The 66129-nt window shown below is 42.0% G+C and overlaps 1 long non-coding RNA gene across 1 annotated transcript; it reads left to right on the top strand.

Moving 5' to 3' along the window:
- The first annotated feature begins 377 nt into the window (after window positions 1-377).
- Window positions 378-37294, top strand: LOC138916719 (uncharacterized). The gene is made up of 3 exons (XR_011424056.1): window positions 378-528; window positions 15064-15231; window positions 36272-37294. It is a non-coding gene; the product is annotated as an uncharacterized lncRNA (long non-coding RNA).
- The last annotated feature ends 28835 nt before the right edge of the window (window positions 37295-66129 follow it).

Below are 66129 nucleotides of genomic sequence, written 5' to 3' on the forward strand. Positions count from 1 at the left end.
ATGGATTTAGCATGAAAGCTTAGGGGAAAAAGAAGGGCAGAGAAAGGACGGGTGGATAAGATGTCACTTGAACATGAGAAAGGAAGAGGTCAAGAGGAGAGATAAAAGCTGGAGGCAAGAGTGAAGGATGGGGAAAACATAAAGATAATGAACAGTCACTGAGATGGGGAAAAACAAGATGACAACGCAGAAAGCGAAGGATCAGAACAATGGGTCACGGGAGACAAGAACAAAGGCCCTAGAGCCAGCACAGGCTCCGGGAAGCATTGTACCGCAGTCCCCAGGACTCGGTTACACAAAAGGACTAAGAGCATGGGCCAAACACAGTGACAAGCGCCCTGCTGTCTGGCTGGGCTGGGAAACGGGGCTCTGCAGTTAACCGAATGTTCACTTAGTAAAGTTCTGACACACGGCAAGCCTTAATGCACCAGGTGGGCTTTCTTTGCAGAGCAAGATGTTCAAGGTCTCTCACTCCAACAGGGATGTGAAGAAATCAGGCCTCTGAGATCACGACAAGTCTTCATTGAGGTGAGTCTGGAGGCTGGAATATCAAATGGCAGCATTTTTTACCACGACTCTCAAAATGAAAGTCAGAGCCAACTCAATTCCCTGTATTTGATCATTTCTGATAGTTGTACCTGGCCTGGATGGGACTGTCACGTACCTTACAAGGGACAGTGAGACGCAGTGGCTGAAGTGCACGCTCTGTGCTCGGTGGCCTGGGCTCGTATCCCTGCTCTGCTGCTTACTGGTAGTGAGAACCTTGGGCTTGGTTTTATGATCTGCAAAATGGGTACAATGATTATACCCACCTCATGGGGTTGTTTTGACTATTAAATGAGGGCATACATGTGATGTGCTTAGAACACTGTCTGGCACATGGAGAGTGCTCACTCCATGTCACTAATTATGATTTATTAGAGTTTATGAGCACAAAATATTAGGACAGACAGCGAAAGGAGGCCCTAAGCTGAGGGAGGGGGAGTTACTTTGGAGTAGGCTGTGTGCTTTGCCTACGTGGTGGAGGGGTCAGAGAGATGGGAAGGGGCTTCCTACGGAAGCTGGAGGTTGGGTGTGGCCCTTCCTGGGGTTCGCCAGCATTTCTGATTGAACTAATTCCAAGAGATGGAACCAACGGCCTCATTCTTTTACCAGGTAATTAATAACACTCTGGGCCCGGGCTCTATTGCTGCCTCGCCCTGGAGGTCTGTAATATGGTCCAGCTATTTGATATTTGAAGAAACAAAATCAGATTTGGGTTCTGCCACTTGCTGGCATTTTGACCTTCTTTGCCCTCGGTTTTCTCCTCTACCTCAGAGAGCTGTTATGAAGGTCCAGTGAGTAAAGTCAGTAAAGACACGCAAATCTGAATCCCTGATCAACACCATTTACAAAGCTAGGGTGTGGACAGACAGCAGCCCTAACTGTGACATAACAGCTATGACGTTAACGGAGAGAATCTCTGTAGGGTCACATCATTATGGACTAGAGGTGAGGACGGACTTCTTAAAAAAAACTCCCCCCCAAAAAATCATAAGACTCAATAGGGGAATGGACAGGTAAAACCTGGCGGCTGCACTCTATGGATCATCACACAGCCATGAGAAACGGGGTCAATGCGCAGACAGCAACTCAGGTGGACCACGCTAACAATGCTGGAAGAAAGGGCGAGTGCACCCTAATTTACATAAACATATCCAACATACATATAAATTAGAATACACGTGTGGAAAACAACAATTGAAATTTCAAAAGCACAAACAAGGACATATAGGAAACATGTCAGGATGATCGCTTATAGGGAAAAGGAGAGTGGGAATTGTGATCAAAGGAAATAGCTATTTAAAAAAGGAGTGCAAATCAAGGGTTTAGCACAAAACTGGCGTACAGTAAGCACTCCCTAAGTGTCAGTTATTATTAATTAATTAAAAAAGAATAGTCCCACGATGTATGTAAGTGAAGTCATGATGCTGTATGGCTGAAACTTATACAGTACAGTATGTCGATTATATCTCAATAAAACTGGGGGAAAAGAACAGCCCAGAGTGAATGCTATTCCCCAACCACACATCAGGAGGTCCTAAAACGTAAAACTTCTGCTTTGCAAAAAACAACATCAAAAGAATTAGAAGACAAGCCACAAACTGGGAGAAAATATTTGCGAAAGACACATCCTATGAAGGACTGTTATCCAAAATATACAAAGAACTCTTAGCACTCAATAATAAGAAAACAAACAACTCCATTTAAAAATAGGCCAAAGACATTAACAAACACCTCATCTTTGGAGATATACAGACGGCAAATAAGCATATGAAAAGATGCTCCATCTCATGTGTCGTTAGGGAAATGCAAATGAAAACAACGAGATTCCACTGCAAAATGGTCCAGCTACTTTGGAAGACAGTTTGGCAGTTTCTTACAAAACTAAACATCCTCTTACCATATGATCCAGCAACTGTGCTCCTTGGTATTTACCCAAAGGAGTTGAAAACACGTTGACACAAACACCTGCGCATGATGTTTGTAGCACCTTTATTCATACCTGCCAAAACTTGGAAGCAATCAAGATGTCCTTCAGCAGGTGAATGAAGGAATAAACTGTGGTACACTCAGGCAACGGAATATTATTCAGCCCTGTAAAGAAATGGGCTATCAAGCCATGAAAAGACGTGGAGGAACCTTAAATACGTATTACTAAGTGAAAGAAGCCAATCTGAAAAGGCAGTGTACTGTATGACTCCAGCTATGTGACATTCTGGAAAAGGCAAAGCTATGGGGACAGTAAAAACATCAGTGGTTGCCAGAGGTTGAGAGTCAGGGTGGGGAGGTGAATAGACTGAGCATAGAGGATTTTCAGGGCAGTGAAAATACTCTGTGTGACGTTATAATGATAGATACGTGTCATTGTACATTTATCCAAACCCACAGAATGTGCAAGACCGAGAGTGAACCCTAACGTAAACTGGGGACTTTGGGGAACTATGATGTGTCAATGTCAGTTCACCCTTGGTAAAAAGTGTCTCATCCTGGCGAGTGCTGTTGATAATAGGAGAGGTTATGCCTGCGTGGGGCAGGGGGTATATGGGAAATCTCTGTACCTTCCTCTCCATTTTGTTGTAAACCTAAAAGTGCTCTAAATAAATAAAGTCTTTAAAAGAAAGAAAAAAGAGGCAAGGTCCATATCTGTCTTTCCATGGCCATTTTTCAGGAGCCTAGAACACTGTCTGGCGATGAAGAGGTCTTGAATGACTGAACAAAAGCTAGTTAATGTCAGAGTTGCCCACAGAACACTCAAGTCTTCCACACAACGAGGAGAAACATTCTGGTCCTCTCCTCAAAGGTCTAAATTAGGATGGCCACATCTTGTATTTAGGTGTCTCCTTTCCTACAACGATCTCAGAGCCCAGAAATACCACCTAGCTGTCCATGCAGCCTCCTCCCGCCCCCCACCCCGCCAATAGTGAGAGAGTCAAACTAGAGTTCAAGGCCCTTGCTGTAAATCAGGTGGTGTTCACCCCTCCCGTGAACTCTGGGGGGTTGTTGATCCAGGAAGGAGTGTAACTCCACGGGCTAAGGGAAGTGAGTCAGCATGTTGCCGCTCATGGATTTCAAAACAGATGAGACGGTCGACTTCACTGTATGAAGAAACGCATCTGACAGCTTTGCTCTTACGTCAAGAAAGCTGAAGTCGGCTGGGGCCTTCTGCACTCAGCAGACAGCCACAGGACGGCGTGATGAGGTTTGTTTTGGCCACACCTCTCCCAGCAGTGACAGAGCAAGCCAAAGGGAAAAGCCCAGACACCATGACTGGCAGAAAAGTAGCCATTTGGGGGAACTATTTTGCATTTTACAAAACCATGTTTTCAACACATAAGGCAGGGCCGTCAGGTCACTGTGTGTCCACAGACCAAACCAGCTCCTGGTTAATGGCTCCTGACCGCGAGAAACAGCGGAATGCCGCCTGGTCCGTGATCCTTCCTTGTGAAACCATCACTGTGGGGCCTGGCCTTCCCTGGCTCTTTTTAAGGTCCCTCTGCTGCAGCACCCCCTTTGTGCATGGAGGCCACAGTCTATTTGATCTTTAGAGCAGTGGTGTTCAACCTTGGGTACATATAGAATCATCTGGAGAGCTTTTAAAAAAATCCAAATACCCAAGTCACATCTCTACCAATGAACCCAGAACCTCTGGGAGCTGGGTGTGGCCTCAGGATTTGTCAAGCTCCGTAAGGTGGTCTCAACGTGCTGCTAAGGCTGAGCGGCACCACTTCTCAGTCCTGCTTATAGGATGTATTCAGTAAAGATTTATTAAAAAGAGCATGGAAAAGGATTTCTCCAGAGAAAGCCAGTGACAGGGCCCCTGCCCTTGGCATTTTATTGGGCCGGATTATAATTAAGGATCACCCACTCAAGGCACTGGCCTGCTGGCCCTCACCTCCATGGGTCCCAGGGGAAAAGGGCTTTGCTGAGAGCACGAATGGGACCCAAGGACCAAGAAACTCAACAGTCACCTGAGCCTTAGTATTGTTCCTCGCGTACCTGCCATAACCCTGGTGCTAACCTAAGGGGACGCCACCAGAACCCACTTCTGTAGCTCCCCAGCGGGCATCCAGCTTCTGGGGAAACTGTTTTCCAGCGCAGCAGTGCGCAGGGTTAGGATGGTGAGGGTCGGGAGCTGCAGCCAGAGTTCCAGCAGAATCGGGGAGGACCCTCTGCTTAGAGCTCCCACTGCTTCTCCTCTGGCTTCCCTTGACTCCATCATCAAGGATATTTGTTCCATAGCTCTCCTGGTGCACAACAAGGATAGAATTGGACTTAAAGGGGAAAAGATAACTTACTGTATCAGAAGGTTCGAGGAGGGAGCAAATTTGAGCCCTATCTCCCAGAGGTATGGGGCAGACAATAATCGTCACATCTGTTTGGGCTCTCCTCTCTAGAGAAACCGTCCAGAGAGCTGAGGCCAGAGATAACAACAGTTAATAGCTTTGTTTTTTAAAAATTTTTATTGAGTTTATGATAATTTACAATCTTGTGAAATTTCAGTTGTACGTTATTGTTTGTCGGTCGTGTTGTAGGTGCACCCCTTCACCCTCTGTGCCCACCCTCCACCCCCCTTTCCCCTGGAAGCCACTAATCTGTTCTCTTTGTCCACATATTTAACTTCCACACGAGTGGAGTCATACAGGGATCGTCCTTCTCTATCTGGCTTATTTCACTTAACATAATACCCTCAAGGTCCATCCACGTTGTTGTGAATGGGACGATTTTATTCTTTTTTATGGCTCAGTAGTATTCCATTGTATATATATATATACCATATCTTCTTTATCCAATCATCAGTTGATGGGCACTTAGGTTGCTTCCAGGTCTTGGCTATTGTAAAGAATGCTGCAATGAACATAGGGGTGCATGGAACTTCTGGAATTGCTGATTTCAAGTTCTTTGGGTGGATACCCAGTAGTGGGATGGCTGGGTCATAAGGTATTTCTATTTTTAATTTTTTGAGAAATCTCCATACTATTTTCCATAGTGGCTGCACCAGTCTGCATTCCCACCAGCAGTGTATGAGGGTTCCTTTTTCTTCACAACTTCTCCAAAATTTGTTACTTTTTGTTTTGGTTATTTTTGCCTTTCTAATGGGTATAAGGTGCTATCTTAGTGTAGTTTTGATTTGCATTTCCCTGACGATCAGTGAAGATGAACATCTCTTCATGTGCCTATTGACCATCCATATATCTTCTTTAGAGAAATGTCTGTTCATGTCCCCTGCCCATTTTTTGATTGGGTTGTTTGATTTTTTTGTTGTTGAGTTGTGTGAGTTCTTTATATATTATGGATATTAACCCTGTGTCAGATATATGACTTGCAAATATTTTTTCCCAATTAGTGGGTTGGTTTTTTTGTTTCAATCCTGTTTTCCCTTGCCTTGAAGAAGCTCTTTAGTCTGATGACGTCCCATTTGTTTATTCTTTCTATTGTTTCCCTTGTCTGAGAAGACGTGGTGTCCAAAAAGATCCTTTTAAGACTGATGTCAAAGTGTGTACTGCCTGTCTTTTCTTCTAGAACCCTTATGGTTTCAGGTCTTACTTTTACGTCTTTGATCCATTTTGAGTTTATTTTTGTGAATGGTGAAAAAGAATGGTCAATTTTCATTCTTTTACATGTGGCTTTCCAGTTTTCCCAGAACCATTTGATGAAGAGACTTTCTTTTCTCCATTGTATACCCTCAGCTCCTTTGTCGAAGATAAGCTGTCCATAGATGTGTGGTTTTATTTCTGGGCTTTCCATTCTGTTCCATTGATCTGTGCACCTGTTTTTGTACCAGTACCATGCTGTTTTGATCACTGTAGCTTTGTAGTATGTTTTGAAGTCAGGGATTGTGATGCCTCCAGCTTTGTTCTTTTTTCTCAGGATTGCTTTAGCGATTCGGGGTCTTTTATTGCCCCATATGAATTTTAGGATTCTTTGTTCTATTTCTGTAAAGAACGTCATTGGGATTCTGATTGGGATTGCATTGAATCTGTAGATTGCTTTAGGTAGAATGGACATTTTAACTATGTTTATTTTTCCACTCCATGTGCATGGAATGTCTTTCCATCTCTTTATGTCATCATCCATTTCTTTCAGGAAAGTCTTGTAGTTTTCGTTGTATAGGTCTCTCACTTCCTTAGTTAAATTCACTCTGAGGTGTTTTATTCTTTTTGTCGCAATTGTGAATGGTATTGTGTTCTTGAGTTCTTTTTCTGTTAGTTCGTTATTAGAGTATAGAAATGCTACTGATTTATGTAAGTTGATTTTATCCCCTGCCACTTTGCTGTAGTTGTTGATTATTTCTAATAGTTTTCCAATGGATTCTTTGGGGTTTTCTATGTATAAGATCATGTCATCTGCAAACAGCGAGAGTTTCACTTCTTCACTCCCTATTTGGATTCCTTTTATTCCTTTCTCTTCCCTAATTGCTCTGGCCCAAACCTACAGTGCTATATTGAATAAGAGTGGTGATAGTGGGCATTCTTGTCTCGTTCCTATTCTCAGGGGGATGGCACTTGGTTTTTGCCCATTGAGTATGATGTTGGCTGTGTGTTTGTCATATATGGCCTTTATTATGTTGAGGTAATTTCCTTCTATCCCCATTTTGTTAAGATTTTTTTTGTCATAAATCGCTGTTGGATCTTGCCAAATGCTTAATCTGCATCTATTGAGATGATCATGTGGTTTTTATTCCTCAATTTGTTGATGTGGTGTATCATGTTGATTGATTTGTGGATGTTGAACCATCCCTGTGTCCCTGGTATGAATCCCACTTGATCATGATGTATGATCCTTTTGATGTATTGCTGAATTTGGGTTGCCAAAATTTTGTTGAGAATTTTTTCATCTATGTTCATCAGCGATATTGGTCTGTAGTTCTCCTTTTTCATGCTGTCCTTGTCAGGCTTTCATATCAGAGTGATGTTGGCCTTGTAGAATGTGTTAGGCAGTGTTCCATCCTCCCTAATTTTTTAGAATAGCTTGAAAAGTATAGGTATTAAATCCTCTCTGAAAGTTTGGTAGAATTCCCCAGGAAAGCCATCTGGTCCTGGGGTTTTATTCTTTGAGTGCTTTTGATTGCTGTTCCAATCTCTTTGCTTGTGATTGGCCTGTTCAGATCGTCTGCTTCTTCTTGATTCAGCTTTGGCAGGTTGTAGGAGTCTAAGAATTTATCCATTTCCTCTAGGTTATCCATTTTGTTGGCATATAGTTTTGCGTAGTATTCTCTTATAATCCATTGTATTTCTGTGGAGTCTGTTGTTATTTCTCCTCTTTCATTTCCGATTTTGTTTATTTGAGCTTTCTCTCTTTTTTCCTTTGTTAAGTCTGGCTACGGGTTTGTCAATTTTATTTATCCTCTCGAAGAACCAGGTCTTTGTTTCATTGATCCTTTCTACTGCCTTTTTTGTTTCAATAGCATTTATTTCTGCACTGATTTTTATGATTTCTCTCCTTCTTCTGATTTGGGCTTTGTTTGTTCTTCCTTTTTCTAATTCAGTTAGGTGTAATTTGAGATTGCTTATTTGGAATTTTTCTTTTTTGATAAGGTGTGCCTGTATTGTGATGAATTTCCCTCTTAATAAAGCTTTTGCTGTATCCCATATGAGTTGGTATAGCATGTTATCATTTTCATTTGTCTCCAGATATTTTTTGATTTCTCCTTTAATTTCTCCAATGATCCATTGCTTGTTCAATAGCATATTGTTTAGTCTCCACATCTTTGTCCCTTTCTCAGCTTTTTTCTTGTAATTAATTTCTAGCTTTATAGCATTATGATTGGCAAAGATGCTTGTTATTATTTCAATTTAATTTATTATTTCAATGTAAAATTTATAGAGGCTTGCCTTGTTTTCCAACATGTGGTCTATCCTTGAGAATGTTCCATGTGCGCTTGAGAAGAATGTATATTCTGCTGTTTTTGGGTGGAGTGTTCTATATATGTCTATTAAGTCCAACCGTTTTAGCTTTTCACTTAATTCCACTGTTTCTTTGTTGATTTTCTGTCTGGATGATCTGTCCAGTGATGTGAGTACAGTGTTGAGGTCCCCTACTATTACTGTGTCATTTTTGAAATCTTCTTTTAGGCTTGTTAATAGTTGCTTTATGAACTTTGGTGCTCATGTGTTGGGTGCATAGATATTTATGAGCGTTATTTCTTCTTGATGGAGTGTACCTTTGATCGTTATATATTGCCCCTCTTTGTCTGCCTTATCTTGAAATCTACTTTATCTCATATAAGTATTGCGACTCCTGCTTTCTTTTATTTGCCATTAGCTTGGAGTATCATCTTCCATCCCTTCACTCTGAGCCTGTATTTGTCATTGGAGCTGAGATGTGTTTCCTGGAGACAACAAATTGTTGGATCTTGTTCTTTAATCCATTTTACCGCTCTGTGTCTCTCTATTGGAGAGTTCAAGCCATTTACATTGAGGGTGATTATTGATGTATGAGGGCTTAATGCTGTCATTCCGTCACTTGCTTTCCAGTTTTCCTGCATTTCCTTTGTTTCTTGTCCTGTGTGCTTTGGTCTACCCATTGATTTCTGCAGTTTCTTATGCTGTGTTTCTTAGTTTTTTCCTTATTTATTTTTTGTGTCTCTGTTCTGCTTTTTAGTTTAGTGGCTACCCTGAAGTTTGCATTTAGAATCTCGTGCGTAGCATAGTCCATTTTCTGGTGCCTTCTTATTTCCTTAGCCTAAACTGATTCAGTCCCTTTTCTCCTCCCCTCCATCTCTTATTCCAACTTGTGTTGTGAGTTTGCGGTTAAAGTGACAAGATTGTCTTCGTTTTTGGTGTTTTCCTTCCCTTTATCCTAATGCTATAGCTGAATATTTGCTATCCTATTCTGATTCTATCTATTTGTCTCCTTACTCTGTAATTTGTTACCCCTTTCTCCCTTTTATTCTTTTTTAAGGTATGAGGGCCTTCTTGAGGATTTCTTGTAGGGAGGGTCTCGTTGCTACAAAGTCCCTTAGCTTTTGTTTGTCTGGGAAAGATTTAACGCCTCCCTCACATCTGAAGGATATTTTTGCTGGATAGAGTATTCTTGGCTGAAGATTTTTATCTTTTAAAGTTTTGACTATGTCGTTCCATTCTCTCCTAGCCTGTAAGGTTTCTGTAGGGAAATCCACTGAAAGTCTGATAGGGGTTCCTTTGTAGGTTATTTTCTTCTGTATTGCTGCGTTGAGTATGCTTTCTTTGTCATTCATTTTTGCCAGTTTTACTACTATATGTCTTGCAGTAGGTCTTTTTACATTGACAGATCTAGGAGACCTGAAAACTTCCTCCACACACATTTCTCTCTCATTCTCTAGATTTGGGAAGTTCTCTGCTATTATTTCTTTGAGCACGCTTTCTGCTCCATTCTCCTTTTCTTCACCTTCTTGGATACTATAATTCTTCTGTTGCATTTCCTCATTGAGTCAGATATTTCTTGGAGACTTTCTTCATTTCTTTTTAGTCTCAGTTCTCTCTCCTCCTCTGTCTGGAGCATTTCAACATGTCTATCTTCGATTATGCTGATTCACTCCTCTATGGTGTCCGCACGAGCATTCAGGGAATCCGTATTTTGTTTTGTCTCTTCCATTGTGTCTTTCATCTCTAGTATGGCTGATTAATTCTTCTTTACAGTTTCAATCTCTTTTGTGAAGTAGCTCCTGAACTCATTGAATTGTTTCTCTATATTCTTTTTTACCTCATTGAGTTTTTTTGACAATAGCTATTCTGAATTCATTGTCATTTAGCTTACTTATTTCTGAGTCCTCAGGATGTAATTCTGGGTATTTATTGTTTTCCCTCTGGTCTGGAGCTTGGAGGAACTGCTTGGTGCTGGAACTACTGGTTTTCTGCATTGTGATATTATTCGGTTGAAGTTACAGCCTATTGCCACTGGATGGGGGTTGAGAGGCATGTATTCTGAGCCCTCCTCCTTCAGCCGAGATGTCACGCCACAGCGCGGGTTGGGGGCATAGCAGGGCTTTTTCTTTTGCGTGCAGACCCAGGTTTCCCGGTCAGCTCTTGCTATCTGGTCTCCTTGGGTCTCGGCTTGATGAGGTCCCCCCCATGCAAAAGCTTTTGCCCCATTAGAGGGCTTCCCTTTAGGCTGCAAGGGCACTAGGGAGTCCTGGGTGATCCTCTGGATGCAGGGCCCCTCCCCCACTCCTTCCCTCATGGAGCGTCCTGTGGCAGCGATCCCAGTCTTTAGGGGAGGGAGTGAAGTTCTCTCTTACCCTGTTCCAGCTTCTCCGAGGGGGGCTCCAGCCTCTCTGCCCTCCGTCGCTTGGCGGCTGTGACTCTCCAAGGATTCCTGTGCTATTAGGATATTTTCTGTTGGACTATGGTTGCTCCTTTTTGTTGTATGTTAGAGGGGAGAGAGTCCCAGGCAAGCTCACTCCGCCATGACACTGACGTCACTCCAATACTTTTTTTTAAGTTGTGGTAAAATAGACATAAAATTTACAGTTTTCACCATTGTTAAGTGTACAATTCAGTGGTGTTAAGTACCTTCACATTGTTGTGCAACCATCACCACCATCCACCTCAAGAACTTTTTCCGTCTTCTAAAACTGAAACTCTGTCTCCATTAAACAGAAGTCAACATCCCCACCTCCCCAGTCCCTGACAACCACCATTCTGCTTTCTGTCTCTATGAATTTGATACACTAAGTACCTCATATAAGTGGAATCATACAGTGTTTGTCTTTTTGTGTTGGGCTTCTTTCATTTAACATATTATCTTTGAGGTTCATCCATGTTGGAGCATGTGTCAGAATCTCCTTCCTTTTTAAGGCTGAATAATAGTCCATTGTATGGATAGAATACATTTTGGTTATCTATTCACTTTTGTTTATCTAAATCCTTGGGTTGCTTCCACCTTTTGACTATACGATAGCTAATGCTTTTTGAGCACTCTCTTGTGCCAGACACTCTTCCAAGCACTTCATTTATATTAACTCATTTAATCCTCCCAGCAGCCTGTCAGTTTGGTTCTATTATCACCGCCATTTTTCAGACAAGGAAACTGAGGCACAGAGAGGTAAAGTGGCTTGCCTGGGCACCTAAGCAAGTCATGACTCTGACCCTGCTAGTGAGTGCTGCAGGCTACACTGTGTCTAGTACCTAGGACCAGAGTCCAGGACTCTTAGACCAGGAGGGAACTGTAGCAACCACGTGTCTAAATTATTTTACTGTTACGAAGACTGAGGACATAAGGTATTAAATAACTTGTCCCATAACTATAGTGACTATATTATCTGAAGCCCCAAATCAAGATGTGTGGTTTGGTATTTTTAACACTTCTTGGTTAAAAAAAAAAGCCAGGAGGCATAATTTGAAAGCACCCCAAAATATCAGTAATCCTGGATCATCTTGAGTGTTTATAATGGGGTCACCTAGACAGAGCATTCCAAATCAGCATTGTTTTGGAGAACAGCCCTATCCCACTAGCTGGTGCTTGTATGAGTTTTCATTTAGCAGTTACCAAACTTGGGTGAATGAACCCTGATGGCCTCATGGCAAAGATGAGTTACCTGAGGAAGATGGCATATTTCTGCTCCTTTGCAACATGGACCACAGCTACCATCCTGCCTGGTCACAGCCTGGCTCTTGGCCCTAACCAGTCTTATTATTGTTATCTATCCTTGCACACAAGAAGACCAGGGAGGAGAGGGGATGTTACATTAGCTCAACCCATTACCTTCCATGGGAGGGACAGCACAGCACTGTCCCTGTGCCGGAGAGGACAAGGAGATGCTCCTTCGAAGGAGTCCAGAATCAACATCCCTACCTTCAGGTTGTACCCAGTTTTGTAGTTTACAAAGAGTTTCCATTTCCATTGCAACAGCCACCTGGTATCCATCCTTCGTTCCTGATATCCAATGCAGTTTTTTGCATTGCTGCCAACGATCTTCTAAGAAGTGAGTTTGACAGCACCACTCTCCTCTGCAAAATCCCAGGGAGGCTCCCCATTGCCTACAGAGTGAAATAAGCTCCAGTCCCCCTGCCATGGGATGACCTCCATTGTGGAGCCCCAAACTTCCTTTCCAGCCTCATGGGCCACTTTCCCCCTCCACACCCATACACACCTACACATGCCATGTGCTGCCTACCACCACTCGCTGCCTTCCTCATCTGTTCTCCAGCTTCTCCCACTCTCTCAATGCTTCCTCCTTTGTAAACCTGCCCCCTCCTTGCTCCTTCTGGGTCAGAATTAGCAGCTTCTTTCTCAATGCCATCACTGCAAATAGCAAGCAAGACTACTTAGCCCTTATGTGGCCCTGCCTTGAATTCCTGTGAGGTGTTTACAGATTGCTTCCCCTCTAGGCAATAAATTCCTCAAGGGCATTGACCATGAATTCACCTTTGTGTAGGGCAGAAACCCAAACTCTGCTGATTATCCATACGATATCCTTTATGGTTATAGCATCTTTTCCTAGACACCATCTCTCCGTCCATTTTTTTTTATAACAGTGTTTCTTAAAATGGGATTGGAGGAAGATGACCACTTGAAAGTCATGCTGTGGTGAACACTGCTACTGATGACAGTGTGAGTTACTAATCTAGTGTAGAAGAGAATGGGGAAAAGGTCAAGAGCACTGCCCTGTATCCTCTCCTATTGTCTCAACCCATTGTAGATGGAATCTAGTCCCTACAGAGTTGCCAAAATTGCTTTTTTAAAGATGATCCCCACAGAGCAAAAGCCTACCACACTCTATGGCTGTCTATACCATCAGCACCATTGCTTTGTTCTGTTTCAAACTCTCTCCTTCCTTAGCCCTCTCCTTTTGCCCCTTTGCTGGTCCCTGTCTAAATCCCCTATACCGGGTTATCTTCCTGAGCCCAACTCAACGTTAGTGATACTCTTGCTTCACCTGGGTACACTGTCCCCAGACAACTCAGTCACTTGTGGGACATTGGTTGATACCTAAATGCAGAAGAACCAAACCTTGGTCTACGTTCTAGATCTTTCTGAGCTGTAGATCAAATTTCTGACTCCTAACTGGATGCCCCAAAGCAACCTCAGTTTCTCTCCTAACCAACTATTGGGAGAAATATACTTGCATTCTTGGCCCCAATTCTTTACTCTTCTGCTTCACTGGGGGCTGAAAATACTCCCTGACCCCTTGATTTTGGACTTGGCCATTTGACTTTCTTTGGCCAATAGGGTGGAAGTGACAGTGTGCTTTAGATGAGCCTCTGGCATTGCCATGAGAGGAGCTTCCCCTGGTAGCTGCTGCCTCCTGAATCTGGGCCTGGAATGAACATACATAAAGCAAAGCTGCCCCCACCAATGAGCATACCTAAACCAAAGAGCAGAGAGCCCCCACCACTGCAGATGCATGAGAGCCACTGGCCCTGCTGACCCCCAGAGCTGGGAGAATGATTGATTGTAGTTTTAAGCCACTGAATGTCTATATGGTTTGTTACAAAGCACTATTGTTGTAATAGCTAGCTGATACAATCTAATATGGAGATGAAGATGTAAAGCATAGACATACAAGGTTAGTTCTGCTGGGAAAACTCACATAACCACCACAAAGACCAGGAAATGAAACACTGCTCAACATTCCAGAAACCTCCATGTGCCTCTTCCTCATCACCACCTCCTCCCTCAACCCTAGAAGTAATCACAGTTTTGGCTTTTTTTAAAAAAATAATTTCTTACTTTTCTTCATAGGCTTCCATCCATAAACGCATCCCTAAATTAGATACTTTGCTTTTGACTGTTTTTGATCTTGATAGGAATGGAATCTCACTGTTTGTATTTTTTCATGTCCTATTTTATTTGCTCACTATGGTTTATGAGAATCATCCAGATTGTTACATGTAGCTATAGTTTCTTCATTTCCATTGCTGTGTAATATTCATTATATGAACAAACTACAATTTATTTGTTTTCTCTACTGTTGATGGATAGTTCAGATGTTTCCAGTTTTTGCTATCATCAACAGTCCTGTGTGAGTATTCTAATATACTAGGGGTTGGCAAACATACTTGGTAAAGGAACAGATGATAAACATTTGGGCATGGTGGTCACATAGGGTCTCTGTTGCATATTCTTCTTTATTTTTAGATAATTTAAAAAATGTTTTAAAAAATGTTTTAAAAAAACGCTTAAAAAATGTAAACATAGTTCTTAGCTCATGCGCTGTGCAAAACAGATTGGAGGCAGAACGTGGCCCAGGGGTTGCAGTTTGCTGACCTCTGCTATCTAAGCTTCCTGGTGCACGTCCACAAATTTTTCTCCAGGAGTGTAATGGCTGGTCATAGGGGTCATACATCTTGAGCCTCATCCCCTGGACATCCCGTATCTCATTTCTGCAATCTTCTCCCCTTAGCCGAAGGAACAGTTCAAATATCCTTGGAAACCCACTGTGAGTCCTTCCTTGGGTGACCCTGCCCCACTCTAGACTCCCCCAGCGGATGATGAGGTGACCTCACTTCATATGACTTAATGTTGAAGGTGATACATGCCCTAAGTCTATTTCTTCACTGAACTGTAGGTAAGTCTTATCTTTGGGTTTTATCTTTGTAGTTCTGCCTACTGCAGGTCATGGAGTGGGCACTGAAGGAAAGAATGTACAACATTGTCTGGCAACCACCCCAGGACATCAGCAGGGCAGATATGATCCTGAATGTGGAGATTAGAAAACTGAGGGCCACACAGATGAGCCTGCAGCCTGGGTCACCAGGAAAGCAACAGGTTGGTAAAGTGGCCGAGCCGAAACTGGAACCCACAGGGTATGTGAACTCCTTGAAAGATTAAAGGCAGGTGGAGAAGAGATGGAGTGGCTTCTGGAATAATCGGCACCACTCTGTGCCTGAGGGAATGAAGCTAGAGGTGCCCAGGGTTGGAACACCCCTAAAGTGGAAACCAAGAACACACCTTACTATTGCCTAACAACGGATTAGTCTCTCATTATCTCTCCTCCTGCAATGTTAGCAGTTAATACAACCACCTCTGCCCCAAAATATGACCCAAGGCACTACTCTTATCCCATGTGAGTGCTTGGCTCCATTCCAGCCTGATCTCCAGAGAAGCTGCAACACACAGAGATAAATTTACTCATAAAAGAAACAAATGGCTCCAGGGGAGAGGGAGAGAAAATGGGGACAGGATTTACATTGTTTTTATTATAAACTCGTTATTGTGTTACTTATAATAGTATAAAGAGAATATGTTTTATGAAAACATAGCAAATTATTTCAAGGTTGGCTAGACCCAGTGCTACACAAACTGGGTTCCAGGGACCAGGACTGATCTGTGAACTGTGTGTTACTAGCCCAAGGAGAGAGAAGTACAGAAGGAAAGAGAGAGTTCGTAGAAAGTTTCATAGAAATTTGAGAGAATAATTTTGTGGCTGTCTAGTCTAATAATGAAAACAGGACTTGTATTTTGTAAGTCTTTTTTGTAAATTTCATTATCCTAGTGTAGGAGAGGCAAATTTTACCTCTACCCTCTTAGGGTTTTTGGCCGGGCCTGAGAATTAAGTTGACCTAAGACAGAGTAACAGGAAAAAAGCATACACATTTATTTAATACAAGTTTTATGTGACACAGGAGCCCTCATAAGGAAGTGAAGACCCCAAGAAGTGACAAAACCTAAGTGTTTTTATGCTAGGTTGAACAAAGAGAGGCAATTGTAGAAAAGTCACTAAAAGGTAAGGAAAGGCTAAAGAAATATAAGAATTATGTTAACAAGGCTTGTTTTTACAGAAGTCTCTCAGCTTCAACTTCCTGTCCGTGATGATAAAACGGTTACCTTCCTCATGATATAGGGAGGGCATATTCCATCTGGGGGTTTCATCTCCCACTTTTAGGAAGAAAAAGGGGAGGGTCAGAGCACCCTTCTTGAACCTGCTGTTTTTTAAAATTGTCTTTAGCTTGAAGCAATCCTTATGCCAAAGGAGCATATTCTGGAGGGACATGTTCTGCCACTCTCCATTCCCTCTTTGAAATTTCTCCAAGAGCTTTGCTAGTCTGGACTGAGATAGCAGCTTGCTCCATCCTCACCGAATCAGTCTCTTAGTCCTGAGAATGTCAGTTCAGTTAAACAGTCAGCTCTCACCTCAGGCAGTGGTGTTGCCGGTGGGTTCCCCCCAAAGTTAGGCCTCTGTATGATGACCAATCAAGCATTTAACGAGAGGCATTTATATAGAAACAAAGAAAAAACAAAAGTTAACGGTTTGAGCAAATTATAAGCCTAATGTTTTAGTCCAAGGGGCAGTCAGTTCAGAAGATTTTTACATGTTGGTCTTGAAGAATCTTTAGACGGTGGATTGAAGACAGATAGGGACAATTTCGATGAATTTTCTGGTTTGTAGTTTGAATGTCTCTGGGGATAGCATTAGGTGTCCTCATGAACTTTCTGAGCGGCCCATATAGCAGCAGGCAGGAAGCTGGTCCATACCTGATCGGTGGTGGTGATTTCTCTGAAGTTTGTGTTAAGTTGGCCAGCGCCAGCTTGTAAGGCCTTGGGAAACGGACAGTTTTAGTTTTCAGTCATTCCAAGTCAGAAGGGTGGGAGAAAAATCAGAAACGTTAATTATTGATGAAAGGTACAAAACGGCAGGAGCCAGTTTAGAAAGAGGAAAAAAGCTCAAAGTTAGTGGATGTGACACAGTTTGGGAAGCCAGAAGGGTGTGCTATGGCTTTTATTGAAACAAAGAATTCTCTCCCTACAGTCACCACCACTTTTATCAAAGAAAATAAAAGTGAGACTAGTTTGTTTGAAAAATAAGTCTGGTTTCATTAAATTTGGCCTATTTACACAAGTGCAGCAAAAACAGTGGTTGACCATGTAGGCTCTTTTAAGTCTATTTTGCTGGAACTTTTAAAAGGAATCTCAGATTAAACTTTTAAAAGTCTCTTGAGGCTAAGAAGCTGTGCAGGAACATGTCACCAGACTTTACCTTCAGTACCTATAAATTTGGATGAATTCCTCTCTTGACCTCCCCAAGATATCTTGAGGTTTTGGGCCTGCCAGGAAGTGACCTTCTTTACTCATCTGTAATGCTGGGAACTCTGTAAGCAAGCTACCAGGCTGGTATTTCAAGGGGCTTTATAAGCATTAACTCCATAAATCCAACCTAAGTTTTTTAAATCTGTCTGATCATATTTGATTCTATGTACATCATTCTCAACATGACATTCCAGTCAATGCCTTAGTAATAATAACCAATGCTTTTAATTATGTCTGGTTATAAGGACAATGGATTCTTATTGAACTGATGTAAATAACTATATTGCCATGAAAATGAGAATATTCAATAAGGGCTTCCAAATTCTGGAGGGATAATCTAGAGAAAAAAAATAAATGTTTCAATTCCAGTAGAAAAGTATAATTTGCCAGATTGCCATAAGCTATGGATAGCTTAAGAGAAAAGAAAAAAAGGGTTTCTTAAGTCTGGAAAACAAAATATTAAAGAACCAGCAATGCTTCAATCAAAGAGTCATAATCATTCTCATCAGTTCATTCAGTCCCATGGAATTAATTCTTCTTTTGCTTGATATTGGGTTCGCAATTTTATGAATCCATCAGCATCTGCATTTGAGTTCTAGAATTTTTTTTTGCCCAGTTTACTGGTATGACGTTTGAATTACCAGAACCCTGTATTCCAGGATACTTATTAGAGTTCTTTGCATGGATTTTTTTTGAGGATAAAGCAGTTGTGTTTGTATTTGATTGGAAAAGCTTTCAGGAAGGCATCAGAGTAAAACAATACCTATCTGTGAATGACAAAAGACTTAAAAATTGCCATGGTTAAAGATCTGATGAGACCTTATTATAAAAATGATGGAATTAGCAAGGAAATTTGGTTAATGTTTTTGGCATATAACATTTTAAGTTAATTAGAATTATGACTGATATGCAGACAGCAAGGATATTGACAAATTTTCAGGAATCTTATATAATTTCTGAAACACTTATATTTGTAAGATATACCCATACAAGTATAATTTAAAGCAGGTTTAGTATCACTTTTTATTTGACAATGCTTTCCGTGTAATTTAATATATCAAATCAGCTTAATTAGTTTAATATCTCTCTTTTTATAAGGAGAAAGAGCAAATCTTTTGAGATTTTTCAGAGTCTTCTGGAACATTTTGAAGTTAGTTTGAGGTTAAAAAGACTTTATTTAGAAAGTGATTTTGAGAAGTTTGTCAAAAATGTCAAAAGATTTAAAATACTTGATCAAATAAGATCACAGTTCTTTGGAAAACAATACTTAGCTATCCACTAAAGTAAACTGACAAAGATTTTAAAGTAATACAGGAAGTAACATACATGAGGGGAAAAAAACTTAGCTCTTTTAATATTGAAAAGACTCAATTTTTATAAGTAATAAAAGATCTGATAAAGACAGCATGAAGCATAAGAAATTACTTTGATCAGGCACAGAAACTTTGTTTCCTAGGCAAATTACTCAAAAGGTAAAGAAAAACCTTCCATAATCTCTTATTAAGAGCAAACCAATAATGTAAGAAACATTGTCCTTTTAACAGAGAGAAAGTGAAACTCTAGTTTCATGTCAGTACATTACTGAGCTCATTTTTTAAAAAAAAACCTCATAAATAAATCCCTTTAATCTTAGTCAATTTGACCTTGCAAAATAATTTTTTTTTTAATAAACCTTCCACAACTTTCTATATCCATTTAGATCTCTTCTTTTTATTTTGGAACAACCAGTCATTTTACTTTAGGAAAAAAATTACTCTCTCTTTAAAAAAAACCAACAAAAAAACCAAACATATCCTACATTCCTTGCATACTATTCGTATAAAAACATGTCCTATTTTCTTACCATGTTTCCCTCTAGTATGAAGTTGTTTTTCTTCACTGTTATTGTTTCTGGTAGTTTCATTTTCACATATTGATTATAAATTTACTGATCAGTAACCTTTATTTTTCAGCGAAAACTATGAAGGAGGCAATTGCGAGCTGTCTGTCACATATTAGAATCTGCTAATTGATTAACAAATTTTATGAATATGCCATTTCATAAGTTTTAGAGACGTATACTTTTTCATAGCATGATTTTTTAATGTGGCAAAATACATGTTTATCAACAGATCCAAATATCTTTAGCCTCTCTGTACCATATAAAAATAAGAAACCAAAAGGATATAAACTTAAATTTATCTTTATTAATGAATGTTTCAGTAATTTATCTTATTTGGAAATGATATAGATATTTAATGAATGCCGATCATTTGATTTAACTTAATATAAGGTTTCAACTACCCGAAAGAGTTTGGAAATGATTTTTAAGTAAACATATTATAAAACATAATTGCTGTTGAAAACTTCTTTTATAAACTTTTATCTTTTTTTTTTAAAGATTGGCACCTGAGCTAACAACTGTTGCCCATCTTCTTTTTTTTTTTTTTATTCTTCTCCCCAAAGCCCCCCAGTACATGGCTGCACACTCCAGCTGTGAGTGCCCCTGGCTGTGCCATGTGGGACACGGCCCCAGCATGGACTGACAAGTGGTGTCATGTCTGCACCCAGGACCCGAACCAGCCAAACCCTGGGCTGCTGAAGTGGAGCACGTGAACTCACTCACTCTCCCATGGGGCTGGCCCCTATAAAATTTTATCTTACATCTATTTAATTTTTTTTTAACAATTATGCTTGGATTACTCATGAACATTTTATGAGACATTAAACAGCTAGCCATTATCTTATTTTTCTTGCTGACAAATCCTGTAACATAGAGATAACATGAGCTTATTTGAATAGTAAATCCAGGTAGAAAAAGTTGTATGTCTACATTATATTTAATGTCAATAACTCAGAAGACTTGCCTATTTTGATTAAACCAACTAACTTAAACTAGTTTTTATTTATCAAAGATGATCCCGGGTCAGATGAACTTGAAAAAAATTGGGTTAGTTTCTGTGTTTCTTGGAGTTTTAGGAATACTTAATACTTATTTTTCTTTAAGCCAATTTAATAGAGCTCTTTTACAAATTAATGTTGGCAACACCATCTGGAGGTAGAAAAATACTATGTATCTATAGCATACACATATAGATGTACTTAAACATACAGACAGACACACACAAAGCTTATAGCTTATTCTTTTATAGCTCTTATAGCTTCTTTTAAAAATTTTAGCTATGAGACACATATGATAATACAAATCTCACTAATTTATAAAAACAGTTGGCTCCAAACTGTGTTTCTGGCAGATGGAACAAGTTAAGGGTACCTACTCATTCCCTTTTTATATTTAATATAAGTCGTACGTGACACAGGAGCCCTCCTAAGGAAATGAAGACCCCCAAGAAGCGACAAAACCTAAATATTTTTATACTAGATTGAGCAAAGAGAGGTGATTGTAGAGGATTAACTAAAATATATGGGAGGCTAAAGGAAGATCAGAATTATTTTAACTAGGTCTGTTGGTGGAGAATTCTCTCAGCTTCAACTTCCTGTCTTTGATGGTAAGAATGTTACTTTCTTCCTGGTGTAAGGAGGACATCTTCCATCTGGGCGTTTCATTTCCTGCTTTTAGGAAGAAAAAGCGGAGGGTCAGAGCATCCTTCTTGCTGCTGTTTTTCTTCAGTGCCTTTAGCTCACGCTAATCCTTATGCCAAAGTGGCGTATTTTTCCACCCTTCACTAGCAATTTTAAATGTGTGTTACAGAAGTATTGATCACACATCAGCAGTAAAGAAAAACAAGCTGGTTCTTCATCCCAGGAGCACTGAGCCCCGCTGGGGGAGAGTGGGGAAAGAGGTTGAGCCTCAGCTGACCAGGGGCGGGCCCTTCAGGGTCCTTTGAAGAACTGAGAACGATGTCCCCTGCGAAAGGCAGCATTTGGATGTTGACCTTATAAAGAGAAGAGTGGCTGGTGTTGGACAGAGAAGCAGCCACGACTGTGGACGGAAGCTGTTATAACGGACAGCTCGCCACAGGCAATCACAGAGAAACACTGAACTTTCTCCTCTTTGTTACGTTCTCAACACCAAAAGAATAAACGCAAGAACAAAAGATTGTGAGGAGGTAGATGACTCTCCTTGCTCACCGCTACCTGCCCCCCTCCCAAACCAAGCTGTTACTTTCTGAGCAGGGTTGAGAGGAGATTTGAATCCAGTGAGACTGGAGTTCTTATTAAGGATCTTAGCAACCACAGCTCGACTCTCAGCACGGGTTCACCATGGGGCCACATCAACCCAAGGCAGCACCTGCCCTCTGGGCCACTCTCAAGATTTCCATGGGTGTCATAGCTGTTGAAGTCAATTCAAAAGGTCCTGGATTATGCTGGGGAAATTCTGCTGCCTTGGGCTTCCATCTCAATATTTTGGGCAGGAGGCTGCCTCAACCAAAAATCAGACGAAGCACCTCGGAATGAATCAACCTTGGTGACCTCCACACACCTGCCTCTGTTGGGGAGGAAAAGAAGCAAGTCCTAAGAGGCTCTGAATCCAACTGGGGAGATGATGCCGTGCTGAAAGTGCCAAATGACAAGATGACGATGGATGCAGATAAGATACGGTGCAACAGGTTTCTCAGAGCAGCACATACTCTGAGTTCAAATTAATGAGAGAAATTACGGGACAAAGACAGGCTTCTTGGAAGACTGTGAGTTGGTACTTCTACAAGGCGGGTAGAAGTTTAATAGAGTGGGAGCAATCTGTTTGTTTTGCTTACTGGCTAGACGGCAAAGGGAAGAATGTGATAGCGTAGGACCAGCCAGAAGGCCAAAGGGCTTCTGGGGCAATGAAATCTCAGAGTTATTTTCACCTTAAGGGGTTGTAAAATCAGACTCAAAGAGCACCCTTCGTGCTGCCCGTAATTGCGTGAACTGTGATAAGGAAGAATCACTCTGGAATGGTGATCAGCCTAGCCGGGCGATAACATCTCTGGTTACGGGTGGTGGAGGAGAAGCAGGAACCTCCGCACATCCAAGGAGACCAGGCAGTGTCATCCTGACATAGAGTGAGGCAGGCAGTTCCTGTCTGGAATGTGAGGAGGGGGGCCTGCTCCCTGTCCTAGACCCTCCGTAGGTCAGTGTGACCTGCTTTGGGACACATCTTATCTCCTACGCCGTGCACTCTGAGTGTATTCCCAGAAACGCAGGGCAGAGAGAGAATGTGGGCAGCTGCAAGGTAGAACTGGATTTGGGGGCAGAGCCTGGGCATCTCTCCCAAAGGTGGAGCTATCAGCCTTGTTACCTCACCTGGTCTTTTTCCAGAACACTCTCTTGTATTCTTTTTTCATGCTAAACCTCTCTTTTTCCGGGAAAAAGGCTAGATGGTTATTTTTCATTTTCAGAAATCCTCAAGGGGCCAAACAATGTAAAAGGACTAGAGAGGAAATAAACCAGATGCCCTGCCAGCTCCGTCTGGCTCAGCCCTCAGGCTGGGCGGGTCCTGCAGGAGGCTCGGTGAGCCCACGGTGGGCACCACTATCCAGTGTCCTTTGCTTATTCACTTAATCGATATCAATGTAAGAAGTTGGGAGGTGGGGGTGCTCAAACAGCACAGCCCCCACACTCGACAGAGTCTCTGATCACCCAGCTCATCGTCTTCCTCCAGACTGACTTGGCTTCTCATGTTCTCTGCCAGGCCCAGGCCAGAGGCCCATTCTGGATTCTTCCTTTTCTTTTGCTCTCCCTCCCCATCTAATCAGTGCCCAGGTCCTCTCAGTCTCACCTTCTACAACCTCTCAAATGCAGAATGTCGATAACTGATGAATATGGTGCTGGATACATGGGGGTTCCTTATACTCTTCTCTCTACTTGTGTGTGTGTGTGTGAGTCTGAATGTCTCCAAAAAAGAAAGTCAGATTTAACAAAAGATAAATAAAATTTCTCAAACTGCTGCCCTCTGCTCTGCTACTTCCGGAATCCAGACTCTCACCATCTCTTGCCAGGATGACTCTTGGCAATCTCTTAGCCCTCTGCCCTTGCCCACCTCAGCCCCCAGCCCCCGTCTACTCCTAAAGCCACGCTTCGATCGACAGACGTTCTTCTGGCAACACTGCATGTGGATGGCGGCAGGGTCTCCTCCTTCTACACAAAGGTGCAAACTGCTCTTTTTTTTTTTTGAGGTCACATTGGTTTATAACATTATATAAATTTCAGGTGTACATCATTATATTTTGACTTCTGTATAGATGACATTGTGTTCACCACCAAAAGTCTACTTTCTATCTGTTGCCATGTAAATGTCCCCCTTTACCCATTTCACCTTCACCCCACCCCACTTCCCCTCCGATAAACACCAATCTGTTCCTCATATCTATGTGTCTGTTTGTTTGTTTATCCTCCACATGAAGGAAATCATATGGTATCTGTCTTTCTCAGTCTGACTTATTTCGCTTAATATAATACCCTCAAGGGCCATCCATGTTGTTGCAAACGGCAAGATTTCATCTTTTTTATGGCTGAGTAGTATTCCATTGTACATATATACCATATCTTCTGTATCTATTCATCCATTCACGGGCACTTGGGTTGCTTCCACGTCTTGGCTATTGTGAATAATGCTGTGATGAACAGAGGGCTGTACATATCTTTTTGAATTAATGTTTTCATGTTCTTTGGATAAATACCCAGAAGTGGAATAGTGGCATCATATAAACTGCTTTTAATTGAAGGAGTTGTGAGACACGAGATGCAGTTAAGCACTCTGCCAGACATGCTTTACCTCGGACTGAGGGTCAGGGCCTGGGTTCTAGTCCCAGCACCACCACCAGCCAGGTGTGGGGGAGAACCATGTCCCGGGCTTCAGGTCTGTAAGATTGAAATGCACAAAAAGCACCACCTGCCCTTGACCAGTGCTCTCACTCTCAAAGGATTTGAAGAATGTTATCATCTTGTTTGAACCTTAAAACAGACTCATGGGGAAGGCAGGGCTTGATGGTTGAAGGTTATATCACTCAGTGTGTTCTTGACGAGGCATGAAATGAGCACCTTCCCCACCACTGCCTCCCCAGAGGAAGGCTGACACACGTCTGGCTCAAGCAAATTAATCACCTCACCCCAACTGACTCATTTGTTTAAAACGTGTTCAAATGCCAAAGCTATAATAGAGAAGAGGAGAAGCCTTGTAGGAAGAAGGAAAGTGGACACATATTTCAACTTATTAAGATGTATTTTTAAAGGCATGTGTTTTTAACTGTGCAACATAAAAAGACTCATTCTTTGGATGGCTAACCTGTAGTTCGCGGAGGTGAGCTGGTCTGCCCAAAGTGATTTTTACAATAATAGTAACAGTAAATAATAATAGTAGCAGTATAAAATACTTATTATATATCAGGCACAGCACAAAGAGCTTTTCTCACTGAATCCTTACAATGACCCGTGATATGAGTAGCATGTCCTTTATATAGATGAGGATACAGAACCACAGAGTCCTAAGTCCTGGAACCAGGAATGGATTGCTGCTCCACTGGACTCCATGGCCCTTATCCCTGTCACTGCCCCACCATACATCTCCTGGCTGTGCCAGATTGTTTCCTAGTTAGTATCGGAGCAGGAGGACACTCAGATCTCTGCCCACGGGTCTTTCCACTACATCCACTGTCCTCTCAAATGGTAGCCAAGGGCTTTCCCAGCACCGTGAGGATGTAACCAGCAAAAATCCAGACTGTAGGAAACTCTTCAGATCTGCCACAGGGAAACCGTAGGGAAGAGAAGGATCCAAGGGGAATCAAGAAATTAAAGAGACCAAAAAGACACATCCAGTTAAAAAATGGGTGAGACTAAATAAACCGTAGTGTCTGGTGATTCACACCTGGGTGACAAGACTATGAAAACTCAAGTCTGTGATTCCTCAAAAGTGAGGAGGGAGCTGCAGCTGGGGGAGTGAGGGGTTTGAGCTGGGAGGGGGCGCTCAGAAGGGACTTTGGGAATAGGCTGGGCAAGTTCTGCTTTTAGACCTGGGTAGTGGTTACAAAGCTGTTCACCTTATAATAATTTATCAAAGCCCTACATTTGTTTTGTGTACCTGTGGTTGATTTTGTTTTAAGATTTATGTTACTGTTGTGTGTGTATTTGCGTTTTATTTGACAATAAAATTATTTTTAAATATTTACCCCAGGGCTGGTCCCAGGGATACCACACAAAGACCACCCCTTCCAGTGTCCACTTTCCCATCCTGCCTTCGCCACGATCTTGATCCTCTCAGAACCTTCTTAAGATAAGTTAAGGCCCAGACACGCTTAGGCTAGGCCAAAGTGTGCGTGTGTGTATGTGTGTGTGGGTACATGCAAAAGCACGTGTGTCTGTGTGACTCTCCTTTCTTCTCAGATTATACCTTCTGGGGCAGATTGAAACTTCTTTCCCTTCAAGTCCATTTTCTTCAGTGGCCACTTTCAATCTTCACAGCCTGAGCTTGAGAAAATCTATCCCTGAAGGAGGAATCCAACCTGAGTCTTAACTCTCTAGAAGGTTCTTAGCACCCCTAATTTGCTTACTGAGCAGGACTTCCTTACATGAGTTGGAGAGAACTTTTCTCTAAATTGTTCGTATCACCTTTGCTATGTGGTCATCAGGTAAGCCCCATGTTTTTACCAGGGGAGCGCCACCTTCCTTCCTATTTTCCTCTGTTCTTTTTCTCTCTTAATCTTCACTTCTTGCTTCACACTAATTTTTGCTCCTTTCTGTATTTGGGAAGAAAATAGGGGAAGAAATCCATAAAAAAGAAGTGGAGGGAAATGGAAAGTAGAAAGACTGCCCACTCGGCTCTATCCTGGATGCTGTCCACCTGGCCACACGTGCCCTCCACTGACCCAGTGCAGGAAAGTCCATGATCCATGCCTCATAATTCAAACAGGCACAGATGGGAGCAGAGGTTTCCAGTGTCCTTCGTGAAGCATTTACAGAGTCTCTTCTCTCCAACAAGATGAGAAGCACCTTGTTGCAAAGGAACACGAGAATCCCCAAAGAAGCCTGGGCAGGAAAGAGAAAGTGGAAAAACCCACAGTCAAAAAGAAAAGAAAAACAGAAGTATAGCCTCAGGAAAACACAAGTGTCCACTATTCCCTAACATGGCTGCCAGCTCCTACCTACGCACTTAGGGATTTGCTTTTTATTTGGTGCCCAGAAGGCCAGATCACAGTTTTTTCTGTTCAGAACTGGTTTTTACTGACTAACCAACTCTGAGCTCCTTACTTTTTCCTTGGGCCTTCTATTTCTCCTGCTTTCTGGTGGGTATTTTTTTCCTTTTGATTCTCTCTTCCACTGTCCTTGCCTCCTTTGCCTGGGAAGGCCCCAGTGAATGCCACCAGACTTGGGTGTGTGCCAACAGATGGAGCAAATGAGGAACTGAGAGCAAAGCCCGTGAACCTCCCCTTGGCGGTCCCCTTCGCAGCACTCAGTCGTGTTGGCAATCCTAGAAGTCCCAGTCAGAGAACAAGGCTTAAAAACCCTTTCCACGGTAGTTAAGTTCAGGGGAGACTGAGGTTACAGAAGGTAAAGGCCAGACTTGAGGGACTGCAGATCAGCAAAATCCCCAGATCCATCATGGAAGCAGAGTCATTGCTTCGTAACCCGTGTCTGCTCTGACCACAGCACTCTGCAACCTGCTGTGGACAACACCAAGAAGTCAAACAGTCACACCCTTCCTTTAACTATCAGGTGATGGAAATAGGACGAGCACAACGGAAGATGATCACTTCCTGGTTTACACGGTTAATTTAACGTCGGAGGGAACACACAGTACCGTGAGCCAGACGAGTTCAAAAGAAGGTAGACTGGGGGAGTGTCCTCTGGCTGCCGTAACAAATTACCACCAACCGGGTGATTTAAAACAACAAAAATTCATTGTCTCAAGGCTCTGGAAGCCGGAAGTCTGAAATCAAGGTGTTGGCAGGGCCACGCTCCTGCCCAAGGCTCAAAGCAGGAGGATCCTCGCTTGCTTCTTCCCGATTCTGGGGGCTCTAGACATTCCTTGGTTTGTGGCAGCCTCTCTCCACTCTCTGCCTCTGTCCTCACATGGCTGTCTCCTCTGTGTCTGTGTCTTCTCTGTGTCTTCTGTGTTTTATGAGGACATTTGTCCTTGGATTTAGGGCCCATCTGGGTAATCCAGAATGATCTCATCTCAAGATCCTTAACTTAATTATATCTTCAAAGACTGTTTTGCCAAATAAGGTCCCATTCACAGATTCAGGTCCAAAGGCATATGTTTTTGGGCACCACCATTCAACCCACTATAAGTGATATTCCTGATATCCGGGAAATTCACTTTAATTCTTCACTCCTTCACTCAGTCACACTTGTTGTGTGCCTCCTATGTGCCAGGCACCATTCTGGGTGCTGGGGACACTGCAGTACGGCTTCCTGCTCTTGGTGGAGTTTCTGTCCTAGCGGGAAGGAGACAACAATACAATATTAGACACATAAATAAGTATTAGGGAATGATAAGGGCCATAGGGAACATGCTACAGGGACCTGTGATGGAGTGACTGAGTGGCTACTTTAGACTTAGAAGGAAAAGGCCTTTCTGTGGAGGCGACATGAAACTGAGATCTGAGTGCAGGAAGGCGCCAGCATGCAGGACCTGGCAGAAGAAACAGCAAGAGCAAAGGCCCTGAGGTAGAAGCAAGCTTAGCATGTTCAAGGAGCAGAAAGATGGTCGGCGTGGCTGCAACATGGTGGGCAAGCAAGACGGTGGCAAATATGGGGCTGAAGATGAAGATGGGATGGATCACTTGGGCCCTGGAGGCCAGGTTGCAAGCTTGGCTTTTATTCCAAGAGCCAGGGGGATCCATTAGGTTTCAAGCAGGGGAACACCATGAGCTAAGTTATGGTCTGGCTGTTGAGGGGGAGATGGGCTGCAGAAGGGCGGTCGATCCAGGAGACGAGTTATGAGTTAGGAGGTTACCGCGGTGGTAATCCAAGCGGGTAGCTTGCACGAGGGCGTGGTGGTGGAGATGGAGGGGACGCATTCCAGAAGTCTTCTGGAGGTAAAGGTGACAAGACTTGGTAGTTTGGTAGACTGGTCGTGTGGGGTGAGCAAAGGAGAGACTCAAGAATGGATCTTAGATTTATTTTAGTGATCATTTCCCAATGTACGCCTGAAACCGATACAATGTTATATGTCAATTATATCCCAATATAAAAAAAAGCCAACATACTAAATGAAAAAAAAATAGATCTTAGGTTTTAGAAGCAAGCAACTGAGCTTCCGTTTTTTTATAATTATGGTGCAATACACATAACATAAAAGATACCATTTAAACCACTTTATGTACAATCTAGTGGCATTACGTACCTCCACAGTGTTGTGCGACCATCACCACTGTCCACTTCCAGAAGTTTTTTGGCTTGATGTTTTGTGCGCCGAACGGTCTGAATATTCATCAGATGCTGAGGAGAGCAGAGAGCCGGGGAAGATCCTTGGCAGTCGGCACTACTGCTATCAAGAGCTTCTCATGTCCTCCGATTGTTTCCAGTGGGCTCCTGGGCACCAGGAATGTGACATCATGTTTTACTTTTCATTTGATTTTGCCTCAGCAGAGGGCAGGAAAAATCCTGGGCACAGGGCTGACTAATAACTTCTCCTTGATGTGAGTTAGGACTGAGGCCCTGATACCTGATGCTCTCTCTGTCCTTCCTGCCTCCTCAGGGCACATGCACAGGAGGGATCTGAGTGGAGCAAGGATTAAAATCCTTTTGACATTAACCTGAAACTTTGCTCCCTCTCATCCACGGGGGAAGTCAGTTACAGAAAGGTCAGCTGAAGGTCAGACAGAGAGCGCTGATGCCGCCAGCTGAAAGCCTGGAGGAGGTAGGATGGGGACCGCAGGGCCCTGCAGAGAGGGAGCGGGGAGTGGCCTGGTTTGCAAAGAGACCTTGACCTTTAACACCTGGCTTTAGAGAAATCTCTAAGGACTAAAAAAAAAACAAAAAAACCCCAAAAAACCCCAGGCCACCTCTGGAGAACTCACAGCTTCAGAATATAGAATAAAAATGCTGCCCCCTCCGTCTCCCGCTTCCACCCTCAAGATTGGGCTCCGATGCGTTCTGTGAGCGTGAATCAGTAACCATTTCTTCTACAGTTTAACTCAGGGTGAAGACAGTGTGGGCCTCTACTTTCTAAGTGGTTGCATTTTTATGACCCTCTGGGAAGAAGCGTAATGGGGTACCTTCTACACACTCCTGCAGAGGAGCAAGCACATGGATAAGCTGGCAAGCTAATTAAGAGACTGGCACAGGAGAAAGTTAAGTAATTCCCTTAACATCTTACTGCCCTCAGGAGCTTAGACAGGTTTAATGCCTGTATTTGTTTTCTGTTGCTGCTGTAATGAATTACCACCCACTTGTGTCCTAAAACAACATAAATGGATTATTGTACAGGTCTGTAGGTCAGATGAATCATTGGGCTAAAGCTGGGCGTTGCCAGGGCTGTGTTCCTTCCGGAGGCCCTAGGATAGGATCCATTTCTGTGCCTTTTCCGGCTTCTGGAGGCACCCACATTCCTTGGCTCATGGCCCCTCCTCCATCTTCAGTGCCAGCAATGGTAGGTCAAGTCTTAGCACTCCAACCTCCTCTTCTGCCTCCCTCTTCCAAATTTAAGGACTCCCTGCCTGCCACGATTATACTGGGCCCACTGGACAATCCAGAACAATCTTCCTATTTTAAGTTCTGCTGATTTGCAACCTTGGTTCTGCCGGCTACCTTAATTCTCCTTTGCCATGTAAGGTAACACATTCACAGGTTCCAGGGTTAGGACATGGACATCTTTGGGTGTTGTGGGGGACTATTCTCCCACAATTCCTATCAAAAAAGCAGAAATAGGGGCCGGCCCCGTGGCCGAGTGGTTAAGTTCACGTGCTCCGCTTTGCCAGCCCAGGGTTTCACAGGTTCGGATCCTGGGCCCAGACATGGCGCCACTCATCAGGCCATGTTGAGGTGGCGTCCCACATGCCACAACTAGAAGGACCCACAACTAAGATATACAACTATGTACTTGAGGGTCTTGGGGGGAAAAAGCAGAAAAGGAAAAAAAAAAGCAGAAATAAGAAGAATATTTTTCATTTCACCAAACTGGGAACTTCTGAGAGGTTTCTTTTTTTGTGAGGAAGATTGGCCCCTGAGCTAACATTTGTTGCCAGTCTTCCTCTTTTTGCTTGAGGAAGACTGTTGCTGAGCTGACATCTGTGCCAGTCTTCCTCTATTTTATGTGGGGTGCCACCACAGCATGGCTTGACAAGTGGTGCTAGGTCCACGCCTAGGATCCAAACCTGTGAACCTTGGGCCACTGAAGGGGAGCATGTGAACTTAACCACTATGCCACCCGGCCGGCCCCTTCTGAGAGTTTTGCCACAGTCCCAACCCTGAGCATGTCTACACAATCATTTACTGACACTCAGGTTTTGCCTGTTGTCCTGTACTTCTTCTAAGCAGAAGAAAAACATAGTAAAATAAGAACTCCTGTCACATGTTATTCTAGAATACACTGCTGGAAGTGGTACTAAAAAATCCTCCCAAAACAAAAAACCAAACGTGGTGAATGCTTCCTGGGTTATAGGTTGTTTTCTGCTTTTTTTTTTTTATTTTTTGAGGAAGATTAGCCCTGAGCTAACTGCTGCCAATCCTCCTCTTTTTGCTGAGGAAGACTGGCCCTGAGCTAACATCCGTGCCCATCTTCCTCTACTTATATGTGGGACACCAGCTTGGTGTGCCAAGTGGTACCACGTCCGTACCTGGGATCCGAACCCGGAGAACCCCGGGCTGCCGATGTGGAACATGAGCACTTAACCGCTGCACCACCGGCCAGCCCCTATTTTCTGTTTTTTTCTTCCTGTTCATCCTCTCTCTACCAAAATGGGAAGGTATTATCATCTCTATTCTACAGATGAGGAAACGCTTTCAGCAATTCAAGTAGAAGCAGAATTTATATCATGTTCATAACATAACAGTTCATAACCAATTACAGAAAGTCTGATTTAGTCTGTGTTTCAAATCAATCCTTAAAGCTAAAACCTCACAGCTTATCCTCCCCCTGCACATGAGAATGGACCTGAGGGTTGTCATTCATTTATTCAGCAAATATTTCTCCAACACCCTCCGTGTGCATATTCCTAGTAAAGGCTTATGCAGAAAAGTAGACAATAGTTCTTGCTTTGAAAAGCTAACAAAGATGGCAGATAGACCTCGTGTGTTGTGTATTTATCTGCTCTCCCACAATAATTCAAAAAGGTAAAACGGCAATGACAACGGCAGGGGGAAGGGAGGGAATCAGAGGATGGGTGAGTCAACTAGTACCTTTGTGGGGAATGGTGACTAAAGGGAGTGACCAGAGCAACAGGGCACAGACGCAGCAGCCTGTAGCACGTCCAGAGAGGATGCTCTGCCAAACCCTGGAGAGGCACAAGACTCAGGAAAGCCTGAGGGCAGGATTGAGCCATGCAGAGGAGAAGAGAGGGGCTATTTAAACGTCTGGACATCGAACTGCTTGAAGCCCAGAACCTAGATCGTCAGGTTCCTCCCCACTCCCACCTGCGCCGGGAAAAATGTGGAGCCTCTTTCTTTAAGGAAATGGGAAGATCCATAAAAGAGGTCATCAAAACCGCTGGCTCCCCACCCCTTCACCCTAAAGTGAAGCCCGCTGGTCAATGGTCAACAGTCCCTGCCCAGGGACAGTCATAAACCCTTTATTAGCGCCTGACTTAAAAAAAAAAAATCAACTTTATTGAAGTATGACTTGCATACAATAAAATGCACCCATCTTTATGTGGACATTTAAGGGAGTTTTTTTAAAAAAAATTTTTCCTTCTTCTCCCCAAAGCCCCCCAGTACATAGTTGTATATTTTTAGTTGTGGGTCCTTCTAGTTGTGGCATGTGGGACGCTGCCTCAGCATGGCCAGATGAGCAGTGCTAGGTCCACGCTCAGGATCTTGAACGGGCGAAACCCTGGGCCGCTGAAGCAGAGCACGCAAACTCAACCACTCGGCCATGGGACCGGCCCTAAGTGAGTTTTGACAAACATTTACACTCATGTATCCACCACCACAGTCAAGATATAGAACACTTCCACCACCCCAGGAAGTCTCCTCATGAACTTTGCAATCCATCTCACCCCAGTCCCTACCCCAGGCCAGGAAATCACGAATCTACTTTTTCTCACTGTAAAATAGCTTTTCCTTTTCTAGAATTTTATATAAATGGAATCATAGGTCTTCTTTTGCGTCTGATTTCTTTTGCTCAGTATAATATGTTGAGACTCATCCATGTTGTTACATGTATCAGTACTTCGTTCCTTTTTTATTTCTGTACAGTATTCCACTCTATGGATGTGCCACAATTCCTTTATCCATTCTCCCGGGGATGGACATTTGGCTTCTTTCTAGTTTGGAGCCATTATGAATAAAGCTGCTAAGAACATCTGTGGTGCTAAGAGTGCTAAGAGTCTTTGTGTGCACACGTATTTTTATTTCTGTTGGGTAAACACCTAAGAGTGGAATTGCAGAATTGCTGAGTCATGCAGTAAGTATATGTTGAACTTTATAAGACACCATCAAACTGTTTTTTAAAGTGGTTGTGTCATTTTGCATTACCAGTAGTGTGTGAATGTTCCAGTTATTCCATATCCTTGTCAACACTTGGTATTATCCACTCTTTTACTTGTGGCCGTTTTAGTGGGTATCAAGTTGTATTTCATTGCAGTTTTAACTTGCATTTCTTTGACTATACAGTGACTCCCCGCTCCCCCCCACACACATAAGTATCCTTTAGAAAAGAGGGAGTTGCCTTATATTTGTGTCTTTATAAAGTACCTCCTGTAAAGGGAGTGCTTTCTCAATTGTTTTATGTAACAACTCTTTGGGGCAGACACATTGGTGAGTAACAAAAAAAAACGAGAGAGTGGCTAAAAGTCTGTTTAAGATGTAATTAGATTCCCAGATCCTCTCCTCTATTCTAAGCAGATGGGCAACTGCCCCTTTTTCGACCTCAGCTGAAGCCTGGAAATTTATTCTCTGTAGAGAGCAAAAACGGAGGTCTGGAACCAGGCCACACCAGGAATGGTTAGGGTAAGGGTCTTGTTCTCTAAAACAGATGGACTAAGTAAAGGATTTCAACCTGGCAGCGGACGTCCCCGGCCTTCTGCCCCTCTCAGCTCCAAGATCGCTGGAGCTGGGCTTACGCCCTCCTTCCAGGGGAGGCTCAGATCACCTGCCACTCTGCCCTGGCTGGGCCAGCTCCAACCGCCAGCCCTGAGCTTCCAATCAGCTCTTTGATGTTTTACCGTTACATAGGAACTGAGAGCCGGGTATTGGCGGACATCTGAGGATGACCTCTTAGCTGAAAGAGACGGGCAAGACAAACAAGAAACAGAAAAAAAGCAACTTAGAGGAAACAGAAATGATACAGGAACTTCTGAAAGGAGAGATTTGAGAAGATATTGCATCCATGGAATAAAAGGATGCTATAAAAAAGGGACAGAGACAGAATGGCTATAATCAACAAGACAGGAAACAAGAAATGTTGGAGAGGATGTGGAGAGAAGGGAACCTTCATACACTGCTGGTGGGAGTGCAAACTGGTGCAGCCACTATGGAAAGCATCACAGAGACTCCTCAAAAAATTAAGAATAGATCTACCATATGATCCAGCTATCCCACTGCTGGGTATTTATCCAAAGAACATGAAAACATGAATGCATAAAGATATTGCCACCCCTATGTTCATTGCAGCATTATTCACAATAGCCAAGACTTGGAAGCAATCTAGATGCCCATCAAGGGACAAATGGATAAAGAAGATGTGGTGTATATACACAATGGAATACTACTCAGCTGTAAGAAATGATGAAATCCGGCCATTTGTGACAACATGGATGGAACTTGAGGGTATTATGCTGAGTGAAATAAGTCGGAGGGAGAAAGTCAAATACTTTATGAACTCACTCATAAGTAGAAGATAAAATCAATGACAAACAAACGCATAGCAACAGAGATTGGATTGGTGGTTACTAGAGGGGAAGGGGGGAGGGGGGAGGGTGAAAGGGGTGATCAGGCACATGTGTGTGGTGATGGATTATAATTAGTCTTCGGGTGGTGAACATGATGTAATCCACACAGAAATAGAAATATATAAGGATGTACACCTGAAATTTATGTAATGTTATAAACCAATGTTACTGCAATAAAAATTAAAAAAACAATGTGTTATAATAAAATATAATGATAGAATTAAAAACTCTGGGAAGGGTGGAAGATAAATTGAGGGAATTTCCCAGAAAGTAGAGAAAAAGACATAGAGCTAGAAAATTTGTCAGAAATGATAAGAAAACTAGGGCACAACCCAGGTAGCCCAAAATAGGAATAACCAGGGAGAACCAAGATAATGGAGAGTAGAAATCATTGGAAAAATAACTCAAGAGAATTTTCCAGAACTAGTGACATGAGTTAGTGGGATAAAAGGGCCCACTGAGTGTCCAGCTCGATGGATAAAAGGAGACTCAGACCATAGACATCATCATGATGGCTCAGAGCAGTAGGGACAAAGAGAAGATCCCTTCTAAAAGCTTCTAGTGAAAAGATAAAAAACCAGACTGGCCCAATGGCATAGTGGTTAGGTTCACGAGCTCTGCTTTGGCAGCCTGGGGTTCACCAGTTCGGATCCTGGGTACAGATCTACACACTGATAATCAAGTCATGCTGTGGCAGCATACCACATAGAAGAAATAGAAGGACCTGCAACTAGGACATACAACTAGGTACTGGGGCTTTGGGGAGGAAAAAAAAAAGAGGAAGATTGGCAACAGATGTTAGCTCAGGGCCAATCTTCCTCACCAAAAAAACCCCCCAAAAACCACACCAGACTGGCATCAGGCCTCTCGGTGGTAAACCGGAACAGAAAGACAATGGAGCAATGCCTTAAAAACATCTTTGATTCAATTCCTAGCCCCATCATCAGTCAAGGATGAGGGCTGAATGAGAGCCATTAACAGACATGCAAAGGTTTCAGAAAATTTTAGCTACCATACACCCATTTCCAGAAGGCTTCTAGAAGATGTGTTCCACAAAGGTGAAGGAGTAAACAAGAAAGATAGGTAATACTTGTAGCCACATGCCAGGAAGTGGCGATACATGAGTACAGTGTAAGACACAGAAGTAAAGCCCAAAAGAATTGGTTAAAATGTTTCAAGTTTTGATCTCGGGAGCAGGATATAAGAAAGATTTTTTCATAAGAAGCTTTGCAGGACAATTTGACTCTGAAATTATGTGCCTGTATGTCTTTGGTTAAAAAGGAAACAAAACCAGACAAAATTATATCCATTGACTTGAGAAAGTAATTGCAATATAATGTTAAGTTAAATGATAAGATATAAGATGTATATTCAGTATAGTCTCATTCTATACATTAAAGTATGTGTGTGCGGGGTGGGGTGAAGTTAGAAAAAAGATTAGAAAGAACTTTCTAAGTGGCAGGACTAGGTATAATTTAAGTTTTCTTCTTCTTATATTTGTCTGGATTTTCTAATTTCTACTTGACGATTAGCATTTATTAATTTGTAATTAGAACAGAAAGCTTAAATAATGAAGGTGTGTCTGTGGTTGCCAGCTTTGCAAACCCCTCCCTAAGATGACAATGAGGAAGCGGCTTATCCAAGTTCACTCAGACAAGGTTTTGCAAGTCAAAAACCAATGCTCCTTTATAGCATTCTGTTTCTCCACTTAGGATTTCTTCCCACTGAAAGCTTAACCATTATAAGAAGGCTCAGGTCTGGGGTCGAATGTCACCCCGTTCATAGAGCTTTTCCTCCCTTTCGCTGCTCAGTTGAACCTGGTCTCTTGCCTACGTTACTTGCACCGGCTGCCATGTGGATTTGGATGGACGTGCTGTCAAGTCTTCACTCTGCTGGAAGCTCCGTGGGAGCAAGGACCATACCTTATGAACCTTCGTATCTCCTCATGGCGCGCCCAGATGGATCACTCGTTACAGGTGCTCGACAAGTATGTGAGCTATGTTTTAAAGCTCGGAGAGAGCTTGGCTATGAACACAAGCAAGTTAACTCACTTACATAATTTTGTTATCTGCTTTCAAGCGCTGTACCCTTGAGCGAAGCAGCCAACTTGCGGCTGTGGAGTAAGAGGTTTTATATGCCCAGTGGGAAGACAGCCCCACACATGATGGTGACCCAACACCACCTAAAGGCATTCTTGTGTTGCAAAGGAGGAATGCTCGGGTGCTGAGCTCTTTGTCTCCATTAGACAAGAAAGCCACTCAAAGGCATCCTGTCAATTCCCAAATGCAGCGCAAAAGACTTGTTCAAGCCTTAAGATCAGAACTAAGGACAAAGCAGCTGGGGTTTCCTGCACATGATTCAAATGCTTATTTCAAATTTATGTAATTTATTTAAAGCAGAGAGATTCAACGGCAGGCTCTGAAGGCAGCCCACCTGGGTGGGAGTCTTGGCACACCACTCACCCTGCCCTTGGCTTCTGCCTGACTTTAGCAAATTACATGTTAATTTCCATGTACTTCCGGGTTTTTATCTGTGCACTGGAATAGTATCTACCTCACAGGGTACTGAGGATTACGTGAGATAACACGGACCTTGTACTTAGAGTAATAACTGTGCATTATTATCCACTCGACAGAAGACACTCCAGCTATTAAAAATTATATATCATAAAGTCCTGGCGTGGGGAGATGTTCCCTATATATAAATTCTTTTAAAAGTTAAAAGCAATATGTTAAATATGATCCCATTTTTGTAAAGAAAATTTCTTTGTAAAGAAAAATGTGTGTATTTTTAAATACGTTCGACATCAGTACATAAAATTTAGAAGTATATACATCCAAATTTGAATTTAATGTACACCTAATTTTCTATAGGGTATATAGTTAGCAATACAAAAATACATGTTGAAAAATATCTAGACCTGCACTGTCCAGTTCACTAGCCACCAGCCACCAGGGGGTACTTAAATTGAACTAAAATTAAAAATAAAATGTAAAATTCAGTTCTTGCATCATACTAGCCACAGTTCAAGCGCTCAATAGCCACACGGGGCTAGTGGCTGCCTTATTGGACGTCGCAGATGTGGACATTTTTGTCATCGCAGAAAGTTCTATTGGACAGCATTGGTCTACAGGACTAGGAGAGGTGAGTTTTTGGCGATCTTTTCTGTTCCTTTAACATGGGAAAACCTCCTCCTGGTCGTGGCCAGATCATTTTAATAAGACCTCTCAGAAGACCCTTCTCCTAGACAGGGAAGGCTTTCCCCAGTTTGAAAGCTGCTTGCTTACACATTTTCACTAGGCATCATGTAATTTGCTTTATAACATTTGGGTGCCAACCTTGATGATCTCTTTTTTTTTTTCTCTCAAGATATTTTTTAATACATGACCATTGCTCAAGAGATGAAAAAGGATGAAAGTTTATCAGGTAGTCTCATTTCATGCTAATGAGGATCCCGGGAGTGTCAGAAAAACAGCTCAGCCAGATTAATTTTTCGAGACCCCACGCAACGAGAGACCCATTGTCATCCAAGACTCAGTTCTCAAAGCTCTGAGTATTCAGATCGAAAATAAGCTGCGTTTCAGGGGCTCCGCAAACCCTTGCTATATCAAGTCAAGGGTATTAAAGGCAGCATGTGTTACTGTCATCAAAACTCACACCAGGAGGTAAGAACCCGCTGGCAGTTTGATACTTAAACAGCGTGGAACAGGTGAACGCGCCCCTTCTGCTCCCCAGGGAGAACCCGGACCTGTGCTGTCCTTTGGCGCCCCCAAACGGGCGCTTAGGGTTTGTCACCGACAGGAAGTTAAAACCACAATATTTACAATTTAGGATGAACTGAAGACTTCCTGTCTTGGTTTCTCTTCATTCGCCTTCTCTTTTTTGGTGAAAGTTGTAAGAGTCACGGTTCAGAGAACCAGGAGCATCAGAGCAAGGTTTCACAATGATGAGTCCACTGTTGTTCTGGAGGATTAGGCCCCAAAGACACTACAACTAACTTTTAAGTTTTTCAATAATTTTCATAACATTTTAAAGCATGCAAAACGTATAGATAACGATACCACAGACCTTCATGTTTTTATGACTCAGCTGAACACCTAAAATATTACTGATATATTTGAAGCCCTGATCCTATTTCCTTTTCTTCTTGGAGGTAAAAATGAAATTCAGGATAGCATTTTGCAGCCCTACGTGTGTATTTATTTATTTTCATTTTTTACTGCTGAAAACTTCCCTGAACAACTATGCTTATTTTATTTATCTAGTCTCATAATAAGTGATGATAATTAGATAGTTCATCTTTTTCTTGTTAACATGTTTGAATTACTTTTATATTCTGAACACTAGTGCTTTCTTTGGTTGCATGATTCATAAAATACTTTCAGTCTGTGGCTTATTTTTTCTTTTTGTTTGTGGTGCCTTTTCGAATACAAGATTTTTGCATTTCAAAGCCAAAGGTGTCCATCCTGTCTTTTATGGTTCATGTATTTTGAATCCTATGAAATCCTTTTATATGCCAAGGTCATAAGATAGTCTTCTATATTCTTTAAAGAATTTTAAAGATTTTCTTTTTACATTTGGATGCTTAATTCCTCTTGGTTTTATTTAGGTATTTGGTACAGAATGGATGTCTCTTTGTCCACATGAATGAGTTTCTTTCTGGCAGGGTGCTCATAGGAATAACCTTGGGAGCTTTTAAAAAAATCTGTTTCTGGGCCTCGTCCTAGAATTGATGAAATCCTAATCTTTGAGGGTGGAGCTGAGACATCAAGATTAAAGAAAAAAACCTTCCTCCAGGTGGCTCTAACAGGCAACCAGGGTTAAGAACCTCTGTTCTAAGGTCAGACCCAAGAGTAGAACTCCTGGGGGGTGTATGACTTCCTTGGCTGTACTGGGCTTTGCCAGTGCTCTGTAAAGGGGTTATAACTATTCATGGTCCTTCCAGCAAGAGAGTTCCAGTTGCTGCACGTCTTTGAAAACACGTGGGCATTATTATCCCAATTAAGTGATAAGGAAATAGGTGCTCAGAGAGTTGTGATTAGGGGACTTACCTAAAAATCACACAGTAGAGTGCAACTGTGTCCTCCACTGTCCTCCCTTCTCCATTTGCACATGTTACTCCTGTCAAATGTGCTTCACTCGCTGGCATCACTGGCAAGGACACTGGCGTTTGTTTTGGTTCTTTATAGCCCATCTGGCTCCTATTCGGATTCTAGATTCAACCTCAGCTTGAAGAGACAGGTTCCCCGGACAACTGACTTCTCCTAAAATTCTGGAGTCAGCCACTCCCATAAGCCCAGACTTTCAAAACACATGGAACCATCAAATTAAGGGGGGGCTGAATATTAACCAATGAGCTAGTCTTCAAATGACAATTGACAACCGAGAATTCGTCAGGTTTACAAAAATATATGTCTTCCTACCTAGGTACCTATGTTTCAGAAGTATAAGCAGGGTTTCTGCCCTTTGGAGATATTGAGATGCTAACGTAAGTGAGAGAAGGCGTATGCAAATGAGCTTGAAATTATCAGAAGAGATTTTTAAATGTATTATTGAACATAGGATTTTAAAGAAGTGACACACGAGCTAGATGTTTGAACTAGTTGACCTTAGAATTTCTTTCCTACTCTGCAACCCTGGGGATTTATGAGATAAGAAAGACTTTGTGGCTGAAAAGAAAACAAAACCTTCTCCCCCGTGGTGGTAGGCAGCCTCTAAGGAAGCGACCAATGATCCTTGTTCCCTGGTATTGAGGCCCTTCTGTAGTCCCCTCCATATTGAATAGGACTGACCTCATATTGAGCTGGACGTTGAGGACATGATGCTATGTGACTTCTGGGCTAGCTCATAAAAGGCACTGAAGCTTCTGCCTTGCTCTCTCTTGAACTGCTTGCTCTGTGGGAAGCCAGCTGCCATGTTGTAAGGAGACTCAAGCAGCCTTATGGGGAGATCCTTGTGATGAGCAACTGAGACTTTCTACCAAGAGTTAGCACTCACTGGCCAACCATGTGAGCCAGCCCCTTTGGGGGCAGATCTTTTAGCTCTAACAAGACTTCAGATCAACTGCACCCGTGGTTGACATCTTGACCATGGCCCCATGAGAGACTTGGGGCCAGATCTCCCCAGCTAAGTGGCTCTCAAATTCCTGAGCCACAGAAACTATATGAGATAATAAATGTTTGTTGTTTTTTCAAATCACTAAGCTTTGGTGTGATTTGCTATGCAGCAATAGATAACTAATACAAAAATTTTCACATGGATACATCACCAACATAGTAATGATTCTAATCATTACTAATTACTACTACATTACTACATTACTAATTACTACATTACTAATAATTACTAATCTAAAACAATTCTAATGACTTAAAAGCCTTTAAATATTGTTATTACTCCCACAAACTCTGAAAGAGGCAGATAATAGAATGGAAGTCTTAGAGAAGATGAATTCTTTCTTTAAGTATCATGGGGATTAGATCACAGAGACAAAAATGGTATCTCAGATTTCAATGCATTTTTGTCCCATACTTGCACTATCAGGTTATAACTATTCCAAAAACAGTCTGGCAATTCATTTATGGCCTTACAGTGTTAGGTTTTTAGGTGCACATATGGTAAAGTATATGTGTGATTTAGAAAAAAGTTTTGCAACTTTTAAAGCACTGAAAATATGCTAGCTAGCATTCTACGTACTCCTGTCATTACCAATCTGTTTTTCCCACTTTAATAAATGGTCGAGATTTGTTCCTAGAGAAAGGGTCACCTTGTGGGAAAATCCAGGTATGATAGACCTCCTCAGCTCCAAACACAGAAAAAGAAGGGGAGGTTTAAGAAAATAAAAGAGAAAACAAAACAACAAAGAGACCCAGAGACAGTTTCCTGTGGCTGCTGTAACAAGTTCCAAAAATTTAGTGGCTTAAAAGAACGCAAATTTATTATCTTACAGTCATGGAGGTGAGACGTCCAAAGTAGGTCTTAGTGAGCTAAAAATCGAGTTGTTGTCAGGCCTGCATCTATTCTGAAGGCTCAACAGGAAAATATGTTTCCTTGTAGCTTCAGGGGCTGCCTCCATTCCTCGGCTCATGGCCCCTTCCCTCATCTTCACAGCCAGCAGTATAGCATCTTCAAATCTCTCTCTCTCTGACCTCTGCTGCTTCTAATGTCGCATTTCCTTCTCTGAGTCTCCTGTGTCCCTCTTTCCCTTTTAAGGACCCCTGTGATCACATAGCCCACCTAGAGAATCCAAGATAAACCTCCATTTCAAGATCCTGAACTTGATTCCATCTGCAAACTCCCTTTTGGTATGTGAGATAATATATTCATGGGCTCCTGGAATTAGAATGTGGCCATCGTTAGGTCATTATTCTGCCTACCAGGTGGGCTCAGAGCCATGGAGGAGGAGCAGAATGGAAATGCACTGTGGTAAGTGGGCTGCAGTGGTTCAGCAGACGCCTCCAGTTTTATTCCTGGGCGGTGGGTGATCATGGGAACTAAAGGCTTCAAGTTCGATGGAAGATGGAGCTGGATCTCTGCTTAAAGTTGTGGGCTGGGCCAGGCTAAGCTAGAGGCTGAACTAAATGGCTGCTGGACACCGCCTGGGCTAGGGTGTATGACAAGCTGCAAATCTAGAGAAGTGGGGGGACCAGGACTCATCCTAAAGCCCAGGGAGTGAGCCAGGCCACCTGCTGGTTTAGTGCCTGGATCTGTGTCATCCTTAATCTCTTGATGGGGCAGCGGTCCCCAACCGCCATAGTGAGAGCTGGTTCCGGACCAGGGCCCTTGAGGATGTGATGGAGGCAAATGCAAAACCATAAGACCAGGAGAGGTGAGCACGGAGGAAGAGAGAGAGATGAGGAGAAGCAAACATACAAACAGACCCTGAGCCTAGGCCATAACCCAGTATCATAAAACTCTGAAAAAATGTAATATGAAGGCAGTCAACAAAATCAGTAATTAGCATGTGAGCTTATTTCAGATGAAATTAATCTAATAAAATAATCCGACAAAGACTTTAAAGTGTGTTTTGTTTGCCCAAAGAGATAAATGAAGTGGTTCCAGGATGCTGAGGTCCTGCTTGTGTTTGGGAGGAAGATACAAACATTACAATTTGGATTTTGTTAGAGAAAAGGGGTGTTTCCCGACCTTGGAGGCCATTTGTGGGGAAGATCTCACACCTGGGATTTTAAGGCCCAAGCACCTGAAAAGGTGGTTCCTTTGCCAAGGGCATAAACATGTCTTGAGAGGCCACGTCACCCACAGAGAGAATGTAGATGTGTCAGGTCCAAATAGGGAAATAATTCTGAGTCTGCAACACGATATCATTTCATCTGGAAAACAGGACAAAATTTTGTCTTTGAAAGTTGGACGGATGTTATACGTTCTACCCTTTGCTACATCTCACTACATAGTTTATCACAGCTGATTGGTTTTTCTGTAACAAAGAGTTGCTCAGATTAACTATTCTATTCTAGAGGCCGGCCCTGTGGCTGAGTGGTTAAGTTCGGGTGCTCTGCTTCAGCAGCCTGGGGTTTCGCCGGTTCGGATCCTGGGTGTGGACCTGGCACTGCTCGTCAAGCCATGCTGAGGCGGCGTCCCACATAGCACAACAAGAATATACAATTATTGGGGGGCTTTGGGGAGAAGAAGAAGAAGGAAAGAAATTGTTTTCTCATCTCATTCAGGTTATTCCAAAGACTCTTAAAATGCTCTAATCCACCCCAGCCCCAAGTAATGTTCCTAGAAATCCTCAACTAAGTGAGCTTATAGTTTGTAGAGAAGCAGAGAAACTGCTTCACTTGGAGACGTAAAATCTTTTAAACAAGTAGATCCCCTTTTGACTCAGCGAGGATTTTAATGAGCATATACCGTGTGCAACTGTTAGGCCATATTGAACGAGATTTAAGAGTAGAGTATATTTTTTAGGCCTTGGCTGTGAAACTGCAGGTTTGAGGTGATATGTTGTAATGGCTCTAGAATCAGAAGGACCTGAGTTCAAATCCCTGCTGCTCCTCAGGCACCTGCTGTGGGTCCAGAGCAAGCTGGCTCGTCTTTTTGAGACCCCGTGCCCACATTTGTACAATGGGGATCCTAGTACCCACCACACAGGTTGTCGTAAAGATCAAATGAGTAATGCCTAAAAAGTGCTTAGCCCTGTGCCGGGCGCAGGCAGTACTCAAAAGACGTTAGTTACTAATATAAAACGAATAGAAATGACCTCAAAAAGAATTTATGGTGCCGATTAACTGAAAAGGTATAAAGAAATGAGACAATGTGGCAAAATAGTGAAGACAGAAATCTGATGGTAAAACCAGTCAGACAGCCTTCAAACTATTTCAACAGTAGTAGAAAAGGACCTAAAATTATACTTTTGGAATCTTTGAGTATGTGAATCCTTTGTTCTAAGGGGCCCTCAATTAATAATCTTGTACATGGCACTCGCCCAGCGGTTAAGTTCACGCGTTCCGCTTCAGCGGCCCAGGGTTCGCGGGTTTGGATCCCGAGCACGGATCTAGCACACTGCTCATCAAGCCATGCTGTGGCAGCATCTCACATACAAAAAGAGGAAGATTGGTAACAGATGTTGGCTGGGGGCCAATCTTCCTCCCCACCCAAAACAATAAAAAATAATCTTGTACATAACTGTTTTCTCTTCTTCACTGACCATTGGAAGAATGAGACAAAAAACTGGCCAGTTCAACTCACATGTAGGTGTGTTGAAAGTCAAATATATGTGTTGGACCAAATTAAAACTACTTTGAGGATGAAGAGCGAAAAGAGTTCTAGTCTTTCATTTTGAATAACATTTCATCTATTTATAATTATATTTAAGATTGTATATTTGATCACTGCAATTAAGTGGTTTAGACCCCTCACACCCATTCTCTACGGAATGCTCCCCCTTTGAACACTTACTGCTGATCATTCCAGTTGGTTCTGCCTGAACGACTTAACCAGGACGTCACCCAAATAGAAGGTGCAAACAAAAGAACACAGAATAGTGTCCAACTTTGCTGGTAATCAAAGAAATATATTAAACATGAGCTACTATTTTTATTTATTCGATTAATAAAGATTTTGAAATATCACAGTGGCTAACACAGGCAAGGGCTTGGCAAAATGAACACTTTCGTAGTTTTCCAGGGGACAACAACAGCAAAAACAAAAAGCTTATTGTCAGCTCAACAAGAGAATATTTAACTAAAATGTGCCACCCACAAGAAGGAATTTCAGAGCCAGTAAAAGTGAGGCTCATGAGGTGGTGGCGTGGTAAAATGCACACACGCACAAAAGTAACAAAAGAATACAAGGTTACTAGGATACCATGATTACAGCTGTGCCTAAAAAAAATACAAAAGAAGAAGAATAGGAAGAAATATAGCAGTGGTGCGATCAGGTGGTAAGATTATGGCAATAACTTTCATTTCTGTATTTCCCAAACTTTCTATAATGAGGATAAATTATTTTAATATTTTCTTTTACTTTCTATTTTATTTTAAAAGTTATTTTAATTACGTAAAAATATGGTGGTCAAACATCACAGCTCTTAAGGTGACAAGAGCCTAAGTTGCAGGGACAATAGAACCATCCATAACAGTCTCCTGAAGGATTCTAGAACATTCCTAATAGCCTCAGAGCCTACCCTAGTGAAAAAAGCTTTGCCAATAATCTATAATTATCTTTGGGGAAAACTGAGCTTAATATAATAGCAGAGACTTTATCATCCTAAACAATTTTTCTTCTTATTTCAACTTTTCCCCCTTTTTCAGCCCACCGAGAATGTTTTCCTTCAGCTTTTCTGAGGAAATGAGATCTTTCAAGAGCGAGATGAGATCTCCTGAACTTCAAGTTCAGGAGAGATGTCATGGTAACAACCCGTCTACCTTCCAAGCAGTTATGTTTTCCTATAGGTGGACGTCCCCCTGAGCTTCTAGTTTTCTCAGAAGCACCCAACACCTGGGGATAGAAAGTCCCTACTATCCAGGAAGAGTCCTAGATTGATTCTTACCTGTTAGAAGGAGAGAGCAGAGTACAGTAAGAGATAGCAAAATGCGACATTACTGATAGAACAGATCATGGCGCAGTCTTATGACCGACCAAAAGCAATTATAGGAATTATACCCTGACCTGTGTATACCTACTAAATCCCACAAAAGGATGAAGACATTTTAAATATATCTTTTCTCAGACAATATAGTTTGAGAGACAAAGTGAAGGGCACAATTGCCGTGAGGAACATGTGGCTGGTCAAAACTGGAACACTGTTTTAGAAGAAGTTCCAGAAAAGCTATGTGCACCCCTATGTTCATCGGAGCGTTATTCACAATAGCCAAGACTTGGAAGCAACCTACGTGCCCATCAATGGATGAATGGATAAAGAAGATGTAGTGTGCATATATATACACATACACATATATAGACACATACAATGGTATACTAGTCAGCCATAGAAAAGAAGAAATCTTGCCATTTGTGACAACATGGATGGACCTTGAGGGTATTACACTAAGCAAAATAAATCAGACAGAGAAAGACAAATACCGTATGATTTCACTCAAATGTGGAAGATAAACAAACAAACACATAGGGGCCGGCTCGGTGGCCGAGTGGTTAAGTTCGCACACTCCGATGCGGTGGCCCAGGGTTCGGATCCTGGGCGCGGACATGGCTCCGCTCCTCAGGCCACTTTGAGGCGGTGTCCCACACCCCACAACTAAAAGGACCTGCAACTAAGATATACAACTGTGTACAGGGGGGGTTTGGGGAGATAAAGCAGAAAAAAAAAAAAAAAGATTGGCAACAGTTGTTAGCCCAGGTGCCAACCTTTGAAAAATAAAGGAAGATAGGCAACAGTTGTTAGCCCAGGTGCCAATCTTTAAAAAACAAAACAAAACAAAACAAAACAAAAAAACACATAGCTACAGAGAACAGATTGGTGGTTACCAGAGGAAAAGGGGGATGGGGGGAGGGCGAAAGGGGTAAAGGGTGATGCACAGTGCAATCTATACAGAAGTTGAAATATAATGATGTATACCTGAAATTTATAGTGTTCTAAAGCAATGTGACCTCAATACAAATTAAATAAATAAATAAATAAATAAAAGAAGTTCCAGCATTATCTGAGTGAGTATTGCTAATAATTGTATGGTGTTCTTTAAAACTGTGGACTGGGATTAGGCTCTTTGCCAAAAAAGCCATTGAGCAAATAAAAGCAGGAATTCTGGTTTCTCGATTTCTCTTTGGGATTATTACCCTCTTCCTTCACCGCCTGCTCTGCATTTGCAGAATGTGAGTGTGAAGGGTCCACACAGCGGCAGTCTACACCATGGTTCTAGGATTTAACCCACATCTTACTGGTCTAGCATATTTGCATCCACAGAAGGAACCCTTTTCTTTTTTTCCCCACTTTTTGTTTTATGTTTAGTGCATTTTAGGCACTAGAGAGTGAGTGTTTTATCATATAGAAGTAGAAGTCACAATCTGCTCCCAGGCAGTCCTTTGGAGGTTCAGCTTTAGAAGACAGACTTTCCCACTCTCTTTGTTTTCTCCTACCAGTTTGGCCTCTTGAAGGGAGCCATTCATAGGCAGAAGAGCGCTTCTGTAGAGGAACTTCTGTCACACTGGCTAGTTCCTTAAAGCAGTGGTTCCCAGGGCTGACGGGTAGGCTGGGTTTGGTGGGTGACAGGATTTTACTGATTTGTGTCATATGAGGAAAACAAGAAAAATGCAAGAGTTTTTCAGAAAGGAATTTATTTATCTCACTGTGTTGTATGCTGAGATTGTGTACCCTCTACTTTTTGAGTTAAAATCTCTTTTATGATAGTAGGATCATAAGTGATAGATTTAAAATAAAAAACTCAATAAAAATAACCCATTGTAGATGCCCAAACAATTTTTTCTTTTAAAGATTTTATTTTTTCCTTTTTCTCCCCAAAGCCCCCTGGTACATAGTTGTGTATTCTTCGTTGTGGGTTCTTCTAGTTGTGGCATGTGGGACGCTGCCTCAGCGTGGTCTGATGAGCAGTGCCACGTCCGCGCCCAGGATTCGAACCGACGAAACACTGGGCCGCCTGCAGCGGAGCGCGCGAACTTAACCACTCGGCCACGGGGCCAGCCCCGATACCCAAACAATTTTTGCTGATTTTATTGCTTTGTGAAGTCCAAAAGTCCAGCGAACCACCATTTTAATGGATTTAGTTGGAGATTTAATTTGAGATAACGGATTTAACGAGATTTAATTGAGTCTCATTCTGATGAGGAAGGTTTTGAATAGTCCATCTCTGCAGATTTTCAAAAAGCCAACCTACTTGGGGGCAACCAAGACGCCCTTCAGTAGGTGAATGGGTAAACTGAGGTACACCCGCACAACAGAATATCATTCAGCACTAAAAATAAATGAGCTACCAAGCCACATGAAGACTTGGAGGAACCTTAAATGCATATTACTAAGTGAAAGAAGCCAATGTGAAAAGGCTGCATGCTGTAGGATTCCAACTATATGACGTTCTGGAAAAGGCAACACTATGGAGACAACAAAAAGATGAGTGGTTGCCAGAGGTTGGGAGGAGGCAGGGAAGGAGGAATAGGCGGAGCCCAGAGGATTCTTAGGGCAGTGAAACTGCTGCTGTGTATGATACCATCATGGCAGATACATGCCATTATAAATTTATCTAAATCCACAGGAAGTACAACGCCAAGGGCGCACCCTCGTGTAAGCTCTAGACTCTGGGTGATGATGATGTGTCAGGGTAGGTTCATCAGTTGTAACAAATATACCGCTCGGGTGGGGGATGTTGAGAACAGGCAAGGCTATGCATGTGTGGGAGTAGGGGGTATATGGGAAATCTCTGTACCTTCTACTCACTTTTGCTGTGCATCTGGAAAAATGCTCTAAAAAATAAAATCTATTAAAAAAAAAGTCAACCTGCCAAGCAAAATATAATGCTTAGTTAGAGCCAACATGGAGGAGCAGAGATCACTGGCCAGATAAACAAGGCCAGAACGTCAGACTCTCAGGCCTAAAGGAACCTCAGAGATCACCTCTCGTTACAGAGCTGAGAGATTGACTTTGATGGTTTCTAGCCCTGGACCTGCCACTCACTTGCCATGTGACCTCGAGCTAGCCACTCGTACTCTGGTCTGTTTCTTCAACTGCAAAGAACCCTTCCAGGTCTGAAAATCTGTGACTTAATAAATTAATGATCTTCAAGTTTGACATATTAGGAAAAAAGTGATGCTTCCTCAAGGATAAGGGGTCAAGTCTGGGGAAACCAGACTGACGCAGAAAGTCACAAAACACTCAGTTTTTCTTATTGCCCTAAATGGCCATGACTTATAAGTCTTTATTTTAGAGTAACTTGGTATTGAGGGAAAAACTAAAAAGAGATTTCTTATTCCACCTTCTCCTCTATTTTTTTTTTTCACAAACTGACATCTAAGGTGAGGCATCCTGTTCAAAGGGCAGTGAATCCAAACGCAAACAATTACTGCCTCCTAGTGGACACACAGCATGGGGCTCGTCTCTAAATTCAATAAAATAAAATATAATTTGATTCCGAGCTGCTTCAAGAATTTGTCATTAGAGCTGGAGGGACCTTAAGAAGCGACTTGTTTCACTTCCTTCACTTTGCAGATGGGGATGTTGATACTCAGAGTTACCCACTGGGGCCCAGGGGTTTCGACCCCAGTCCAGGGCTCATCCCACTACATTGCACTACAACTTTGTCAGGCTGCACAGACTCCACCTATTTCTGTAAACTTCCTGAGTGCAGGGGAACTACCATCAGCTGTGGCAGGGAAAGGAGGATACCACCTCCTGTCAGTTTGCCTCTCACTGGAACTTCGGCTGTGGGAGGACCCCTCAGACACAGCCACGTGACCTAATAACACAAGCACACAGGGAGAATGCCATGGAACATGAAGGCAGAGATTGGGGTATTGCAAGATTGCCAGCAAACCATCAGAAGCTAGGGGAGCAGCATAGAACAGACTCTCCCTCACAGCCCTTAGGAGGGACCAACCGTGCCGACACCTTGATCTCGGACTTCTGGCCTCAAGAACGGTGAGACAATAAATTTCCGTCATTTAAGCCACTCAGTTTATGGTACTCCGATTTTGCAGGACCAAATTAAGTTGCCTTTTCTCGAAGGCAGCTGATGACTGTGAAATTTCAAAATGTGAAAAGGACACGTGAACTTAGTCTCTCAGAATCATTAGATGGAAGCAACAGAGTCCAACTACTCATTCTGAGTGGGAACTCCTTATTCAGCGTCTCCTTCAGCTGCGGGCAGAAAAGAGTGCTGTACCCTTAGGGCACAAAGAAGGCAGGACAGCCCAGAGCCAGACAAGATATTCTGTAATAGAGATGCAGACTTGGAATGCAGCAAAGGATTAATGTGCTTGACTACCTTCACTACTCGGAGCTACAGAGAAGTGCTTCCTAGAAATCTTGAAATGAGGAAAATGGGGTTGCCATCTGTGAGCTCAATTCTAAGATCACGTGTAAGGGATCAGAGCCGAGATATGCAAAGTCACCCAAGCAAGGCAAAAGAAAGTCACAGCAACACATGCTTCCTATCCAAGGGTTGCATAGGGAGAATGAGTTTTAGTCACCAAATTTCAAGTATTTCCTGTTGCAAAGGAAAGGTTCTCTCTTAGGTGGAGATGGATGCAGGAGGTATGACAGACCTTACGTATATCTGATCCCACTGGCCAGGCTCCCTGTTTGTTATATGCTGGACGCATCAGGCTGTCACAGCTTGCTGCTATTAACCATTCATCTAAGTCCATGCTGATTCCATTAGCTGGACAACCTTCAGATGACACGTGGCTTCCGTCGTGCCTTAGAGAGAGACCGTACTTGGTGACATCCAGGCTGATTCTGGCTACCCGAGACAGTGACTCCTCATACTAAATCCTCAGTAAAAGAGCTTCTGATTATGATTTCCCTCGGTGCCCTGCTTATGAAGGAGACTGCACAGATAACACTTACACAGGAATTTTAGTTTGGTAAGTTTTATTCCCTGGTTGATAAACCAGGCCTTTTAAAAATAACCTTCCTTCTGCACATTTTTTTTTAGTATAGATGAGTCTTTCAGCCATTCTTATCACGGGGCATCAACAAAAAAGAGTGATTCTTTAAGACTTCAACAAGTAGCCCCCAAATGAAACACAGAGCGTGGAGGACTTCCACTACCAGCTATGATGTAGTAACTAGTACAGAATAAGCTCTCTTCTTGTAAACGACAGTAAAACTGAACCAAAAAATAGGAGACAACTCTTTTTAGGCAGTAGACCACAGGAAGACCGTAATTGGCCCACAGGCTGTAATCCCTGAGGGAAGGGAACCTCTGGGGGTTGAGCCCATCGAGGCTCAGTCTCTATCTCCCTTTGGTGCAGCGAGCTGGAGCCCCGTGAGATGAGGAGGTGGATATCAGACTTATGGGAAACCGAAGTGACTGGAGTCTCCGGGTCAGGGGCAGAAATCCGTGGGTCCTCTACCAAGTAGGGATAATGTGGAGCAAGTAGAACTTTCATTAACTGCTTGTGGAAGTGTGAAATGGTACAACCACTTTGGAAAACTGTCCAACATTATCTTATAAAGTTAATACACTGGCTATATGCCTCCGCAATTCCACTCCTAGATATCTTCCCAAGAGAAATGGAAACATATATCCACAAAAAACTTGTCTATGAGTGTTCATAGCAGCGCTATTCAAAATAGCCTCAAACTGGAAACAACCCAGATGGTGAATGAATTAACAAATTGTGGTATATTTATACCATTTAATGCTATTCAGCAATAAAAAAGGAACCAACTACTGAGATGATTCCATTTGTATGGAATGTGGGAGGTTTGACCACAAAGCTGCAAGAGGAAAATTCCTGAGCTGAATAGAAATGTGCTGTATCTTGATCATAGGTGCACACATTTGCCCAAACTCACTGAACTGTACATTTAAAATATAGTCTTATAGGGGCTGGCTCTGTGGCACAGTGGTGAGGCTTGCGCACTCCACTTTGGTGGCCGGAGGGTTGCAGGTTCGGATCCCGGGCAAGGACCTACACACTGCTTATCAAGCCATGCTGTGGCAGGTGTCACACATATAAAGTAGAAGAAGATGGGCACAGATGTTAGCTCAGGGCCAATCTTCCTCAACAAAAGGAGGATTAGCAGCAGATGTCAGCTCAGGGCTAATCTTCCCCCTGCACCTCCCCTAAAAAAGAAAAAAATATACAGTCGTATATAATTATATCTCAATAATGTTGAGAAAAACAAAGAGGGTCAGCCCTGGCATACGGCTAATGAGAGGTACTCCACATGAGGTCCTGCTAACTTCAGCGCTCCCCTTATTGATTTCTACACAGGAAGATTCCGAAACCCTCTCAGGAGGCAGAGTCTGCAGCTAGAATCTGCCTCCTCCACTTACTAGCGTCATTGCCTTGAGGAAACGACTTAACCTTTCTGAGATGCTTTTCCTCATCCCTAAAAAGAGATAATGCTTTTTTTCAAGAGCTATTGAAAGGATTAAAAGATCCATGACAGCATTATTCACAACAGCAAAAGTTGGGGGAAAAATCCATATCCCAAATGCTCATCAACAGTAGAATGAATAAAACTGCAAAATATTCATAAATTGGACTGTTATACAGAAGCAATAAGAATGAAGGAATGACAGCCACGCACAACAACAAGGATGATTCTCCCAAACCTAACATTGAGCAGAAGATGCCAGACACAAGCAGATTGGATAATGCTAATAATGCATTTTAAAAAAATTTAAGGCAAACTAAAGTATAATATTGGGGGAGGCATGCTTGAGTGGTAAAACTATATAAGCAATAAAATGATGGCCATGCTTGCTTGTTTTAAGGGCGTTGCTTTGGAGGAGGCGGTGATTGGAGAGAGGGGGAGGGGCTTCTGGAGGCTGGCGAAGCTTGCTTTCTTTGGGAGGTGTTTTTTAAAGAATGATTTTGATAAACTAATAAGCTGTATATCTTTTTGTGCACTTTTACAGAAGTGTGCTATATTTCACAATAAAAATGTTTGGAAAAGAAAAAGCAAACGATAACCTCATCCAGGATAAATTGAGGTGGCCGAGAAGCTAGGACAGGATTTGTGCCCTGGCCCATCCATCACCCGCAGCCTACACCCCCAGCCCCGGGAGCCTGGCCTCCGCCGAGCAACAGACCCGCCGGCGAGGCCACACACTCCAGAAGCGACAACTCCAGCCCCCAAGACCCAGGGCAGTGGGTACAAAACCGTGCGGCACAATCCGCCTAGAACACGCACCGCACAGCACAGAACCCACCCGCAAAAGCGATCAGCAGCCTCTAACCGTCTGCGCCTGCGCAGAAGCGCCCACGAGAGACTCGATTGCGCATGCGCTCTGTGCCCCGCGTGTCTAACGCCGGTAGGGAGCAGCTAGAGCAAGGGAGGAGCTGCGCAGCTACCTTGGGGGCGGCGGAGGAGCTGACAGCTGCCCTGTGGGCGAGCGCCTTGGCTCGGGGGCCTGCAGTCACGTGTTTCTTGGGCTGAGTTGCAGATTTCTGAAGGAGCACGCATGTTTAGTTCCAGAATGTTGTTCCAGCGCAGAACTCAGCAAACTTCTATAAAGCCTAGACAGTGCATAGTTTAGACTTTGAGGGCCAAGAGGCAAAACTGAGGATCTTACGTAGGGACTTACATAACGAGAGGAAACAAATATCTTCAATTTTTAACTGAAGAAATTCAAAATACAATAGTAATAATTGAGTACAGTTTTTTTTAAGTTGAGGCTTACTAATAGCAATGGAATTCTATTTTAGGGGTGAAGGTGGAGTGTGGAGGATAACATTTCTCTCATGGTGGCTCAGAGTTGGTGTTCTCTATCATCTAAAATTGATTGCAAGTTTCATCTGTTGATGCAGACCTACAATGAGATTTTTACCCACTTCATTTTTGAAATGTTTTTTCACACAGGTGAGTACTGCCAAATATTGATATCAGCCCTGAGCATATGATCTCAATTGATCGTATGCATCACCAGAAGGCATTTATAGAATTCTGTTAGATTCCCTCTTGATATTTGCCCTTTAGCAAGTCATTACGCTGTAGATTAATCGCTTCTGATGGAAGATTAGGTGGAAGCTCCTGGATCATGCAGTTAAATGGATTTTGAAATAATGGAAATTTCCTTTGCATTTGCATCAAGGTCTGAAAACCCACGCTAGAACTGTAATTTGAGCTTGAAAAATCCATCTGCAGCACATTTGTGTGGGAATGGAGGTCTCGAATCTTATTTGAACTTTTGACAGCACTCGAAGCATATAAAGCAACTCGGCTTTAGTTGTGGCTCAGATGCTGTTAATTGTTATCAAAATGACTTCACTGCATTCTAAGTTTTGCATGTTAATGCTGTTTTGCCTTGTAATGTTAAGCTGAAATCATTAAGTATCGTTATCAAGTCTATAGCAAAAGCTGAGTTTCAAAGCCGTGCAATGTTCTATGATATGAGTTAAGGGCAGTTCTTCTTGTTCAGAAAAACTTCAGGTTTAGCCCTAATCTTACAAAATCACAATAAATCTTTACCACTGATAATCCATTGAACTGTTGTATAGTAGAGCTAGTCAAGATATTCAGCTTCTACTTTTTTTTTTTTTGTGCTTTGAGGAAGATTAGACCTGAGCTAACATCTGCTGCCAATCCTCTTCTTTTTGCTGAGGAAGACTGGCCCTGACCTAACATCTATGTCCATCTTCCTCTATTTTATATGTGGGATACCTGCCACAGCATGGCTTGATAAGTGGTGCATAGGTCTGCACCCTGGGTCTGAACCAATGAACCTTGTGCCGCCGAAGCAGAACATGTGAACTTAACTATTATTCTGCTGGGCCAGCCCCTTAGCTTCTATTTTTGACAAAAATCCATGGATCTGAAGATGGTTAAGGTTATGAGGGTGAACGAAGTTCGCTGTTGACACTATAGGTCAATAACACATGATAGATTAAATTTTTTTTAATTTAGTTTTTTTTTGTTTGGTGAGGAAGATGGGCCCTGAGCTAACATCTATTGCCTATCTTCCTCTTTTTCCTGAGGAAGATTGTCCCTGAACTAACATGTGTGCCAGCCTTCCTCTATTTTGTATGTGGGACACTGCCACAGCATGGCTTGATGAGTAGTGTGTAGGTCCGCGCCTGGGATCCGAACCTACGAACCCTGGACCGCCGAAGCAGAGTGTGCAAACTTAATCGCTACACCATCTGGCAGCCCCGAGATTAAAATATCTTTAGGAAAATAAGTATAGTTTTTTAATGCCATACATTTTCACAAGGTTTGTAAATTTGTCCAATAAACCCATTTTCTGCCCTACATGTGTTTTTGCCCCAGTCAATTGTAACACATCTTAGCAGATTCCACTTCAGCTTGCGCTGCATTGGTGTTTCCTCAACTTCTTTGAAAACATTCTTACCTATAGTTGTTCCATGCAGACTATTCATAGAGGCTAACTCCTCAGTCACATCAGCCTCAGCCTTGACTCCTCAAATAAACAACAGCTAGCAGTATTTGTCAAATCTGTCAATTCATCAAGAGCCAATGAAAACCACTCAAAATCGTTTGACTTATTTTTTAATTGACTACTATATAAGTTTCCTGTGGCTGCTATAGCAAATTACACAAAGTTCGTGGCTTAAAATGGCAGAAATGTGTTTTCTCATCGTTCTGGAGGCCAGAAATCAGAAAGCAAGGCATCAGCAGGGCCAGACTCCTCCTGGAGGCCCTGGGGGAGAATCTGGTCTTTGCCTCGTCCAGCATCTGGTGGTCACTGTCTTCCTTGGCTTGCGGCCATGTCGCTCCAACCTCTGCCTCCATCTTCACATCCTCCTCTCTTCTTTCTGTATGTGTCTCCTCTGTCTTTCTTTTATAAGACACATGTCATTGGATTTAGGACCCACTCAGGTAATCCAGGATGATCACATCTCAAGATTCTTGAATTAATTATATCTGCAAAGACCCTTCTTCCAATATTTTCACATTCATGGATTCCAAGGATTTGATGTGGATGGATTTGACACGGATCTATCTTTTTGAGGGCCATTCTTTGGCCTCCCAAAACTACTAATATTGTGCCCAATATCCTCAACTCTTTAAGCAACTGTTCTTGCCAACAGGCTAATAGTTTTAAACAAGTTTATTTTCTCTGGACTTATTTTTTTTTTGGCTGCTACAATCAAGCAATTTCACTAACTCATTCATAGCAAACAGTTTTCCTTGCTTGGTTAACAAATGAGACACTGGCTGCAGACTAATTTTCACTTTTTATTTTTGTGAAGAAATTCTGCTGTGATGAGATATAATGTCTTAAATGTTCTAACTTTTCTGATCGTGGCTGGTCTTTGGGAATATTTATTCTGATCATTGGGAATATTATGATGAATGCTTAGTCTGAAATAATGCCAATGGGTCTTGCATTCTTTTAGCCCAGCTTAGTGTCATTGCATAATAAACACAATGCTTTGCCATCTAATTGCATAACAAAATAATCCACGCTCCACTCTGCCTTAAAAGCACAACATTCTAAATCCACTTTTCTTGTTTTGGAATGAGGGGCATGCATTGGCAATTTTTTTTTAAATGTGGTACGGTTACATGCATGACACTCTAAATGATATTGAGTTATAACTTTATCACTGTGACTTGCAGTGTGCCAAGCAACAGTGGAAAGTGACGGGTGTCACAAATGGTCTCTACTGCAGATACCCCAAAGCAGCCCTAGACAGTCCTGTCTAACATTGGCTGTGTTCCAAGAACACTTTCTTTATGGATGCCGAGCTTACAATTTCCTATAGTTTTCTTGCGTCACAAAATATTTTTCTTTTGATTTTTTTCAACAATTGAAAAATGAGAAAACCATTCTGAGCTCATGGGCCATACAAAAGCATGCGGTGGGTCAGTTTCAGCCTGTGAGCTGTAGTTTGCTGATCCCTGGTCAAAATCTACACTAGGAAAAGAAATATTCAGTTATGCAACTAGACCCAAAAAGGCCCAGAGAGAGGAAGGCATTTCCGTTTTCTGTCCCAGCATCATGCTCATCCAGAATGACTGACTTTGTGACTTGCTTGTGGTGGCGGGGAGAAACCTATTGCAAGGATGTGGATGTACTTCTAAACCTCTGTAACCCAACTTTATTACTGTACAACAGTTCAACATTGCAAGGAAAGTATTCCAAGGATGTAGCTGTGCCCTTAAGCCCTTGTAACCCAACTTTATCATTGTACAACAGTCCAACATCAAGGCAAAGAGTAATAGACACAATTGAGAGTGGGTGGAGACTGTCAGAGAACTTTTCTTTTACTGTTCAAAGACAAACTGTAGCATTTGACCCTGGATTGCATGAGAGAAGCAAGCGAAAGAAGAGAGTTTAGCCCAGTTTAATGCAGTTGGATGGCAAACTTACCGATAGTTGCTGTAGATTATATCTTAAGAGTTTTGTGGTGCTTTCGTTGTGCATCAAAAAAGGTGATTCAGGAGTGAGTGTGTTTTTTAAAATATTCAATTTATTAAAGTTAGATGTTAAAACCCTGATTCTTCCTGAAGCTTTTAAAGTTCATTTTACATGTATAAGCTAGCAAATTTTAATAATTACCTTTAAGATCGCATTTACAAACTTAGTTAAACTTTAAATGTTTTAGGTTGTATTTAAAATTTTACACATTTAATTTTCTTTTGGTGAGGAAGATTGGGCCTGAGCTAACATCCATACATCCATTGCCAATCTTCCTATTTTTGCTTGAGGGAGATTGTTACTGGGCTAACATCTGTGCCAATCTTCCTCTACTTTGTATGTGGGATGCCACCACAGCATGGCTTGATGAGCCGTGTGTAGGTCCGTGCCTGGGATCCAAACCACTAAAGCCTAGGCTGCCGAAGTGGAGTGCACAAACTATACCACTGGGCTGGCCCCACACATTTAATTTTTTTTCAGGACTCCAGTAGTCTGATTTAACAAACCATCCTAGGCATTATGTTGAACCATATGAAATTGCGTTTTCTTAGGTCAAAAAATAGTCGAATACTGGCAATTTTATGTGATTCAATCCAGTACTTACATCATTCTACATATAATAAGTGAAATTTATAAATATGGTGTGAAAGTAAAAATTGGACAAAGTTGCACAGGCAAGGAAGACTTTATTTAAGGCTACAGCAAGGAGGGAGAGAATACAATGCAGCCTGAGCTCCGCTATGCTAAACGCAAGGGGGCGGAGTTTCAGTGCTGGGGCGGGCTAGTGGGAAAGTACTGGAGGACTGGAGGTTGATCAGCTGGAGGGTGACCAGCGGGATGTGGGTATCACATTGAGTTATTCTTGAGTTTGCAGAGGTTTATCTCTTGTGGCTAGGCCACCTGTGTTTGCTAATTGGCACCCGCTGAAGTTAGACACCTGCCCTTCCACAGAGCTTGGGAGACAGGGGTGCTTTCTTTCTTGATGCTTACGTTTCAAAGAGATGGCTCCCAGGTCCTTGAGAAAGACATTCCTGGGTTGTAAAACTGGCAAGAGGCTTTTAAAAAATTTACATATAGTTCAAAGAGGCAGAGAAAGAATTTACAACTCCAAGTTTTCTAAAGAAAATGTTCTAAGAAAAGGGAGGTCAGGACATAAACTCAGGAAGAAACCTAAATTTTAGTCAAACTGAGGGAAATATTAAGGGCATCTTGGTCAATGATGAATCTTAAACTCTCTTAATCCAATTCTGTATATAAATTATGTAGGATTCCAGCATAAAAATACAAGTCTAAATTAATTAGTCAATTATGCATTTTATAATTTATATATATTTATGAAAGGATTTATAAGTTATAATTTTATAATACATATAATAAATAAATATAAAATAATTATAATTTTGTAACTTTATAAATTTATAATTTTTAAAAGGATCACAAGGCTAAACTGTTACTGATACAGGCCAATTTCTCTTAAACATTTCAAATTCTCCCACTAATTTATGCACAGCTTATTCTTAAAAAACAGCACTAATAATACTATAGGGATGCTGGCAGGATTCCTGCCTGTGACATTGATGAGCTACTCCAGGTCCATAGGCTGTGCCAAGGACTCTCTAACTTAAAAACGAGACCAGCCACGTAGCCCACATTCCTGAGAATCTGGTTACACATTACCCAATTATTATTTCTGGTCCTGGAAGTCTGAAATCCTCTGGCCAAGCACCACGGTTAAACCAAGGCCAGATGGAAGTGGATACAATTCTAATGTTACCATCTTGCTTCACCCGACATGCTAGCCCAGGGCTGCTCTTTGCTCAGAACTCAGAGAAAACAGTTTTGATTTAGGCAGTCTTTCAGAGCTCAAGTTGTATCTTTTTTTTTTTTTTTTTTGAGGAAGATTAGCCCTGAGCTAACTGCTGCCAATCCTCCTCTTTTTGCTGGGGAAGACTGGTCCTGAGCTAACATCTGTGCCCGTCTTCCTCTACTTTTTATGTGGGGCACCTGCCACAGCATGGCTTGACAAGTGGTGCCATGTCTGCACCCGGGATCCAAACCGGCAAACCCCGGGCCACCAAAGCGGAACATGCGCACTTAACCGCTGCACCACCAGGCCAGCCCCCAAGTTGTACCTTTGACTATAGCATTGACCCAAGAGGCCTTCAATGTAGGGAGGAAGCTGCATGTAGCGCAGTGGTCTTCAAATTGGGGAACACCTCCCCCATTGAGGGTAACAACAAAAAAAGACATTCTGAGAATTTTAAGGGAGTCAATTTAATATTCTCTTAGATTTGTCCTGAATATACATTTTTTAAATTTGATCTCCTTGAGTACGTACCTGCCATCAGCTAGTTCTCCACTCCTTCCAACCCCCACCCCTTTCACAATGTCCTTCTCTCTTCTACCCAAGAAGGGCAGACTTTCATCCTTTTGGAAACTTACTAAAGTTGACAGTCAAAGAAACAGCTGAAGTCTTGATGCTGGTGTTGATAAAGTGAATGACTAAAGATTGGGTAACACACCCTCTTACTATTTGGTTAATTTCCAGTTATTTGCTTTTATGAAAGAATAATTCAGAAACATTTAATTATTGTGCTTGCAAATTATTTACTCACATGTGAAGGAGTCAGTCGGTAGACTGAGTGAAACAGGAAAAGGAAAAACAGGATTGATAAAAAGAGGGGGCAGAGGGAAGAGGAAAAATATGTGAGACAACCTGGTAACAGTGAATCTTGTTTGCAAAATTTGGGGGTAAATGATTAGCTGGTAGATAGCAGAGAGGTCAGTTCTTGGACACACTGACTGGAGGTATCAAAGAAAACACTTTCAGTTGTTTTTGTATTCTCTAGAAAGTTCTTGAGAATTCAGCTGTGGACCGTAATATCAGGCTCTGTGTAATGCCTGCCAATGTTTTTCCATTAGCAGCTCCACCTTAGTAAGGCTGGTCCTGCACCATTTCTCTCCTTAGAATTTCTCACAAATATTCATAAAGTTTATGGCATTATCAGCTGATCACTTATTAAAAATAATTCTGGGGGCTGGCGCGGTGGCATAGTGGTTAAGTTGGTGTGCTCTGCTTTGGCGGCCTGGGGTTCGTGGGTTCAGATCCCAGGCACGGACCTACATACCACTCATCAAGCCATGCTGTGGTGGCGTCCCACACACAAAATAGAGGAAGATTGGCACAGATGTTAGCTCAGGGACAATCTCCCTCACACACACACACAATTTTGGTTTATATATCTCCATGACATTTTTGGTTTATATCTCAAAAGGAGTTCAAAGGATTGAGTGATAACACTATAACCAAATCTCCATTTCCATTTATGTGATTAAGTTATCAAGAGTTTACATGCATTAAAAACAGAAACAGAAAAAATAGGAATATATTTTGTACTGAAGCCTGTTTCCTTATAGCAGTAAGTAATATTAATAGATACACTAATATACCATTAATCCAAATACAGATACATATATGTTTTTAAAAAGCCCCATCCAGATAATCGATTCATTTCCAATTTTTTACATTTAAAAATATATTTTATATTTTTAACATTTAAAAATATTTATTATTTATCAAAATATGTAATTGTGTTTATGTCACTTTGATTAATTACGTAAAAATAATAATTGGAATGATGACAGTCCAGAAGAAAAATTTTTTTTGAGGAAGATTAGCCCTGAGCTAACATCTGCTGCCAATCATCCTCTTTTTGCTGAGGAAGACTGGCTCTGAGCTGACATCCGTGCCCATCTTCCTCTACTTTATATGTGGGATGCCTGCCACAGCATGGCTTGATAAGCGGTGCATAGGTCCACACCCGGGATCCGAACTGGCAAACTCCGGGCCGCTGAAGCGGAATGTGCGAACTTAACCACTGCACCACTGGGCTGGCCCCCGGAAGAAAAATTCTAATACATAGAGCTTTATGGTCACAAGAAAAATAAGTTCAATTTTTATATATGTTTTTTGTCTCAGAGAATTATGCTAGTTAATCAATTACAGTTAGACAAAATTATGTGGCAAAGTGCCATATATATGAGTTCAAGAAGAAAAAGGAATAACGTAAGTTTATTTTTATTGTTAAAGAATAACTCATTCATGCATTTTCAAAATGGATCATGCTGGATATTGCTGGAGACAGGATGTCAGCAACATGGATGACTAGGGGGTCCCAACCCTTGTCCCTCCACAAAAATAACAATTTAAAAACTACCCATTGACAAAAATAGCTCTGGGAAAGCTCCAGAGTACAACACAGAAGCTTCAGCAACACAGTAGAGCACAAAAACTGAGAATATCTGCATAGAAAAGTGTAGAAAGCATCTTATCTGCAACCCCATCCCCCCACCTGGCACAGCTCAGTGCCAAGAGAGATCCCCTAGGCCACAACCTTCCCCATGGGGGAAAAGGAGAGCAAGAGGGCTCCAGGAGCCTTTGCCAGGGAGGACCCCAGCAGCCCTCACCACCCTTGCAGACACCCTTAGCCTTTGCTGCCAAAGGACCCTGCAGTCTTTGCTGATACTGACCTCAGCTGATATACCTTTCCAGAATCCATGCCACTGCATTCCCTCAGAGCCATAGCTGCCACTGTGCTACCCTAAAGCTGGACCTGTCACACTCCATCCAGCTAGCACCCTCACATCCACCTGTAGGTGAAGGTTTTTCTCCACCATAGCCAGTGCAAAGAAGTCTAGAAGAGGTGATTGCTCCTTTAAATGCACAGAGATCAATGCAAGGCTACAAGGAGCATGAAAAATCAAGGAAACATGACAGCACCAAAGGAACACAATAAATTTCCAATAACCAGCCCTAAAGAAATGGAGATCTATGAATTGCCTGACAAAGAATTCAAAATAATTGTTTTAAAGAACCTCAGTGAGCTATAAGAGAATACTGATAGACAACTCAACAAAATCAGGAAAAAAACACATGAACAAAATGAGAAGTTCAGAAGAAAGAAATCATAAAAATGAACCAAACAGAAATTCTGGAGCTGAAGAAAAAAATGACTGAAATTAAAAATTCAACAAAGAGCTTCAAAAATAGACTCAATCAAGTAGAAGAAAGAATCTGTGAAATCAAAGACAAGTCATTTGAAATTAACCAGTCAGAGGAGGAAAAAAGAAAGAAAAGAATGAAGAAAATGTATGATATTTATGGAACACCATAAAAAGAATCAATATATGCATTATAGCAGTCTCAGAAAGAGATGAGAGAAAGGAGCAGAAAGCTTATTTAAAGAAATAATTCCTGAAAGCTTCCCAAATCTTGGGAAGGGAATGGACATCCAGATTCATGAAGCTCAAAGAATCCCAGATAGGATCAGCTCAAAGAAGACTACACTAAGATACATTATAATCACACTGTCAAAAATCAAGGACAAATTTTGAAGAAATTTGAAAAGCAGCAAGAGAAAAGTGAGTCATCCCACACAAGGGAATGCCCATAAAGCTATCAGCAGATTTCTCAGCAGAAACTTTGCAGGCCAGGAGAGAGTGGGATAATATATTCGAAGTACTGAAAGAAAAAATGAAAGCCATATATGAAAAGTCCACACCTAACATCATAATCAATGAGAAAAAACTGAAAGCTTTCCCTCTGAGATTCAGTATAAGGCAAGGATGTCCACTCTTGCCACTTCTTTTCAATGTAATACTGGAGGTCCTATCCAGAGCAATTAGACAAGAAAAAGAAATACAAGGCATCCAAATCAGAATGGAAGAAGTAAAACTGTCTCTGTTTGCAAGTGACATGATCATATATGTAGAAAACCCTAGAGACTTAACAACAAGAAACTGTTAGAAGTAATAAACAAATTCAGTCAAGTTGCAGGATGCAAAATCAACATATAAATATCAGTCACATTTTTATACATAAACAATGAACTATCTGAAACGGAAATTGAGAAAACATTATTATTTACAATAGCAACAAAAAGAATAAAATACTTAGGAATAAACTTAACCAAAGAGGTGAACGACTCGTACACTGGAAATTATAAAACATCGACGACAGGAAATAAAGAATACACAAATAAATGGAAAGACATCCTGTGCTCATGGATTGGAAACTTAATATTGTTAAAATGTCCATACTACCCAAAGTGATCCACAGAGTCAATGCAATCTCTACTAAATCCCAATGGCATTCTCCCCAGAAATAGAAAAAGCAATCCTAAAATTCATATGGAACCACAAAAGACCAAATAGCCAAAAGCAATCTTGAGCAAGAAGAACAAAGCTGGAGGCCTCACACTTCCTGATTTCAAAATATATTACAGAGCCATAGTAATAAAAAAGTATGGTACTGGCATAAAAACAGACACACAGACCAATGGAACGGAATAGAGAGTCTGGAAATAAAACCACACCTATATGGTCAACCAATCTTTGACAAGGGCACCAAAAATACACAATGGAGAAAGGCTAATCTCTTCGATAAATGGTTTCAGGAAAACCGGTCAGCCACATGCAAAAGAATGAAACTGGGCCTCTATCTTATGCTACGCATAAAAATTAACTCAAAATGGATTAAAGACTTAAATATAAGACTGAAGGTGTAAAACTCCTAGAAGAAAACATAGGAGAAAAGCTGCTTGATGTAGGTCTTGGCAATGATTTCTTGGACATGATACTAAGAGCCCAGAGAACAAAAGAAAAAATAGACAAATGGGACTACCCCAAACTTTAAAAGTTCTACACAGCAAAAGAAACAATCAACAGAATGAAAAGGCAACCTATAGAATGGAAGAAAAGATTTGCAAACCATATACATGATAAAGGGTTATTACCCAAAATGTATAAAGAACTCCTACAACTCAAAAACACCAACAAAATAACCTGATTAAAAAATGGGCAAAGGACTTGAATAGACATTTCTCCAAAGAAGATAACAAATGGCCAACAAGCATATGAGAATATGCTCAACATCACTCGTTATCAGGAAAATGCAAATCCAAACCATGAGACCTCACGTCAAACCTTTAGAACGGCTATCATAAAAAAACACAAAGGATAACAAGTGCTGGTGAGGATGCGAAGAAAAGGGAACCCTGGTGCACTGTTGGTGGGAGTGTAAATTGGTACACTCACTATTGAAAACAGTATGGAGATTCCTCAAAAAATTAAAAATAGGTCTACCTATGACCCAGCCATCCCACTTGTGGGCCTATAGCCAAAGGAAATGAAGTTATTATTTCAGAGATATCTGCACTCCCATGTCCATACTAGCATTATTCATAATAGCCAAGATATGGAAACAACTTAGATGTCTGTTGATGGATGAATGGATAAAGAAAATGTGGTATGCATACAGAATGGAATGTTATTTAGCCTTATAAAAGAAAGAAATCCAGACATTGGTGACAACTGAATGAACTTGGAGGACACTATACTAAGTGACACAGAAAGACAAACATTGCATGATCTCACTTGTACACGGAACCTAAAATAGTCAAACTCACAGAAGGAGAGAGTAGAACGGTGGTTTCCAGGAGCTGTGGAGAGGGAAGGGTGAGATGTTAGTCAAGGCGTGCAAAGTTTCCATTATTCAAGATGAGTAAGTTCTGGAGATCTAATGTACAGCCATGTAAATATAGTTAGCAATACTGTATTATATATTTGAAATTTGCTAAGAGGGTAGATCTTAAGTGTCCTCACTATAAAGAAAGAGAGAAAGAAAGAAAATAGTAACTATGTGAGGTGATGCTTATGTTAATTAGCTTGGTTGTGGCAATTATTTAACAATGTGTAAGTATACCAAAACCAATGTGTAAGTATATCATGTCATACACCTTAAAAATACATTTTTTTTTTTTTTGCTGAGGAAGATTCACCCTGAGCCAACATCTGTGCCAATCTTCCTCTATTTTGTATGTGGGATGCCACTACAGCATGGCCGCCGATGAGTGGTGTAGGTCCCTGCCTGGGAACTGAACCTGGGCTGCCGAAGTGGAGTGTGCTGACGTTAACCCCTAGGCCACAGGGCTAGCCCCCAAAATACAATTTTTATTTCTCAATTATACCTTAATAAAGATGGGAAAATAAGATATATGAAAAAAATGGATCATGATGGGTACTAAATTGCTATGGCATTTTCATTTCCTTGGATACATTTAAGAGAGTGATGCAAGACTTTTATCTTAGAATGTCACGATTTACAACTCACTGAAAATTACACCCTTTGCAACCATTTAAATGAGGAAAAGAATTTAAAGGTCAATTCAAAAAACATGTACCTAGGTTTTAAAATTTTCTTGCTGGATGCTAGAGCAAAACTATTGGAAGACTATCGTAGACCTCTGGATTTCCTCTCTCTTTGCTCTAGAGGCCTAGAGCTGCCAGTTTCTCTTCTTGGGCAGATGTTAAGAGGGTTTCCTAATCTCACAGGGAATCCACATTTCAGACCCCGCTTTTGTCTCCAAAGGACCTGGCACCACTGGGGGACTGCAGTGCTCATCAGGGAGGGGGCTTCCTCAGTGCTTTCCAGAACATTCTATCATAGGCTTCTTCATGCTAATCTCTACCTATGACTTCTTCTGCTCCATTTTACCGTCAGAAATCCATCTCTAATATCCCAGCATTCTAATAATATAAATATAGTCCACCAGACTGTAAGCTCCATGAGGGCAGGGTCACATCTGCTAGGCTCACCCATGTGTCCTCAGCACAGTGTCTGGAACACACGGACATGCAAAAAGTTATTGAAGTTGAATTAAGTAGGGCAGCTGATCTTGCAGGGGACGTTGTTTTGGACATGAGGGTTGGAGACATGGGCTGAAAATTTGAATAAAACCCAAGAGAAGTCTAATTAATTCATTTTTTTGTGGGATAGCCTTTCTGTTGTTCGAAGGCAGTTAAATCAATCTCTTTTCTCACATCTTCCCTTAAATAATTCTTTGTAAGGAGGAGGCAGGCTCTTCCTGAGCCATGAGATCTGATTCTAGTTCTTTAGCTAAGATATCTTGGCAGGTTACTTGTCCTCTCTTTTCATCAGTTAAAATAGAGATAAACCTTGATAGCCTGCTGCGAGGAGATAATGCATGGGAAAGTGCTCAGAACAAGGACTGTCAGAGAGGGGGCCTTCAGGAAGTGGTAGGTTGGAGATAAGGTTCAGCTGCTACTAACCTGGTTGTTCCTTCCCAGGTTTCACTCCACTAAGTCAGTGTTCCAGGGTAGACACA

The sequence above is a fragment of the Equus caballus genome, chromosome 12 (genome assembly GCF_041296265.1).
Source record: "Equus caballus isolate H_3958 breed thoroughbred chromosome 12, TB-T2T, whole genome shotgun sequence".
Classification (NCBI taxonomy): Eukaryota; Metazoa; Chordata; class Mammalia; order Perissodactyla; family Equidae; genus Equus; species Equus caballus.